General features: G+C 35.2%; 3 pseudogenes; all 3 read left to right on the top strand.

The window, feature by feature from the left end:
• The first annotated feature begins 37,973 nt into the window (after positions 1–37,973).
• LOC149203905 (protein DETOXIFICATION 16 pseudogene) lies at positions 37,974–38,606 on the top strand (annotated as a pseudogene).
• Positions 38,607–43,924: 5,318 nt separating this feature from the next.
• Positions 43,925–44,470, top strand: LOC149203904 (protein DETOXIFICATION 16 pseudogene; annotated as a pseudogene).
• Positions 44,471–49,877: 5,407 nt separating this feature from the next.
• On the top strand, positions 49,878–50,423 carry LOC149203903 (protein DETOXIFICATION 16 pseudogene; annotated as a pseudogene).
• The last annotated feature ends 21,666 nt before the right edge of the window (positions 50,424–72,089 follow it).

Here is a 72,089-nt window from a genome sequence, read left to right as displayed (position 1 = left end):
TAGTGGGTTATATTATATTCACGCTGCCTAGGAAACTTACACCATGTGGCCTCATTCCTAATCTCAAACTAAACCTCGCAGCCAAACACCGCTTCATCTCAAGAACAAATTATAAGGCCTTTAGGGCTTCAACATCTAGGACTCTTTGGTCTTCCTTTTTCTTTGGAGGCAAGGTCGTTTGAAACTCAATGCATGTTATATTAGGATCCAAGGGACCAAACTTGGCGTATAAAGAAAAAGCACTACTTTCTAAACATGTTTTTATTACCAAACTAGGTGCACCAAACCTTTTTTAAATCCCGAACACTAGTAGTAAAATTATAGCATTTCATAGTAAGTCGTCCTCTGTAGCTGATATCAGAGAAAGAGATTGCTGCAGCAGCAGAAGGAGAGATTACCATGGGAAGCAGAGGGTTTCAAGAAACAAAGAACTGATACTGATAAGGGGAGTAGGTCGTTTTTCCAGATCGAAAATGTATCACAAAAGGGTTATTTGGGCCCTCAAGGAAAAGAACGGGGGCAGTTTTTCCCAGCATGCCAAACAATAAAAAATGTATCACAAAAGAGGTATTTGGGCCCTTAAGGAAAAGAACAGGGCAATTTTCCCCAGCATGCCAAACAACCGCAGGTGCCCAAATCCGATGAAAACCCTCCCAAATTCTATCCTGCAGAAGATGTGCTTGATTAGACCCACTTCCTTTTCACACAATAAATCAATAGTTTCTTGAGTACCCAGATGCTCAAAAACTGAGATTGCTAAACCTATCAATCGCAATTCTCAAAAAGAGTAATGGGAAATTGGGAATCCAAGGCTTATGATGAAAAAAATCTTAACCTTATGCGTGGCGCTTGCGTCAGAGCTCTGGAATAGTGAAGACAGAGGTAATCAATGGGGAGAAGAGGAACTTAGGTCTTTAAAATTACTAAATTTAGATGTAAATTAAAATGTATGGTTTTTATTTTTTGATGGCTCTAAGTTGAGTTCATGAGCAAGGTCTAGATGCACTCGTAGAGATCTTAAAGGATACAAATATTTGATGTCTTGTCGCTTGTATTTCCCATGCACAAATAATGTCACTAAGTATGAGGCTTTGATACAATGCCTTAAAAAAGTGATAGATTTGGATGTTAAATAGCTCCAACTAATAAGGATTTACAAGTAGTTATCAAACATTTAGGAAATTCAATTCATTGTATTTTAATCACCTTAAGAATTATAGAGATGAGGCATTGTTTATTATTTCTAATTTTGAAACATTCAATATTAATTATGTACATTGAAGTCAAAATGCAAATGCAAATTTACTTTCAAACACAACTCCTATATTTATACCATTGGAAAACTTTTCTATGGACATGTTTTCTAATGAACAATTTTCCAGACCTTCTATACCAAACAATATTACAAACTAGATATTTTTTGATGATGATGCCCCTATTTTAGAATTCCTCACATAGGGAGATACTTTTAGGGGATCAACCATTGATGAAAATTGACATTGTGATCAACAAATTAATATATTGCCTCTAGATGCAAAACCAAAGAGTGAGAACTTATTTCTTAAATATGTGGTTCAAATCTCTGTAACAAATAATACCCACAAAATATTTATCTAGGTATTGGATACGTGCCTATTGAGAGGGCTACATTTTTTCATTTCCTTAAGGAATTATAAAGACTTTTTTCTCGTAGAATTACACTGATTCAAAGACCCATGACACTAAAATCATTTAGGATGTGATATCATTCAAGAAATATATAAATCCTATTCAACAAACATTCTTAGATATGTATTCAACAATATAATAACAAATGAAAATGAATATAAGAGGAAAAATATTTTTTATCATTCATCATTCCCTGTGGGTATCCAATATGGTCCCTCTTAGGAATAAGAATGGAGAAACCGATATTTTCATTGATTTCAAAAATATCAATAAAGCATTAGATAAATATAACCTTGTTCCAACTGTGGAACACATCCTCTAGTGTATTTTAGGTTCTAAAATTTTGTCTATGTTGGATGATTTTTCTAACACCCCAATTCCAACCCCTCGATTCTCAATAACATGTACATGCAAAGATTAGGCTAGTGGGGGTATCATGCCCATGTGTATGTATGTGTATATGTTTTGGGACCAGAGTATCGATGTGCATATGCTTTTATATGTTTTGAGGCTAAAAAGTCTGGTGTTGCAAATATGATATTTCATGCACACTAATAAACGCATTAGCACTGCAGACCAAATAAGATGAAAAGAGTATGGGGGTAAGACCCCATGTGCATACAAAGTGGGTTTCACATAACTTAATAATTATGATAAAAGTGCATTGGCTTCTCAAAAAAGTCCATGAAATGACTTGAGGGGTGTTAGGTGTCAAAAAACAAACATGCAAATAAAAGTATGTGTGTGGGAGCTACTAAGGGTTAAAGTTGTTATGTGCTTATTTGTGCTAAAGAAAATCTAACATTCGTTAGATTTCTTTCATCTTACAATGTTGTTATTAGCAATACACTTGTGTATGATAGAATGAAATCTAGCATGTGTTAGCTTTCTTTTGCTTGATAATGTTGTTGTTGGCAATAGGCTTGTGTTTTTGCTAAATGTAAATATAACACATGTTAGAATTTTTTCACCTCACATTGTTTTTATGTGCTTGTGTTTGAGCTATAAGGAAATTTAGCATGCATTAGATTTCTTTCATAATGCAATGTTGTGGTTGGAAATTTGGTTGTTTGTGCTAGAAGGAAATATGCTAGAATTCTTTGACCTTGCAATGTTGTTATTGGAATTTTGCATGTGATTGTGTTAGAAGGAAATTTAGCACATGCTAGATTTCTTTTATTGCAATATTGTTATTGGCAATATGTTTCAGTTTGTGCTAGAAGTAAATTTAGTGTGTTATATTTCTTTAACCCTACAATGTTGTTATGTTCTTGTGTTTGTGCTAGAAGGAAATCTAGCATGGGTTATATTTCTTTCATCCTGTAATGTGCTTGTGTTTGTGTTAGAAAGAAATCTAGCATGCACTAGGTTTCCTTGCCGTGTAATGTTGTTGTTGTCAACATGGTTGTGTTTGTGCTAGAAGTAAATCTAGCGCGAGCTATAATTATTTCACCTTATAATGTTTGTGTTTGCGTGTGTTTATACTAGAAGAAAATCTAAAACACATTGATTTTTTTCACCTTGCAATGTTGTTGTTGGCGATGTGCTTATCATTGGGCTAGAAGGAAATTTTGCATGCACTAGATTTATTTCACAATGCAATGTTTTTGGAAATATGGTTGCTTGTATTAGAAGCAATGTTTTAAAACTCCGACTCCGGTTCAGAAAAAGCCGAGGGTTAGCTCCGACTTCGACTCTGGTTCAGAAATAGCCGAGGGTTAGCTCCGACTTCGACTCCGACTTGGTATCGACTCAACTGGTTTGATTTCAATGACTCAGTAGTTGTAAAAAATACATTATAGTATATATATATATATATATATATATATATATATAACATAATTTTAAAGATTTTCATTCATGTTTCCAAACACAAAGCTTTAGAATATAGAGAGAAGACAACATATGATCAAAGTAGGCTCATGAATGTATCCATTATAACAAAATGGCACCCAGTGCACTGTCCAATACAAAGTTCATACTTAGCCACCACTGCCAGGATTCTTTTCTGCCTCAGCCTAAGGACAATCACTAGACTACAACAACAATAATACCAATTCTCTGCCCCTAATGAAGTCTCAAAACCCTTGATTTAATTCTAGTCAAGCTCCAGAACAATTGGAGGTAAATATGTATTTATTAGTCCATTGCCAGAACGTTTGCCTTTTTAAAAACATTGTATGGCTTAATGCATTGTTTCAGTGTTCTAATTCATGCCACTAGGATAACCATACTTCGGCCTTGTAATTTTCAAAACTTTCTCACAACGATAGATTACTTTAGGGCTATAAATATGTAATAAACAACAACCCAACCATTGATATGTAGGAGGCGGAACAACTTTTGACAAATGTGCTTCAGGATTTTTGTCAAAGAGGCTAGCCGACCAAGTTGTTACCGAGCCGGCCGAGTCATTATCGAGTCGACCAAGTTGTTATCGAGCTGATCGAGTCAATGACTGGCTCGATAACAACTCTACCAGCCATTCCGTTTTGGCCGCCGAGCTGACCCGGCGAGGCATTGGCTCGGTCTGACTCGGCCGAGTCAAAGTCGACTTGGTTGTTTTTTAAAACAATGGCTAGAAGGAATCTAGCATGTGTTTTGTTTCCTTCAGCTTGCAATCTACTTGTGTTTGTGATAGAAATGAATCTAGCATGCACTAGACTTCTTTAGTCCTACAATGTTGTTATGTGCTTGTGTTTGTGCTAGACGGAAATATAACATGCGTTAGATTTCTTTCAAATTGAAATGTGCTTGTGTTTGTGTTGGAATTTTTTTTAGCACAGGCTATATTTCTTATACTCTACAATGTTGTTGTTGGCAACGTGCTTGTATTTGTGGTAGACATAAATCTAGCAGTTGTTAGATTTCTCACTCTACATTGTTGCTATGTACTTGTGTTTGCGCTAACAGGAAATCTAACACATGTTAGATAGATTTTCTTTTACCTTGCTTTAATGTTGTTGTTGACAACATATTTGTGTTTGTGCTAGAAGTAATTCTAGCACATGTAAGATTTCTTTCACCTACCAATGTTGATATGAGTTTTTTTTTTTTTGTTATATATTTCTTATGCTTAAATTTATTTCCCCTTCTAATGTTGTTATTACTTTCTAGCACATGTTAGATTTCTTTCACCTACCAATGTTGATATGAGTTTTTCTTTTTTTTCTTATGCTTAAATTTCTTTCCCCTTCTAATGTTGTTATTGGCAATGTGCTTTTGTCTGTACTAAAAATAAATCTAGCATGTGCTACATTTAATTTTCTTTGCAATATTGTCGTTGGAAACATGTTTTTATTTTTGCTAAACATAATTCTAGCACATGCTAGATTTATTTCACCCTATAATGTTTTTATGTGTTTGTTTTTATGCTGTTAAAATTGGAAACTAGCGCCAAACTCCATGTGGGTCATCTTATTAATGGTAGTTGATATTTTTCTTGGATCCCTCTCATCGAGAGGTGTAGGATTGATCTAAAGATCATCCGATTCCGATAAGTATTCATGGAGATCTAAATTTATTTGTGTTGTGGGACAATTTGTCAAGGTCGGCCAACAACCAAATAAACCCCACTTGTGCCCAATGTTTTAGTATAAATAGAGGTGGCCTTCAAGTCATTTCTACAAACACTTGGGATCTCTTCCTCTCTACTTGTCTTTGGGTTTTAGTAGGAGGAGAGATCCTAAGGAATAACACTGCCCTATGGAGAAGCCTAACGCTGCCCTATTGAGAAGCCCTAACACTGCCCTATGGAGAAGCCCTAACGTAGCCTATGAAGAAGCTTATACGCTGTCCTAAGGGTGGTATGGATCTACCCTAGCCGCAACAAGCCTAGAAGAGAACAATGAGGAGTTCGGGGGCTATTCCAGGAGGTTGAGGAGCTGTTGAAGAAGGCCGCAACCCACATCTTGAGGTTGAGAGGCAGGGGGATTGTTTTGGGGTGGTTAGGTGAAGGAATATCCCCTAGAAGGGCTACCACAACTAAGGGACAACTTGCTGTAGCAAGCCACAATAGATAAGAGGAGGCCGAAGGATGGAATAGGGGTTGGAACAGCCGAGCATTGCAGTCAAGGCTTTCCTCCCCTCTTAGAAAGGCAGATGCAGTTGTGGAGGGCTATTCTGGCCACATTTTGAACGCTGTTAGGACTGCTGTTAGAATGCCCTAACCAGTCCAGCAATGCAGCAAATAGAAAAGCCCCAAAACAGTGATGATGATACATTGAAGCAACATGATGATGGAAGCAACATGATGATGATATATTGCAGCAACATGATGATGAACGCTGCAACATGATGGGTATAGTGACGAAGTGTATCATAGCATAATGAGGGGCAACACAATGGTGAGGTGCAGTAGTATGATATAGCAAGTTCATGGTGCTGCAAGTATAGCACATTGGTACAATAGCATGCAAGGGACAACAAACTAACATTGGGACAATTGTATGGTACTTAACAGTAAGTACACCAAGCATGCAATGGTACAACAGCATGCAAGGGACAACAAACTAACATTGGGACAACTGTATGGTATTTAGCAGCAAGTACACCAAGCATGCAATGATACATCAACATGTAAGGGACATCAAACTAACATTGGGACAATTGTATGGTACTTAGCAACAAGTACACCAAGCATGAAAGGGACAACAAGCAAGCAATGGGACAAAAAACATGGACAACATGGTTCAACCATGACACATGGGACAACAATACAACATTAAGTGCAGTAGTCATGAGGTCCAACATTGTGATGATGGGTGCAGCATGATGACGAGATGCACGATGATAGGTGAAGGAGTCACATTGGAGAATCAGTTGAAGCAACATGTCTTCAACTAATCTCATGCATCATCTTCTTAGAGATGATCTATGTTCTCATTTAGATAAGTCAAAGTGTTGACTTCAGTTGTATATGTACTACCTCTCTGTCTCTCTCTCTCTCTGCTGAACTATTGAAGAACATATAAGAAGAATTGATCAAGGGTTTCCCCACATTGGGGTTTGTCCCTGGCTAGCACCACATCTTGTGTCCTTTTGTCTTGGCTTGTCTTCTACAATTTATATTTATGTTCTATCTGTAGTTACTTTAATGTTGATGTGATTGCTAATCCGGAAAAAATATTGAGCTAACTGTGAAAATTGAAATAAGTTGCTCTAGAATAGAACATACCCAAAACTTAACATGGTATCAGAGCTGAGGTGAAGACAAAGCCCAAGAAAGAGTGAAAGAGCAATCACCGAAGACAGTTGGGAAATGACAAAATGATCAATGGATTCCTCATCCCTCTTCTAATTCACCAAGGGTGAAGTCGAAGCAAATAATATTATCAGAATGGCGCAGCGGAAGTTTCTGATGGCCTACTTGAAGATCACTTCAATGGGAAGTCTGAATCTAAGGGTGGAAGGAAAGGTAGATGCCTTGGTTGAAATAAGTTCAGCCATTATGCAAAGGAGTGTCCGACTGGCAGGGACACATCGCTTGATGATGATAACAATCATTCCAGGGACATCTTCAACGATCAGAGGAATGACATGACACAACTGACTCTTCAGAGAAACCAAGGAACCCCAGGTATGAAGAATCAAATGTTGTTTCTGATAAGATAAAGAAGTGTTATCTTGTATTGGCCCTCTCCTTCAAATTCTTTGGGAATCTGGCTTATTGATTGTAGTGCTTCAAGGCACTCCATTGAATAGAAGGGTGCTCTCTCTCTAATTTGGAGAGATGGAAACATTCATGGGATTATACTTGGAGTTGATGCCACCTATCCCGGAAAGGGTGTTACCCCTCAATTGAATGAGGGTAACTCGATTCATTTACATAATTTCTTTTACGTACCTGATCGCAAGAAGAACCTGTTGTCCATTTCGGTAATGGAAGTCAAAGGTTTCAGGGTGGCATTCATCGATGGAAAGGTATGTGTTTGAAAATAGAATTTTCAAGGATGCTTTTACTTGTGGGTTCAGGGTTGGCAATTTGTATCAAATTGCAGAAAGTCCATTGGGGACCATGTTAGTTGACACAGCACCAGAGGTCTATGAGTCAGATGTTGACAGGGATCCCTGAATTCAAAGGGAGCATGAAGGTACATGTCTGAGATGTACCGAAGGAAAATCTCACAAGGGGACCATTCCCCTCATGTAGCAGGTCCACAGGTTTGGAACAACTCGAGGAAGTTTGAGATTGATGACCAGGAATCTCATGTGTGCAGGTGGAAGAAAGCCCTCTATGGCTTGAAGCAAATCACCTCGGGTTTGATATGAGAGGATTGATAGCTGTCAGATGAAGCTGAGATTCACTAAGAGTGAAGGCGATCCAAACCATTGTTTGAAGGTTGTGGATGATATACCTCTCATACCGACGCCTTATGAGAACAACCTATTTCTAACAGGTGCAGACCCTCTCACTTGCAGAAGTAAGAGGGAGTTGGATTCCGGATATGGAATGGTAAACTGCAAGCCCGTGACTACCTCAAGGATCTTAACTTTCAGAAGTTATATGGTGGTGATGCCGGACCAGATTTGGGAAATGCCTCTGAGTTTCATAAACTCATTTGCATTGATGTTCTTGGTGAACTTCCGTTCGGATATATATTTTGCAGTTAGCATGGTGAGCTCATATTTGGTTGAGCTTCACTGGATTGGTCCCAAGAATCTTCTGAGATATCTTTGGGGCACAATCTCTCATGGATTGAGATACACTGTCGGAAATATGAAGCTGCATGATTATTTGAATGCTAACTGGGCACCCAGTGTGGAGGATCACTAGAGCACTCCTCAGTGCTGGTTCTTTTTAGGTTCTGCTTCGATATCATGGATGAGCAAGAAACATAAGTCAGTTGTTATAAGCACCACCAAGACCGAATACATAGCCACAAATTGCATTTAGAAGTGCCTTAAGACGAGCGATGTCTATTTCATGCTATTATATGTATGACATCATGAATTATTGCTTTTATTTCACAACACTAATAAAATAATTGTTGATTTGGTTTGTCATTACTAAAAATAAAATATTTCTATTTTATTTATTTTTGGTGAGATATTGTGTTGATAACAGTTATTGATTTGAATGGTCATTTAATGTTTTCATATCAAAATTTCCCATGCTATAGAATTTTTTACAATGGATTACATTATATGTAAAAATTAATAGATAACTGGTCTATTTGTTTGAATTAGATCATTACAATTATTTGTTTCAATCGTGGTTTAAGTTATCATTATACCTCTTAGAAATTAGTAATGTGAAAGATGACCCATTGCATTCTTATAACTTTTTTTATTCCATACAAGTTGAAAAACTATATTAGGTTTTACGTAGCACCAACAATAAACATACAATTTGTACTAAAAGCAACACCAAAAGCAACTAAGGTAGAGACTCTAGAAATTAGCATATAATTAATTAGGTTTGAAATTTAAAAGTTGTATTATATTGTATCTGGAAGTTAATATATAATTAGTTTGTTTACTTGCACTAGACCATTGTAATTATATTTTTCAATTGCAATTAAAGAAATCATCATAAGTATTAAAATCAATGATTTTAATGGTGGGTCAACGCTTTCGTAGAAGAATTGTATTCCATACAAATTAAATAAAGGTACTAGGTTGTATATATAAATTAAACATATCATTAGTTTGTTCATTTTAATGGGGCCATTGTATTTGTATTTTTTATTACAATTAACTTGTAAAATTCCCTTTGCATATAAATGGAAACAATTCATAATAAATACTAACATCATTTTTAATTTGGTAGGTGTTTATGTCCTTAAGCAATGAAGTATAGATATTTTAATATCATACATGTGGTTACATTGCAGATGCAGATGGGCATTACTAGAAGTCAAAAGATGTTGATATTTGAAATGGAAGGAGTATTCTTCAAATCATACACCAAAGATGAACACAATTTTCATATTCAAAGAGAACTAGATTGATAGTTTGGTGGTAGGTCTTATTTTTTAAGGTTTTTTCAGTCAGAGGTATTAAAATGTTGCTTAAAAAATTATGATGTCACAATATGGACATCAATGTCACTGACAAGTACATCTGAAAAGTACTTGAAAAGTCAAATATTGATATAGAGGACTTTAAATTTGCATGGCACAAGTCTCATTGTTATTTGCAAACAAAATTGGAAGCAGGGAGAACAAGACAATTTTATGAGAAAAAGTTGACCGATGTGTGGTCCCAATATGGAGATAATTATAAAGAATCAAATGTATTGCTAATAGATACAACAAAGCATACTTTTCAATTCATTGGATATCGATCAAACCACATTTTGATAAAAGCCTATACAGGAAAATAGCAAGATACTTGACTTATGCAAGTTTTATTCCCCTTTCTTAAGACACTTCATTGTATCAAAGAAAAATATGAGTACATTCGAATGTTCAATAGAACATGTACTTCATTGTAGTGGATGGAGATAATTTCCTTTATAAATTTGTTGAAAAGTACATTCCAAATTTTCAATACATTTTGGACATAGTTTTTGTTGTATCAATTTGTATGATTTTATGTTTTTTGAAATATATGGGAATTGCCAATTATATTAATATGTATATTTCTTATTATTTATAATTTCTTTTGCAATGACTTTGTTGCTTGCCTTTTAAATTATCTTACATGAACCATCGAGACATGTTATTTTTAATGATTTCTGTTTACTCATATGCATCAGTAATCATATATAAATGTGAAATATAAGTTTTGAAATAGAACTCCTTGCAAGCAAAGGTGTAATTCTTACTAAAGAAATTATAATAATTTAATTGATAAATGCTATGTGCACTATTCACTATTCACAATGCATTATTCACTATTAAGGCTAATGGGAAATGTGTCATAGATGAATGATTTGAACCTTTTGAAGCATAAGATATGTGATTTCTCAATTCATAATTTTCCTAAATTTATATGCTTAAATCAATTAATGGTTGTAGTTGCAATCATATAACAATGAAAATCGAAGGCACAAAGATAGTTATTTATTGTTTACATATAAAATGCACTAATATGAGTGCATAAATATGATTTGTAATTTTTGAGATAAAAATCTATTGTAAATAATTTTGCATTTCTTAAAAAAACATATAATTAATGATAATGTTTGCTAAGTGGACTATCAAGGTTTGGTTAGACACTATCATGGATGAATTATATCTTTGAACTTAAAGCATTTAATTTCATTACTTAAAGTTAATTTTTTGTAAATTTTTATTTTAAATAAACTGAAATTCTTAATCCATAATCCTATCACTTAATTTATTAAGAGTATTAATTTCATATTGTAGTGTTTTGAAACAAAACTCTATGTAAAACAAAATTATCTTCTTAATAAAACATGGAATAATTAATTAACAATGTGTTAAGTGGACCATCTAGACTCATTAAAGAGGTGGGTAAAAAATGGTTGTATCTAAATTTTTTGCACCATAAGGCATTGATTTTCCCATCCATATTAACATTTTGTCATTTTCAATTCTTAAATAATTTATTTGTGGTTTAAATAATTTCATAGAATCCACTAGGACTTGAAGAAATCTATTTGGTTATATGCATTGATAGAAGTTTATAAATGTGATGTATTTTTGAAATGTAGCTCTTAATATATATATATATAACAAATTATAAATAATTGATAATGAATTCTAAGTGATCTATACAAAAGCATTTATCGACTTTTATTTTTCTATCATGAGGTTTAATATAAATGTATAAATGTGACATTTTTTTGGAAATAAAATTCCAGGTAAAATTAAATGTTTTTCCTAACAACACATAGAATAATTAATTCGTAATGAATGTTAAGTAGATTGTTCAAGTTCATTCAAGATACATGCCATAAATAAATGTAATTAAACTCTCTGCAACATAGGACATTTGATTTTCCCACCCCTAACATTTGGTAAATTTCAATTCTTAAATAAATTATTTGTAATTGAATAATCTGACAGAAGACAATAAGACAAGTATGTATTAAATTATATTTAGTATATATGTATGTATACATGCAATTTGTTTTTGAAATAAAGTTTTAAATGTAAGTAAAAATATATTTTTTAGAAAATTTATAATTTAAAATCAATCTTTGATGAGTTCTAACTAATTTATTCTATTTTGAATTGACAACTTTTTCTAACCAAGCATTCGTAAATCAATTATCTCTATATGTAATCATGTCATATAAGTCAATACGTCAAGAAACCATTAATTGATTTTTATTTATCATGTGGTTTAATATGAATGTATAAATGTGACATTGTTATTTCTAGAATAAAAATCCATGTAAAAAATGCATTTTCTAATAAAACATGGATTAATGAATTCACAATGAGCATTAAGTAGACTATTTAAGCTCATTCAACAGATGAGCCATAAATGAATGTCTTTAAACTTTTTGCACCATATGACATGATTTTCCCATCAAAATAAACATTTTGTAAATTTCAATTCTTAAAGAAACTATTTGTACTTAAAATAATCTCATAGAATCCAACAAGACTTAGAAGCTATTTATTCAATTCCATTTACTTATATGTATTGATATAAGTTTATAAATGTAATTTTTATTTTTGAAATAAAGCTCTTAACATAAGTAAAGATATATCTTTTACAAAAATAATTAGGATTAATTGATAATGAAATTTAAGTGGTTTATTCAGAGTATATCAAAAATCAAGTGTCATAGATGAATGCCTTTTAATACACATTTAATCTTCAAAATCAATATTTTAACGATAATTTATTTGTATTTACATTAAGTATTTAATAATTAAAGAACATGAGGACTTGTATAAATTTCAACTAAAATTCATGAGTTATGTTTCACAATTATTTCTTCCCCATTAAAAGTTCTTATCATTTTCTCCTCTTAGTGAAAGTAATGGTCAATCATGGCTTTCCATACAATTGAGACTATTATTTACATACATTGAGACTATTATTGGTTTTGACAATGTTTGCAAGGAGATATCAATATCCACACTACCATCAAGTTTACTAATCTTTGAAAACCCTTGCCTCCACTACTTACAAGAAGACCACTAATTCTTGTTTACTTCAATTTCTTACATTGTCCATCACAATGGAATGACTTGAATACCCATTTACGAACTCTCATTTGATGTACTTGGATTTTTAGTGGAGATAGATCAAAGGTGCCTAACCTTCTTAAAATACCTAAATCAACAATGCCTAACTTTTATAATGGATGCTTGGATGCTATGAAGATGAATGATCACCCCCTCATTAGTGCTTCATAAAGGCATGAAGCGACCGTAGGAAATTGAGCACAAAAACATTTTACTAATTTTTTTGTAGAATAGTTTCAATGCAACGCAAGGGACACACATCCTTTTCATTTGCACTAACATCCTCACATCGCCATCATTCAATCAATAAATCCATCGTAGGTTGTGGGAAAGGGGGTTAGAGTCATCAGACACAAAATTCAAACATCGAGGAATCTAGTATGTTATCCATAACTATAATATCTTTATTGAATATTAGACATACTAATATGATTTAGCTTAAATCAATTGCTTCTAAGAGTTTGATTCCACACCCCTATTGTGTATTGATACTATTGTAAATAAAAACTCTGTGTTTGACCTATTCGTGATCTCTACTTGGTTTGAAATTACTAAAATTATTTTTATATTGAATTAAGTTAGTATGGAGATTTACAAAAGAATGAATGTTGTTGAAGGCCTTGTAATAGAATACTTCCAAATTTAATGAAATATGTGTTCTTTGCAAGTAGGACGTAGTTGTACAAGGGGGTCTGTGGTCGTGGTTGTACAATGTGGTTTGTGGTTGTGGCTGTAAAATGTGGTATGAGGTTGAGGTTTTTCAATGTGGCTTATTGGTTTCGCAAGCATAACAATAGGTCGATGATGGTTCGTGGACAAGGCACTCAAGGTTGGATAAAGCAATTGCGATGCCAGGTAACCTGTCTCCTAAAAAATGGGCCTGGCCTAAGCTTGGTTGAGCCATGTTACTTTAAGTCTTAGTTATGTGGCTAGGAAAGCTTGGTCAATAGCAAAGGCATGTGTGCCTGCTACTTTGTGGATAATTTTGGCATAATTTTTATCACGTCAGATACTTTGATTAGGAAAAACCTAAGTAATCTCAAGAATTTAAATTTGTGTTACCAGTCTAGTTTCCCATCAGGGAAACCAACAACACAAAGCTACATTGGATGTAATACTTTCTTGATATAATTAACATGCAAAACCTTACTATATATATAGAACCGGCCTAGATCAATCTTAACTCTAGATCTACCAAGCACCAAGAGGGATCAAATCTTTTGAGGTGCAAACTTTTTTTAAAGCAAAAAGAGATTTGATCACTCTTGACGCTTGGTAGATCTGGAGTTAAGGTGAATCTAGCCTCATTATTATTAGAGAGGAAGATCGAATTAGAATAAATAAGATTAATGATAAGAAGAAAACTACTAAATTTAACAAATAATTAAATTAAAAGATTTAGTCAAAATGACAATAAATTAATATATATATATATATATATATATATATATTGTAATTTTGGTCAAGTTAACTAAATAATAAAATAATAGGATTTTGGTTAAATTGAGAAAATACTAGCAAAGATAATTGTTAATTACTTATATTAATTTAAATAATAGATGTTGGTGAAAAATAAAATAATGATGAAGATGATTAACATCCACTAAGACAAATGTGGTCTATCGGACCTTAAGAAAGTGAGAGATTAATTGAGATTCGTTAATATTGTATTTCTATAACATAGTTACCGATCAAACGAGAAAATGAAATAGTATCCATTTTTTGAGGTAGCAAAAAATCACCCGATTTTGAAAATTGGTGATGGAGAATACACCTTTTTTACAAAAGATTTTTCGGCGAAGATCACATGGTGTTTCATGTGATCTTCGCCGAAAAATCTTTTGTAAACTTGATATGGATCACAGAAGCCTCAACTCTACTATTGAATACACCTTTTTTTAGCATATTTTTGGCACTTTAAATTTTCTTATGTATCAAGTATGAACATTTTTATAAAAACGTTAGTGATTTTCATCTTGTTTTTGAAAAGTGTTGATGCAGCATCAACACATTTTTAAAAAAAGTTTATCTTCGACATTTTTTTTTTTTTTTAATATGTCTCAAGTATGAACACTTTTTTTGAATGTTAGTGAATTTTCATCTTGATTGCGAAAAGCGTTGATGCAGCATCAACCTATTTTGTTTAGAGGGCTTATTTTTTACATTTTAAATTTTCTAATGTATTAAGCGTGGATATTTTTTTTAAATGTTTGTGATTTTCATGTTGGTAATAAAACATAATTTTTTTTTTTAATATGACAAAATAACTCAAATAATAAAAAAATATATAAAAGAACAAAAAAACACCCACAAAAATGTAAAAAAAATAAATAAATTGTAAAAATAAAAAAAATAAAAAATAAAAAATAAATAAAAAAAAATATTTCAAAAAAGCATATAACTTAAAGGAAAAATTTGAAAATTAAACAAAAAAGGAAACACATCTATAAAGATTTTTTCAAGCTAAAAAAAATACAACCACATAATAATAAATAAAAAAACCTAAACAAAATAAAAAAAAAATTTGAAAAAAATAAATAAATATTTAAATTAAAAAAACTAAAAAAAAGTTTATAAAAATTATAAAATAATAAAAAAAAAATGAAAATGAAAAATACAAAAAATGAAAAATAAAATGAAAAAAATAAAAAATATTTAAATTAAAAAAATCAAATAATTAAAAAAAAATGAAAAAAATATTAATTAAAAAAATTAATAAAAAAATAAAAAAATTTCCGGCCACGGGTGAGGAAGTGGTTGCATTGCATGCAACCACCTTCCCACCCGTGCCCGCAGCCAGCCCCATGTAGGGGTTGGCAGGTTGATTCCGGGCCGGCCTCCTCTCCCATGGCCAACCTCGTATAGGGGTTGGCAGGTCGATTCCGGGCAACTCGCCTCCTCGGCTATGGCTGAATTTTTATTTTTATTTTATTATTATTATTTTTAATTGTTTTATTTATTTATTTTAATTTTTAATTGTTTTATTTTGATTTATTTTGTATTTTTTTAAATGTTATTTTTATTTTCTTATTATTTTTTTTTGTTAAATTATGTCTATTTTTGTTTTATTTATTTATTATTTTATGATATTTTTTAACTTTTTTTTCCTATTTATAAGTTTTTGTTTTTTGTTTTTTTTTTTGTTTTTGTCTATTTATAAGTTTTTTGTTTTTTTTTTTAACATTTTTTTTGGTCGATTTGTGCCTGTGTGTGTTTTTAATGCTTTAAATTTTGTTATTATTTAAAAAAAACAGTGATTTTATTTTAATTTTTAAACTTTCCTTTTTTTTTAATAAGTATTTTATTTTTATTTTCTTAATTTTTTTAATGATATATTATATATAGAAAACTAATTAGTTAGTTAATTAATTTATAGGCTTATTTGTTTTTTTTTACAACTTTATAGTTTTATTTTTTATTTTCTTTAGTTGATTTTTTTGTCATGTTTTTAATATTATTATTATTATTATTTTTATGCTTTATTTCTTGTTATTATTTAAAAATATATATATATATATATATATATATATAAATTATTATTTGAATTTTTTGTGCCTTTTTTATTATTTTTGTGTTACGAATTAGTTTTGCCTTTGACTATTTATTAGTTTATCTTTGACCAAAAATTTATGTCACTTATACATAGTTTAACATTGAAAATTCATTTTTTGTTATTTTATTATTATTATTATTTAAATTTATTTACTTGTAAGATGATTGGTTGAGGTCTTATTATGGGTGGTTTAGTAATTTCTATTTCTATTAGTTACTATTTTTTTTTTGCCATGAATTTTTTTTTTTTGTAAGCTTAGGTGGGACCTTCTCATTTTCGAGTTTTTACATGTCCGTTATTCACCCCATTTCCAGGGAGGGTAGCACAAGAATCGAACCCAAGATCTCCGGTTCGGTGAGACTTCATTTCCACGGCCATTGCCACTTGAGCTACCCCATGCGGACTTTTTGCCATGAATTATAATTTTCTTTTTTTATTATAATTTTTTCTATTATTTCCATTTTCATGAATTATAACTTTTCTCTATGTTTTCAATTTAAGATAACTTATTATCATATTAAAAACATATTTTAATATATATATATATATATATATATATATATATATATATATGATGATGATGTTGATGATGATGATGATGGTTAACGTCTGCTGAGACCAAACAATGGTCTATCGGACCTAAATAAACAAATTATTTATTTTGATTTAAGATTTTATTCCTATGCTCAAAAAGCTTGGAGAGAAGCCTCCCGAGCTCACTATAATTTTGACATTGTAAAAGGCTAGGAAGGTCAGTATTGTAACAAAGATTGTGAAACTGAGATCTAATGTGGTTATACGCAGGGCATTCTAAGAGGAAGTGGTTTTCATCCTCGATGTTCCTATTCTCACATATATGGCAGATCCTTTCCATCCATGGCATTTTAGGAACTGCCCAACGACCTGTTTCACTATGGAGCTCATGAGAATTCGTTCTAATCTTTGCTATATTAATTTTCTTCTTTGAGCTAGTTAAAATAGATAGATACTTTTGATCTTCTAGGGTGGGGTTGATGACCTTCTTATAATAACTTAATTTTCTTTTAGCCGCTAAATCTTTCTCACACCACATTTTTCTTTGAACTTAGAGGTAACAATATCTTTAATGTTATTTATGTTTTGCAATGCATCATTTTCGTTGATCTCCCAATAGTTTAACCAGACCCTTGTGTCTTTATGCCACCCTCGATTGAGCCTTAGGTGGTTTTGGCTAGAATTTAAAGCTAGCTTAGGAAGTCTATGATCGTCTATGTTACTGATTTTGTGCTTGTACAACAGAAACCTAAGCATAGCTAGGCTCTCAATAGGGGAAAGACCTGCTTCTACAAGGAGAATAGGATAGGGTGTATTACTTTTAATTTTCAGGTTATAAGTTATAAAACGCTTCTGGATTTGCTCAATCTTTCTCCATGATTCTCTGGAGATGCTGCAACCCCAAACCTCACAGCCATATAAGATAACAGGGGTGACTAAAGTTTCAAAGAGGAACTTCTTTTTATCCCACATTACGAGGTTTGCTATTTTACAATTATTTTCAAGACCAAAATAAGCTTTCCACCCCCCATTAATCCTTTTCTCAATGCTATGGTTCCAGTTGAGCTTGTGATGAATATCAATTCCTAGGTACTTGTAAGAATACACTTCCTCCAAGTTATTATTGTCATACATAAAATTAGCGTAAGTGTCCTTCTTGGATTTGATAATCATAACTTTTGTTTTGTCAGTGTTAACAATCATACCCATGGTAGAGCAGAAATCCTTAAGAAGCTTGAGTTGCTAATTAAGATCAGATGGGCACCTTGCCAAAAGAACAATATCGTCAGCATAGAGAAGAAGGATGACGACTATCCCAGCTAAGATCGTGCCATCACATCCTGCTTCCTCTAAATAGCCTTCGAGCTTATCGATGTAAATGCCAAATAGGGTAGGGGGGAGGGGGCAACCTTGTTTAACTCCGATGTTACACTTAATATCTTTCGACCACCCCCCATTGCTCTTTAGCTTAGCAATTACATTCTCGTATAAGCTTATAGCGGCAGCTCTCAACTCAAGAGGAACCTTTAGCTCTTCTAATCTATTCAAAAGGTTATATCTAGGAACCGTATCGAAAGCCTTTCTAAAGTCCACAAAGCAACAAAATAAATTGGATTTATCATTATGACATTCCTCCGCAATGATCCTAAGCGTAACAAGGTGGTCTATTGTTGAGTGATGCCTTCTGAAACCTGCTTGGCCTTTAGCCCTCTTACCTTGATTTTCAAGCCATATGATTAACTTCTTTTCCAAAATACTACCATATAACTTGGCTAAGAGAGGGCTGATCATAATTGTTCGATAATTAGAGGGGTTATTTGTATCCCCACTTTCAAAAATGGGGATAATGAGGCTCTCAGTCCAAGGTTTAGGGAACCCTTGCTTGACTGCTTGATTGAAAAGCTTGTGGATGTGGGGGATGAGGACATGACCTCCAATTTTTAAGATTTCCGCTTGGTAACCTTCAATGTCCTTAGCTTTCCCATTAGCGAGGCGATTAACCCCAAACTTAATGTCTTCTAAAGAGAAAACTTCTTTTGTTGTGAGATTCCAAATTATCCATGATATTTGGAGATTCATAAAGTTTTTTAAGATAGGAATTCCAATCGTGAAGAGCAATTTTATTATTATCCTTAGTCTTCCTAGTTAGAATCTGCCTCCAAAATTTCTTAGGATCTACCTTAGAGAGGTGTAAGAGATTCTCCTGTCTTTGACGAATGTACTGCCTCTTTTTCCTTTTAGTTAGGGCTTTGTATATTTTTATCTTGTCCATTTTAAGAGATCCATCAACAGCTTCCTTAATTGCTCTCCTCGCACTTTTACAATCTTTGTCATACCATGGATTGGTTTTGCTATTTCTTTTATTATTTGAAACTTCAATTGAGAACTTGTCAATAGAATATGAGAGGGTTGTAGTAAAATTATGATAGAGATATTCTATGTTGTCTATACTAGATAAATGAAGCAAATTAGTTTTTAATTCATTTAGAAAGAGATCATTTTTATTTTTATCAAATATTAAGTTCTTTTGGCTATAAGTATTATTTTTTATGGGAACTCTATGCATGACAAAATTGAGAGTTATAAGTAAAGGCCTATGATCAGAGTCAGGTTCGTGGTCGTTTAAGATGTCAAAATTTATTATTTCATTGTATAATGGGAGATCGGAAATAACGTAGTCTACCACGCTGCTAACAAGTCCACGGATGCAGGTCATCTTGCTAGAATTGGGCCACTTCTTTAGACCGTTGCAAATTATGAGATCCTGAGCACTACAGAGCTTGACTAAGTCTGACCCAAACAAATTTTCCTCGAGATCTTCAGAGCTCCTTTTGTACCTGCTAGCCAGAGTAGGGTCTTCGTCTAACCAAAGAGGATTAGGGTTGGAATGATTGATTAGAATAATAGCTTGGTTGTTTGAAGTTCGAGCATTAAAGTCACCTATTAAAAGGATATTACCGTCATTCCTTAGGCTAGAAATATCATTCTCTAAACCATTGTAAGAGTTAGTTTTATCTAGATTCTTCTTCTTATAGAAGTTAGAATTAATGGAGGGAAAATAACATATTTCTATGTAGGACTTTTTATTATTAATGTCTTTGATCTCTATCCAACTATATTGGTTGTGAGGGTCGTTTCTATAAATCCTAACATGGGGGGAGATGTTCTTCTTAATGTAACAAGCTATTCCCCCAATGCCTCTACGAGAGGATCGCTTGTTCCAGGTAGACCATAGCGTAAAGCCATCTATGTTAGGGACCTTAGATTCTTCATGCTCCCAAGTTTCAACAAGAAAAATAATATCAACATCATTTGAAATCCAACTTAGCTTGGGGCCTTTGTTCCATGGGAAGCCCCGACAATTCCAAGAAAGGATCCGGAGCATGTTTAATTGCTATTGATTGCTATCTTTTTGGTTTCTATCTCGAATAAAGGCTTTTCTATTTCTGATTATTGCCCATTTTCCTTCCTTTCTAGCTTCTTTTACCTTTTGAACCTCCTTTCTTAATTCTGCTTGATCTTCTGGAATGAGATCTTCATTTATGAATATTCCCGTTCCTTTTAGACTTGAGGTTTTACTAAGTATGTCGTGCTTATGATTAGTGGAGCTCACCTTTATGCGGATTAGTCTTCCTTTATTCTCAGTTAATTTCCCCAACCTTGTTGCTTCTGTGAGACACAATGTTTCAATTTGTAATCTATTATGTAGTTCTGTCTGGGCTAAGGCTAAAGTATCCTCATCTACTTCCTCTTTTAAACCGAATATTATAAGGTTCAAGGCCCTTTTGTTATGTTCGTGGTCTAATTCTATTAATTTTTTCATTTCATCTTTAATTGGTTTGATATCTAACTTATCTACCACATTATTTAGGGTGAGGCGGCTATTAACTTTTTCTTCTAGTTCTTTAATCATGTCTTTCATTTTAGGACTCTCTAAAGTATCAACATCTCCTCGCTGGGATGGTTGGTTAGTATCTTGGTTTTTCTTTTCTATAAGCTGCAGTCTAGTCTCCATTGCCTCCATTTTATTCTCTAGTAGTTCTATTTTATTTTCTATTTGTTTTTGGATCGTGTCTTCAAGAGATGCAAATTTATTTTCCAGCATGGCTTCTAACTTTTTTTGTAGCTTGGCTTCTCTTTCTTCTCTACGTTTCTCTAAAGACTCTATATACTCATAAAGGCCTTTTAGAGTAACTGTGCTAGGTCTTCCCTTGGTAATCTTTGGTAACTGTGGTGAAATATTCATACTTGAAATTATATCAGCAAATATGTATTAGAAAAAGCAAAAGATAAGGAATGTGTGCACCTGATATCAGCAAACCTGACTGCAGATCGCCCGTCTGCCCTTGGTAATCTTTGGTAACTGACTACAGATCACCCGTGCCCACCGCAGCTCGTAGACTGAAGAATATATAGAGTACGTTTTTAATTCTTTCAATGAGCCTTAGAACTCTTTCACTGAAGAATATATGAGAAGAATATGTAAAGTACGTGTTTAACTCTTTCACCGAGCCTAAGAACTCTTTCACCAAAGTATATATAGAGTAATATATATATATATATATATATATATATATATATATATATATATATATATATATTAATAAAAAATAAAACACACACACACACACACACACATATACATATTAATGTGTATATATGTTAATATAAACAATATTAGTTAATCATGTTTCTTAATTTTTGGTGATCGTATTCAACAATACAATATTCTAGTTGTATTATTTTTATAATGAAATTTTTGTTTTTATTATTTTTTATTTTAATTAAGCTATATTTAAACTAAGGGGGAGGTACTAGCTACTATGCAACCCTTGTTTTTAATTTTTTTATAATATTTGATTTTCTTTTTTTTTTTTGTATTATTTTGCGTTTTTTTTATTGTATTTTTTCAATATTTGATATTTTTATTTTATTTTATTTTATTTTATATTATCTTTTGTGTGTTTTTTTTATATTGTTTTTTTTTTTTTTTTTTTTCAACATTTAAATTTTGTTTTCTTATTATTATTATTATTTTTTAATCAATATTAAAATTTTTGTTTTCTTTTGTATTAGTTTTGTGTGTGTGTGCGTTTTTATTTTTTCAATATTTGAATTTTTGTTTTCTTTTGTATGCAACCTGATCCCATCATGGGCAATTTGATAGTTGATTTTAAAATTTTCGTCATAATGAATAGAGTCTACCTCCACAAGGTATCAATTTCATGGTTGGTCTTTAAGTTTTCATTACAACGGGTTGAGTTCAATTACACCGCGTGTCAATTTGATGGTTGATTTTTAAATTTTTGTTTCAATGTATCGAGTTGTTTTAGGCTAAGATTTTAAAATCGCTATATATTTAACATTTAAAGAAAAAAATTGTTCTTGCGTGTTCATTTTTACAGTTTTTTGTCATAAATTTTTTCCATAATATCATGCTTGAAATATTTTAAAAACTTGAGATTTTTTTGTAGTCATAATCTTTGGTTTTAATTACATGGTTGAAAAATTGTCAAAATTTTAATGTTTTTCTAAGTCATGATATTTTATCATTAATGCTATGGTTGAAAATAATTACAATTTCAGGGTTTTTAGAGTCAAGATATTTTATATTTAACAACATGGATGAAAATTGTTGGAATTACCAGGATTTGAGATATAATATTTTATCTTTAACATCATGTCAGAGAATTGTTAGAATTTATAGTGTTTCAAAATTGGATATTTTATCTTTAATTCCATTGCTAAAAAATGTCTAAATTGTAACTTGATTTTTTTTTTTGTTATTCCATAATCAACACTTATTTTTTTAAGGGTGTTTTTTTCCATTTTGCAAAAAAAAATGGTTTTTACTTCCATTTAAAAAAAATGTTGAAAATTTACTCTAAAAAAACATCGTTCTGGAATACACAATTTTCATTTTTGGGTTGTTTTTCATGTTTTTTTGGGGTTTTTGGGCTAGAGTACCTGTTTTGAGGTAATAGTTCCCATTTGATCGGTAACTATGTTCTATGATGAAAAAGAAGCGAAATAAATGTTCCTAGATCATTATAGTTTTGGTTACTTAATAAGTCAAGAAAGTTGGTAGTGCGACAAATGTTTTGGAAACGAGAACGAATGTGAGTAAAATTCGAGCAATCCAAGAGAAGGTACTTTTCATCTTAAACCCTCTTAGTATCACAAATGTGACAAATTCTTTCATTCCAAGGTGTTTTGGAAATGGACCGACGTCCAGTTTCACTTTAAAGCTCATGAGAATTAGTTCTTATCTTCGCAATGTTCTTAGCACTGGTCAAGATAGAAAGATAATAGAGATAAGAGTTAATTATTGGTGTTGAAATATTAAATATTAAATAAATATTGCAATTAGTGTCCTTGAAGATGGGCAAAGTATTCACCTAAAACTTCAAACACCTCAACGATACTACACAGTATTCCAGAAGAAGCTTTCAACATCAATATATAGATTATTCCTAGATTACTTGATGTGATTAGAAAGGACCTCTTATTCCAATGTTATTTTTAGTTCTTATATATAATTAGTATATATTTATAGCTTGTATTACTCATGTAACTTAGTTTTGTTGTTAGGTTGTGATTTGTCAAGTAAAGCTTTAGGTTTCTATTTTGATTATAAATAGGAAAACAAGGGTTAATTTTAAGAGTAAACAATTCTTTAAATGGTTAAGAATATTTTCAAATAGTTGTCAGTTGTGGGTGTCACTTTCTTAATTTGTTTGTTTGAGTTTAAATGGGTATTTGTGTTAGGGGGATTTAGGAGAAAGCAAAGGTTAAAAACCCCAAGTCTAGGTTTAATTCCTACGGTTTAAAATGTGTATAAGTTGGTCCTAGGTTTCTTTGAAGGGTTTGTTGTTTGAGGTTAAGGTGGTATAGAGTAAAGTGGATTTCAATGGGTAGCAATGGTTCCTAGTTCGTGTTGAAAGAGAGTTAGGTGTAGGGTTGCTGTGGAAGTTCAATCAGTACAAGTTCTATTTCTTTAGGTTGTAAATAGTAAGAAGCATGTTCTAGCTCAAGGTTTTTAAAGGATGGTTTGAGGTGCCAAAAGGGTATATAATAAGCTATAATGAGATAGTTATAGATTCCAACATTGTTTCCTTTAGTGAGAGTAGCATATACATAGTGATAAATTGCATTGTGTTTGGAGCTCACTAATGATTAATAAGTTTTATATTGTTATTGTTCCTAATAGATTTATTTTATTCATGTAGTTAATAAAAGTATCTTTGTTTCCTTGTCGTTGTGTTTCAAATAATAAGAGCTCATTCTTAGCTTTATGGAGTTAGGGTTTAAGGTTCCTTTGATAATATAAATCTAGTGCCATTTAACTAATAGAAACATCAATAGCACTACCATCAATTAACTAAGCAATTTAAGCACCAATAGATTCACCAGATTGTCAAGATCAAATCCATAGCCAACTCCAAGTCCAACAATAACATCTAAGGCATGGGTAACATCTTATCTGCTCATGTTTCACTCTTGATTAATTATAATCTTCACCTAGCTCACTAATTATTTATATTAATTACCTGAGATTTGATACCCTTAGATCCCGAGATTTGATACCTTTAGATTAGAAAGGGGAGGAAACAAGCCACGGAGGAAGGGTGTCACTACAACAACCTTGATATTTTCTCTTTTCAACCCCTAGGTGAACAATGCTTGGGACACACAACATTGAAGAAAATCATTTCCCAATAATTGCATAATCCACTCATCATCAGTTACTACTTTGTCCCTACTGAGATATTATAGCTACTTTATATATAGTCTAGTCAGCGTGGTTCAATTCAGCTCATTTCAATGCGACTTTCATATGATCTATACTCTTTAACTTTCCATTGCACCTCAAAATAATTCTAAGAATTTAAGATAAGACAAACTATCATATTAAAGTTTATGCCCTTGCTTAGACCAAGGTTACCTCTCTTAAATATTTGGCTCAAGTCACAAAGTTGAGGAAGAATCTACGTATGGCTCAACTAAACAATGTAAACTTTGAAACGGGAACTATAAGCTCAAAGCGGGAACTCTAAACCAATTTTTTCTGCAAAAAACACCCTGAAAACGAAAAGCGTTGATGTTAAATAAGTTTTTTAAGGATTAATTTTCAACATTTTGAAAAAATGGCATAAAAGATTTTGTCATTACTTCGAAAAACATTAAAATTTCAAAAGAATAATGAAAACATAAATTTAAAAATAAAAGCAAAAATAAAAACAATAAAAAAACAAAAACAAAAAAACAGTTACAAAAAATAACATAAAATAAATAAAAATATATATTTAAAAAAAAACATAAAATGACAAAAAATATCAAATATATAAAAAATACAAAAAAAAAAACTAAAAAAGAAAAATCATTCATAAAAATGTTAAAAAAGAAAAACAAAATTAACCTATAAAAATAAGAATTAAAAAATTAAAAAAATACAAAGAAATAAATAATAACAAAAACATGTTTTCTAAAAAGACCATAAAAAATGTAAAAATAAAATAAAATATCTTGTAAATGATATATATTTTTTTAAAACTATACAAATAAATAAATAAAAATACAACAATTTTAAAAAACTAAAAAAAAAAAGTTAAAAAAAAAAACTAGAAAATTAAACAATAAAAAAACCAAAAAATTTAAAACAATTTTAAATAATTTACAAACAAAAACAAAAAAAACTAGCAAAAATAAAAAAAACTATTAAATTTTTTATAAGAAGAACTTCGGCGTAAATCACATAAAGAGAGACATTTGTCGACGCGTTTCGAACCAACCAGTGTGGCTCATCGTCAGGACAAGTTGAAGAAACAGATCCAGCTTTGCATGCTAAATAGTCTGAGCAGAGTCTCCAACGACTATCTTGATCAACGACTAATTTTGACTTAGGGACTGTAGTCAAAAAGTAAAAATGATAATTTAGAGGGAGTTAGGTTAAAATTAAATTTAAAAATTTAAAAAAAACATAAAAAAATAATAAACATAAAAAGACAAAAAAAAATCAAATTAAAAAAAAAACATAATGAATTAAAAATATTAGAACATTAATATTAAAATCTTGGAAAAAGAAAAATTATGAAAATAAAATATAAAAAATTGGACGGATGGGCTGAAATCCGATTCTTATGATCAGATTTAAGCCCCGCCCACCTAAACAAAAAATTATTAACATTTCTTTTTAAGAGGGCGAGGCTAAGATATTCTGAGAATCGATTTTAGCCCCGTCCACTAAAATAAATAAAATTATTAACAATTTATTATTTATTATTTATTATTATTATTATAATTTTTTGTTTGTTTGTTTTTAATTTTTTTAAAAATTGTTTTGGGTTTTTTTGTTTAATTTTCTAGTTTTTTTTTAACAATTTTTTAAAATTGTTGTATTTTTATTTATTTATTTTTATAGTTTACAAAAAGTAATTTGTTTTTTTTGTTTGTTTGTTTTTTTATTGTTTACAAGATATATATATATATATATATATATATATATATATATATATATATATATTACATTTTTTATGTTTTTTTTGCCTTTTGTTTTTTTAAGTAATCAACATTTAAAAAACAATTGGACATAAAAAATTTAAAGTGTCAAAAAATGTAACATTTAAAAAAACATATCCAAAGTTAAAACATAAGAAAACATAAAGTGTCAAAAATAAACCTTCTAAAAAAGGGGTTGATGCTGCATCAACACGTTTCAAAATCAACATGAAAATCATTAACATTTAGAAACAAATATTTATATTTGATACATAAGAAAATTTAAAGTATCAAAAATATGCTCTGAAAAAAATATGTATTCTGCATCACCACTTTTCAAAATCGGTTGACTTTTTTGCTACCTCAACGAAACGAGTAATCGTATGAGTTCCCGTTTCAAAGTTTACATTGTTACTATCTATGGTAAGCATCAACACAATTCTAGGAATTCAATATAAGACAAACTAACATATTAAAATGTTACAACAAAACTATTTTTAAACTGGCATACCCCTAAAGCAAGGGAAGGAGACACCGAAGAGAATAGATGGTGGATATATTGTAAAAGGAGAGTAGAGTGTAGTTTTTAAGATAATGGGTCAATGTTTCCAATGGAGAATATAAGGTTTGTCAAAGACAATAACAAGGATACTTATGTAAAATTGATAACATGGCATCAATTCTAAGAAATATGGCTAAATACATCTTATCATGTCCATAAAACTGTGAAACTTATAAGTGATAGGTGCTTCCAAATTCTAACACATTAACATTTACCAACTTTCTTGTCCCTTGAATATACCAAAGGATCACATTATCTAATAGTGAAAGGGATATACTTGGGTGGGCCAAATTCTGTCCTATTACAAGAATTACATTGGTGGTCATATGGAGATGAAGATTGATTAGTGCATGAAACTAATCTTATTCAAAGAAAGGGTGTCTTTGAGAAGAAATATATGGATGCCCACATGCTAGTAGAGTTTCAAGTGGTCACGATAGGAATTATTATCACCCACCTTCTTCGATCTCGATGACCTTACCATAATACTACATGGGGAGGAGAAATGCATTAAATTCAAATTAATGAAATCAAAATGGTCAGTTCTAGCATGTTTCAAGTAACATATCGTCATGCCAAAAATGGGAGTTGCCTTTAGTGTGACGTTTTGGACTTTCAGATGCCGAAATTCAGCGGATCAATTTGAGGTAAAATCTTGATTTGTGTTATTTAAACTGGTTTTTTTACTGTATATATGAATTCAACACCTTGCGAAACCCCTATGGCACTTGTATTGTGTAGGGGTTACCCATCATTACTGTGATTTCAATAAATTCCTGCCATATTTTAAAGAAATTAGACTGGAAAAACCCACTGGAAAAGCTTCCAAAAAGTCTCACTAAAGACAACTCGCCAAAAAAGGCAATTATAAAAAAGCATATTTTTTGTGTAGAGTTTGTATGCTCAAGTAACATAATATCACACCACCAATGCCAATTCCATGATGCTTATGTAAAATATGTCATACCACCAATGTTGGCCCTAAAAGAGCATAATATTTGTTTAGATACCATAATATACCTCAAGGAGTTGTCTATAATGCGACTTTTTGGAGATTTCGGTGACGGAATCCGGCGGAAGAAATTGAGGTTAAATCTTGATTTGTTGCAGTTAAAATGGTTTTTTAACTGCATATTTGGATTCAGCACCCTCGGAAACCCCTGGGACGCTTTCATTGTGCAGAAACTAGCTATCAAACTTGCGATTCCAATAAATTCCTGCCGGATTTCGACCGGAAAAACCCGCCGGAAAGGCTTTCAAAAAGTCGCGTTATAGACAACTGCATACCTCAAAGAACCATTGTCCCATGGATTTCAAAAGGGATTTCCAAACTTTTATTGTAATAGAACCATAAGTTCTAAGTGCAAACACAAATTTGAAATGAAGATTTAAAAAAAAGCATTATAGAGAAATATCACAAGTCTTATTTCATTTTCAATTGGGTGTGTTTGGCTAAATTAATTTTTATTTTGAATGATTTTAATTTACGTGAAGTATTGTAGAGGAAATTAACTTTGGCCAAATATAACATTGTTTTGGTTTGTTTTTTTTTTTAAATGCTAATTTATAGGTAAGAAGCATGTGACAAATGACCAAAGTGTGGGTGTCACATGAAGTTGAGACATCATAGGTGGGATCACCAACTAACAATCCTAACCCTCTCTAGTTCCATGATGTTATTTTTCATCTCTTCCCTAATAGTCCTAGGCATTTATAATGGTTTAACATAAAATGTATACTATAACATGCATCTGCATTAGCATGAATTGAAATTTGTATAATTTTTTTTGTCATTTAATGTTTGTTGGGATTTTGTTTACTAATTAATAGGTTCGATACTTTTCCCCATGCTAGCATGACTTTATTCAACTTAGCTTTAAGTAAATAAAAACTTAGTGGTTAAAAATGATATGCTTAAAAGCCGAAATAAAGAAAAACAATTTTAAGCTTTAGGTTTACCCTCATGGAAAAATAAATCAAAATGTTAGTAAATTAAGTGCCACACTAACAAAATTTCAATTTGATCAAAATTTTAATTGTAACATCAAAGGAAAAAAGGTAGGATTGAGGACTAAATTTCAATGAGATGGAAATGAAATCTACCTACTATGTAATATCAAATCCATCATTTTAGTATGCAAATATGAAGTATAATTTCCATGTAATTTCTAAATAAAAATGACATTTTCTTTTTGAACATTAAAACATCAACTTTTAAGAAGATCAATATAATAAAATAATTTTAAAAATGTAATAACGATAATGTAACATGCATACCTTAAATCATCTACATCGTTTTTCTTATATTGAAAATAAATATGAAATAAAAAACAAAAACTATTTTAAAAGAAAAAGTAAAGTGAAAAATTAAAAATGTAGTAGTTAACAATGATGAGAAACCATCCATCGGTCTTGTAGGTCACCTATTTCAAACAAATTTTAGCTAAGTAATAGCCAATAATGTTGCTACCAGTGACATTTTTCTTTTCAAAATGGACACAACTCCATGCTTCACCATGATAGATAACTTAAAAGATTGACAAATTTAGTTTAGTCTCTTCCCTTTACTTTGTGTCATGGACAACAATGGAAAACACAAAATATTTATAGATAGTTATATTCTTTCTTATATTTTACTGTTATTATATTTTATAATCTTTAGCAATTAACATGTTTTTTTTATCAAATTATTACTTCAATATGAAAATTATGATTTATTGAGTTGAAAAGTTTGATAATGCATGCGTACACATATATGTAATTCTTTTTGTTTTTATGGTAGAGTTAAAATTATATATATACGTGTATGTGGATTATAAATGAAATATTTCAATATCAATTTTATATATACAAAACTAATAGATAGAATGTAGGAAAAATATTCAAAAAAATATTTTAATGTGTATGATAAATAAAATACTTCAATGTATAATTCGTTTAGTATTGAAAATGGACTTGGCTCTTGACATTTAAAAATATATCAATAAAAAAATTAATTTCAGAACGCAAAAGGGATAAACTAAGGGATAACAAATTAATATTAGTTAGAAAAAAAATATTTTAATGTCCTCTTTAATGTTCCCTTTTAAGTAAATATTTCCATATCAACTCATTGTTCTCCTCCCCACTGATTTATGTGATTTGTTGAACTTACAATAAGTGTGTTGTGTAATGACTTCAAGCCTTGTTGTCTAAGCAACCCCTCTAAGAACTTATATATTCTTCATATGGAATATATATATATATATGAGATAAGAAATATATTTATGAAGCAATGTAGCTTCTTAATTTTAGATCTATGATGCATATAGAGGGATCAAATCCCTCAATGTACGCATACCTCATACATATACTAATAATACTTAGCAACATTAAGCTCAAAGAACAATCATTCAACATTATGTGAGGTCCTCAAAGGATTGAAGATAAAAAACACATTCTCTCAAATTGTCCATCTTATGCTGACATGTTTTCTAATTTTCAATATATCTCTCACATTGCCAACCTCCTCTTACTTATTTTTAGCATAGAAATAAAATGCTAAAGAATTTTGATTAATTTCTCATCTTTTAAGTTCTAGTAAACCATATGGATTTTAGTTCTAGGCGTAAATCATCATCATCATCATTTGTTAAATTATTTTATTTATAAATGAATTATCTGGGCATATCTATTTGAACGAAGGGATCATTTCCCATAGGCTTATTATCAGAGCCTAATCCCGAGGGTGTCAAGGAGAATTGACCTCGTACTTCCCATAGTCTTATTATCAGAGCCTAATCCCGAGGATGTCAAAGAGAATTGACCTCGTGACCTCCCATTAGCGAGGTACTTTTAGTGACAAAACCTCAACCAATTGAATTAACCTTAAATAATAATAATAATTTTGAATTTAAATCGATTATTTATGTGAATCAATATTTTTTAAAATGCAAACTTAGGTAACCATATTTGAATTATTTTTTAATTTTCTATGTAATATATTGGTTTTATGTTTAATAAGTTTTAGTTAGGTTTAAAAACATCTAATCCTTAAAAATTAAATTTAACAAAATAAACCTTATTCATCAATATTGTAGTTTAATTAAAATAACATTTTATAAATAATTTAATATTAAAAAAAATATTATCTCTAAAGGATTTAAAAAATACACCATTGGCATCCATTTCCTTTCTGGTCCATAACCTAACTTGAATGGCATTTACAAACTCACATCACATACTCGTTCAAAATTAAACAAAATATGTGTATATAAATTCTATATTCTTGAAATAATGAAGTAATAAATATGTGTATATAAATTATATATGCTAGAAATAATGAAGTAATATATGTTTAAACCTTTGGATTGAGTGTCCGTTGAGACATTTAATGTCTTTGTCACATGGAGGATAAAGGCCTAACTTTCAACCGTCTGTGCAATTCCGGGCCAGGTTATGGAATGTGTAATGGGATACCAAGAGGATCCATTGGATCATGGTGCGGTTTTCTTGGCATGCAAGTTGGTACCACGTAGATGCTCTCATGCCCAAGAACGTTACCATAGCATTTTTTTACATCATAAGCCTTTCAGATCTTAGTGCATGGTTCTCCTCGAGAGATGAAGTGCAGCGTGTGCGATGACTCTGGTTGGATTTATTGTCTACACTAAACTATGATATTCAAGGTTCAAATACCGAGTGGGTCAAGCCAACAAATAAAATTAATAATAAATATTATCTTTAAGTCATCAATTATTTTAATAAAAGTATCTACAAAATTATCCACATGCACATAACAAAACAATGATCCAAATAATTATTTTGAAGTTGAACAAACAAGAATTTGAGTTCAATAAACTTTTAATAACTAAATTATGTTTTTTCTTTATTTTTTTGCATTTATATATTGCTTTACATTGACAAAATATATATTATATATTTTTTGAATTATTGAATTTCATTTATCTACTATGCTATTTATGTTATTCTTACACAACTGTAAGTAAGAATCCAATTTCTTTTGAGTTTTTGCTAAGTTTCTTAATTTTTCTAACTTTATGACTCTATAAAAGTGGGTTGGCTAATTTTTCAAGCCAACAAGGCTTCAACTTTTGCTGAGTTTTTGCTAATTAACACTAGTTTTTAAAACCCAAAAAATATAAAAACTAATTTTTAAAGCCAAAAAAACACAAACACTACATTTGATTTATTGCAACTACATTTAATATAATTAGATCTAATTAACTTAGATTTATAATTACACGAAGGTGTTCCCTCTATGGAGTTGGTTGGGCAAACACTGTTCACCCCAACCAATCCCCATGCTCCATTTTTGTCCTCCTCCATCTCGTCAAAGTTTGCCACGTGGAAAGTGGTTGTCGGACAAGCTACTGCTACTGCTAATATGGAACAACATTGAGGCGCCCTTTGGAACTGTTGTACAATCACCACCATCGTGCCAATAACTGAGACTAGAACTGCAAACTCCTCTCCTCTGAGTTTTTGCTTTCTCGTAGCACCTGGTGGCAGTGCCATGGCCCGCTACACTATAATTTTAGATATTAAGGTTCCAATATGCCGAAGATCAAGAATGCCTAATCTGTCTAAGAACTGAAAAACCCCCAAGAAAATCAAGAAAGTAATGATACTGCAAGCTCAATGTAACAAGCAGTCTCAAGTGCAGGGTACATTATGAGAAAAATTCTCAGACAAATGCATATTGATGAATTTTCTTCTTGGTTTTCTATAATGGTATTGTATGGCTATGCTTTGACATAAATAATATTATATGCAAGAATCAATCTACAACCCAATTTGATTGGACTAGAGACCAATCTGTCACTAACTACTGTGAGCCAGGGAATGAAGGAATTGTCTCACTAGAGGTCGGGCATGATTTTTGGGGTATTTTAAAAGCAAATGAGGTTGAACCTTGGAAAGAGAAAAGAGAGAGCCATCCAACTAGATTCCAACTCTTTCTGGCCATATCAACGACCCCTTTGTTGTAGTACTGGAGCTTCATAATGTTCCAGCTTTATTTTGTTAATGTGGCAGAAAGGAAAATAAGCCAACAGTTTAAACCAACCAACCATGTCGACCATTAATCATCCTTGTTAAGATATAATTTATCAAATAAGTTCCCACCTGAATTGAATTGAGTTGTGCTCTGCAAGGGATATGACAAGTTGCCAGAAGTTGTACAGTTGGGAAGTGATTGAAGAGGGTGGATGCAGAGACATGAAGGCAGGCTGGTCTTTGTATGTTATAGAGATTATAAGATGAACATGTGGTGCTGCTCAGGCTAGGAGACACGTCAGAATTGAATGACCGATGAGAGTCGTGAGGTGTCTATGATTGAAATCAACACTCGCACAATCCAAACTCATTGGTTTTTTAATGGTTTTATGATTGATACTTTGTCAAAAAGAAATATATGACTTTCTTAAGACACTGTATGTGTTATGTGGACAAATCCCTCTTGTGGACTAGAGCGATCTCCCTAGGCTTCAAAGAACCCTAGTAACAAACAAACAATAACTGCTACCTTTCTCTAGGTTTTGATCGAATGAAAGCAAATAGAATGAAAGAGGCCTCTTACCGGTTTAACGAACTGATTGATGAAGTTCCTCAAAGATTTCGATAACTCGCTCTGTGGTGCTCTAAATGTCCTCTCGTCGCTCCCAACAGTTTCTCTTCAATGTTCTTAAAGAGATATGCAAAGACAAATACAAACAAGAGATCAAAGCATACAACACATAATCAAAGAGATAAATGAACTAATTAATCAATTATATATATAAACTGATCAATTATACAACCAAAACCTATGTAGGTGATCAAGGAATCCTACAAATTGAATCAATGGAGTTGTAACTGAGAAAGAACAATTGCTTATATTCATAAAACTGGAGAAAATCCTTACAACCATGTAGCCTTGATGTTTCAAGTCCCTTCTGCAATCTCCAACCCTCTCCCTTGCAAGAAAAGCCTTACAACCTAATCCTAATAGAATAAACCTACTTCCAACAATCCTCCTCCAACTTAGACTTGTAGTAGCTTTATACTTCAAGAATGGGAAGTTATGGATCCATTCTCCAAGGGATGAGATCCACTATTAGTGGAATATAGGTTCCACAAAGGAAGGGGAATTACTCCATGATGGAAGGGATCAGTACTGAAATAGGCACTCATTCGAAGCTTGTTGGTTAGGATAGATGCTACCAACAATGCTTCTAGACTTTAATTTTTATTTTTACATACTTCAAGCCATGTTCGTAGGTCATAGTGGAAGACAAAACGTACTTATGTGCATATAATAATGGTCTTCCCTGCGTATGCGTCGAACTTAACTAGGAAACTATGAATATAGCCAAAATCAAGGTTTCTTACCATAGGCTCCAAAAATTCCACTTTATCAATGATAATTTAGATTCAGACTTTGTAGGGGAATGTTCTTGGGACACATTTATGGATAGCGAAAGATGAAAACCGATGGTAATTTCCTTAATGTGACAAAATGACGTGTAATAGAATGGCTAGTCAAATGTGTTAGGATAGGGAACGATGGTTACCGGGAAGCACTAATATTGATACATGCATAACCTTTGGTCAATGGATTCCAAATACCAAGTCAAATTTTGCCTTACATGCATTGTTGATCCTCTCATGTTAATTGGACATGAATGATTTGGAAAGTTTATTGGGTTTTTGGGAGGAAACAAAATATTGAGCATGTAAATTGACATTACTTCAAGTTTGTGAAATGGCGCTAAATGGGTAAAAATATGAAAAATTTCGCAATCCTAAAGGTTAATTATCACTATAGACACCAATAGGATAGATTCATACAACTTGGTCAATATTTGAATAAGGATTCAAACCTACAATGACGAGAATGATAAGGAAAGTGTATCTTGATTTGGTGGTTTGTCTAATTATGATTATACACTTTATTTTTTTGTGAGCTAATAGAATTGTTCTTTATTATTATAAACCTTTTTTTATTTTATCTTTGTTATTTTTTTACCAAAGGTGTTCCCTCTATGGAGTTGGTTGGGCAAATACTGTTCAACCCAACCAATACCCGAGCTCCATATGGGCAAGCTAGTGAGATTTGTAATCATCATTTCGAAAGTCAAGAGTGGCTCCAACCTCCCCTAGGCAATCTCTGCTTGGTCAATTTCTAGCTCTTTGAAGTTGTCCTCTAAGTTGTATTGACTCAACTAGTGAAAGTAAGGATATGAAAAAAATGCTCATTTTGTCTTCACAATTTGCTTGGTCGTTCAAAGTCTTCTATTCCTTCAGTGTGTCTTTGCACCTTTAGGGGCAATTGCTAGTATATTTATAAGAGATCACAACATATCAGTAATCATTTATTAACTATTAATATATTATTTTAGTTAAATAATATTAAGATATAAAATATCATTATATTATCAATTGGGTATATCTCGGGTGATTGGGATGAATGATTGAGATCTTTCGATTCCAAATCCAATTCCCACAAGTGACATGATGAGCTTTGATGTCAAATGGAATATAAAGATATTTACCATATGCAAAATAAAAATAAAAGATCATTATATATTATAATATTAATTTAATATTACTAATTAACTATTTTACAAATAAAAACATATATATATATATATATATATATATATATATATATATATATATATATATATAGATATATATATATATATATATTATTTATTTTTTTTTCCGAGGAAAAAAGCGTAATTTTCATTAAATAAGTTTAAGAAAATTACATGTTGCGAACCAACATGTATGAAATGCTTTCACTACTGAACAAAAACAGTCCAAGATCATAAACAATATTTACATAACAACCTGATCAAACAATAAAATAGAGGCTGCAGAAGCCATAAAGTCCAAAAATCGGTCCAGCTCATAAACTAGAAACTACAAAAAGCAAAAAAAGAATGATCCTCATGATCATTCCGAGAGGTTTTCCTCCCCTTCTATGAACGAGCGATGAAAGATTTGGAAGAAAGCCCCTTCCTTGTACTCTTGAATCAACCAGTGACCTCTAATCAACTGCGTGGCCTATTTGGATAGAAGATCAATGACTTCATTCCTTTCCATGTATATATGAGAGTAGACAAAAAACTCAAACTAATATTTTAAAGATAAAGCATCCTCCAGTAAGTCCCTGAGTGTGTGCAAGTGACATAGATAAACCCCATTTATCCAATTTATGATAAGTTATGAGTCCCCGAAAATCTGAATCCTGTGGCAATTTTGTTCCCTGGTGAAAAGGAGGAGGTGTCTAAGGCTATTTAACTCTGCAAAGTTGTTTGTGCCTCTCCCTAAACCCACTTTAATTTTGAAACAAACAGAGTCATTTAAATGAAGGACAACCCCCCCCCCCCCCCCCCCCCCACATCCTTCTGCTTGCACCGAGCCATCAAAATAAGCCCAAGGAAAGCTTTTGTCTATAACTTCAGGACTAATGACCCTAATACTTTGCCAAACCAGTTCCTTGGGAATCAAGTTGTAAATAGCCAACATGTGATTGCAAGAGACAGCCCATTGAATTGGTGACTCCAGAAAAATTAGGTGATTTCTAAACAACCAAATACCCCAGCAAACGATGAGGGGCAGATTTCTGACTTTCTGGGAGGCCATAGCTGACCACCACCGTTTCCAGGCATCATTTATGTTTTGGCCTTCCCATTGATTATCAATATTGAGAGTTGCTGTAATGAAAGACCAAACCTCGACCGAAACTGGGCAATGTAGAAATAGGTGATCCGTATCCTCTGCTTCCGCTTTACAAAGGCAACATCTGGAGGGACCCTACACCATACGCTTGCTCAAGTTTTCTTCAGTAGGAACTTTATTAGTGAAGATGCATCACATGAACAACCAAGAATTGTGGGGGGCTTTAAATTTCCATAAATGATGCCACCACCAACAACCCTCGCCCAAGACCTGAGCCTCCAAGATTGCAGTGAAGCCTTCTTTTGGGGTGTACCTACTAGTTGGGGCCTTTGCCCAAATGAGCTCATCTGCCCTATCAGAAATTCTGATGTTGGCTTCCTCCAAAGCCCCCACAAAATGAAACCAGACCCTGCTCCATCTTTCCTCTTATCCCTCCAAAGGAAATGACAACAAATTTGTTGAATCATGAGAAGAATTCCTTTTGGGACCCAGGCTAGGGACATCCAATATACCGGGATAGCCTCCAACACAATTTTAGTGAGAGTGGGCCTACTTGATCTTGAGAGCCATCTTTTCTACTAGATATTGATGTGATTTTCAATTTTGCTACCAGCCATGACCAATCAACAATACGGTATGTTATCACTGAAAATGCAGTTGTCAAAAATTTTTAGCTTGGCTTAAAGATTGGGTGTTTTCGCAGCGCCTGAATTATTTTAGAAGTTTCGCAGCGCTGCCTGTTTGCGTGGTTTCGTAGCGTGCTACGAAATTGGGAATTGGTTCGAGTTCTAAGTGAAGGTTCGAATCCTAGCATGCCTATTGTATAGAGTTTTGTTTCCCTCTAGGAATGTTGATGAGAGCAGTGGCAGTATGTTCAAGGAGACACCTCATGATGATGTAGCTATTGTAGGATTGTCATCAAATACGTTAAGGGAGTTATCTCTGAATTCTGGTCCATGGGTGATTGTGAAAGATGTACATACTAATGTGGGAGACTTGCAGGAGATGTTGTGTTGAATCCTCTAGACAAAGAATCTATTAAATGTTATAAGTAATGGAGTGTTTGATATTTGGGGATTGTCTTTTCACAATCTGTAACTTCTTTCACAAAGCAGGGCGCCACAATGGATTGAAAGATTTGAAAAATATTTATGATAAAGTTCATGTTCCCGTTTGTTGGGTATTGGTGTTCAAAGTTGGATTAGGTAATAAAGGCGCTGCGCTTGCAAATAGCATTTCCAATTGGCTAAATGTGGCACTTTTATCAATTTATGTTAAATCTTCCCCTGCATGCAAGAAGACATGGACATCTTTCTCAAGGGAGGCTTTATATGACATTACAAACTTTCTTAAGCTTACTATTCTATCTGCAGTAATGCGTTGCTTGGAATACTGGTCTTTTGAAATGCTTGTTCTCTTCTCCGGTTTGTTGCCTAAGCCTGAATTTGAGATATCAGTTCTCTCCATCTGTCTTAGCACTCATGCAGTTGCATATATGATCCCCTTTGGCGTGGGTGCTGCTGTAAGTACACGAGTTTCCAATGAACTAGGAGCTGGACGCTCCCGCACTGCACAGTTATCAGTGTGTGTCGGGGTTTGTATGGCAGTCAATGAGGCTCTTATGATAAGATATATCTTATTCTCTATCAGAAATGTATGGGGCTATGTTTATAGCAATGAAGTAGAGGTAGATGAATGCATTTCAATCATGATGCCACTGCTTGTACCCTCAACATTTATGGATGCCATCCAAGGTGTTCTATCAGGTATTGCTAGAGGATGTGGATGGCAAACGTTGGGTGCCTATGCAAACCTTGGGGCATACTATGTGGTTGGCATGCCTGTAGCTGTCATTTTAGCCTTTACACTGATGTTGGCGGCAGGGGACCTTCGGCATTCGAGCACCTGTTCTGTTGCTAAGAACATTGCGCTAACAAAGGAAAACCTTATCAAAAATTTATCACTGCTGCACAGAAAAGGATATATGGGAGCACCCAAAAGAAGTTGATCAGAGCGCCTTCAGAAATTTCGCATTCATATTCCAAGGTTTGCACTTGTGAACAGAGATTACCCCTATTAAGAGTTGAACTACTTTGTGGAGTAAGGGATTTTGTTCAAAACCATGCATAGCGAATTATCAAGCCTTTTGTGGAAAAAACCAGTTTATGGAGATGATCACAGTGTCTATGGTTTAGTGGCCAATCTTCTGGCTTATCATATGTTTTCGAACCTCTTACACTATTATGGAGGATTGAACTCGCGTTATCAAAGGCAAACAGAGCGAAAACTGTAGAAGGACAATGGGATTTTCAAGAGCTAAGGCCGCTGCATTACTTGTATCTTTTTGACCGACAATATCCATATGGCGGAGGCGAAGGCAGATATGAAAAATGTAGTTCTGAAAGAGTCCAAGTGCAATGTCTGAAGCATGAGATCACTGGAATAGTATGAACGCAATAGTATCAATGATTTGGTTGTTGCTAATTGAGTGACATCCTTGAATACTTGATCTGGTCATTAATTGTTTTTTTTCTTCAATTGAGTGAATCTCCAAAGGGGTAATGTAAATGCATTAATTCTCAAATGGTTCGTTGATTCATATACACCTGCGCCATCCGAACAGGGTTCTTTTCGTTCAAGACTTCCGTTCTGTCCTCGTAAACTATCTGAGCAATCTGAGGATAAAAGTTAAGTGTAATTTAATGTGGACATCATGCACTTTTAAACAAGAACGAAATTTTAGGTCATTGGTTTGGCACCGACGTGAGTCATAATACAGATGGCGCGGAAGGAGTTAGGTTTAGCCTTTTTGGCTGATCTATATACGTCCACGTCCTCGGTATCATGCTAAATCGAATCCTCATGACCGTGAATGATGTTAAGGGGCGCATAAGAAAGGGCCTACAGAATCGAGACAATTGGATGACGGAGAATTCAAGTAGCAGACAACAAAACCAGTGAATCTCCATCTGGCGGTTCGTTTGCAACTCGTGCCTAACCTCATGATATCTTCTAAGCAGTAAATACTTTATCTGATGTGTTTTCTCAGAAAGGGAGTTCATTTGTTCATAATATATTACAGAGAAGATCTAGGTGGCTTTCAGAAGAAACAAATGGATCCTCGGCTTTACTTAATTCACCGGCTCATATCACAGCTCTGAAATTTGAGAATTAAATTAACCAAGTTTTTCATGGCCTTAAAAAAACAGAGTCTCAAGAAGCGGAATATAAGTTTGCCCATGAAGAACTATATTTCCTCTGTTGCTTACAATACCTTGTTGCTGGGAGAATTCAGACATCCAGCAGTTGAATGCCATGGTGTTGCACGAATGGTCAGAGGCTGTGCAATTTATATCAGAGAAGCTGGAGCACTTTGCTAAATAATGGTGACCGGAATATACTCTTTAAATGTTTTCCTTTCTGCGCCAGTTATGAGTCTTTTTATTTAAATTCATATTACAGTTTCAGGTGAAGATGATTTTTAGAGTTGGAAAGGGCTATTTTGTATACAGTAAGTCGAAGGCCTTAGCTGCGCTAAATGGTATGAGGATGGAAAACTCAAACAAACTGGAAACGATCTATGGGCACTGGGTTGCACTTTATATCAGATGGTGTATGACATATCACCTTTTAAAGATGGCAGTGAGTGGCTCACATTCCAAAGGATCACCTCATTTGAATATTTGAAGACAGCAAGGAATACTACACCGACTTTATGTTCCAGTTGGGATTTATGAAGCTTTTTATTGGTTTGATGCTAGTCAAGTTGGCTGTGATATGTAATGGCAGAAGCAAGCTTCATCTTCTTCAAACTATTTAGGTTCCTAATAGCTGTACAAATGTCTGAAGAGATCATGGATCTAAGTAGAAAACGCTTCAAAGATACATAGGTTCTGTTTTGACATCTACAGCAGTTTCGTAGCGCGCTACGAAACTGCTGTAGAATGCTGTTTTGTGGAAAAACAATGAATTTCGATGATGAGGTCAGTTAATGGTGAAAGAAGGTCTCAAACTCAGGCAGTGAGATCATACATGTGTTTCATAACCACTCAAACAGTGACAGGTGTAGCTCTTGAAGAGAAGATAAAATATTTTGTTTATTTTCATAAAGTTTTCTCAAAGGCAATTTATGACCGAGCTACTAACGTATTGGTGGGGTTACCAGAATCTTCGGTTGATACACCTGTTGGTCCTTGAAGTATCCAGATCATATAACATATGGTGATTATGCGTTGATTGATTGAAGGTTCAAAGAACTCGGAGTGTGGTTTTTAAATGATGAAGAGGAATGGAAGACAGGGGACCGTGGATGTAGGGTGATTAATTCTATCAATTAATAAGCTGTCTTACGGCTAGCATCCGAGACCAGCTTGCTCGGTGATTGTTCCCTTAACATATCTTAGCCATAATGAAAATCATACAGCTGTCCAGCATCCAAGAAAGCATCAAGTCTGCGAGGAGAATGAAATTAGTATTTTAGTTGGATTAGGATTGTGTGTAATTTTAGTTCAGCATGCTTGTAATTAATGCAGTAGTTAAGAGCATGTAGGAAGAGTTAATAGCCACCTTCGAGGCTCCCCTCATGCTGGAGGAGGAAGCTCGAGGTGTTGGAGTTTGCTTGCCTATATATGGGCCAAGTTAGGATGTAAAAAGGGTTGGACTGTATATACAAAAACAGAGTTTTTAGAGCTTATGAAAAGACTGTTACAGTAATGGCAAACAGGGTTTTTTCTTCCCAAGATTCTCAATGCATCTTTTTGTTCAAATGTGATGGTGGTTTAGTTTCTTAATGTTCTTTTTACAGCCTTGTTATGGCACAATCCCTCAGAATTCATATTATATGCTCTGACTTCCTGTGTGCTTGACAGGCTGTGGGTTTTGGTGAAGCATGTTTGAACATCACTCAGAATTCATTTTTTAATGCTCTGACTTCCTGTATGTTCAGCAGGCTTTGATTTAGGTAAATTATGTTTGAACCTTTGATGATGCAAAGAGCCTTGGCTTCTATGAGATGACTGTGATTTGGTTTATTAACTGTGAGAGACTCCATAGCCCAATGAAGACTAATTTGATGTATGTCCAGCCAGCTATATTTTTATAAATGTGTGAAGAGTTAGCCCTCTAGTGTTTGAAGGATTTTGTCAAGAGTCGTGAGAGAGCCCTCTCTGATTAGGAAGGCTAATTCCTAATCTAAAGTATGGTCTGAAACAGTTACATGAGACCTTGCTTGGTTGCAGTCCCTAGTACTGGTTTTGTGATAACATTTTGGTGCGTCTGCCGGGAGCTTAAGATTGAATTTCTGAAGGTAGCAGGAGTTCAAATGATTTTCAAGGCTGCAAAACTACCTTGGCGACTCCATTGTTGAAGAATTCAAAGTTATATATTCATGGTGATTCCACTGGAGTTATGAAAGACCCAGAAGCTGCCCATCTTTGTTCAAGGTATGCATGCATAGATTTCTCAGGACTTCATGGTTTCCCAAACCATTTTCCCAAGGATGTTTATTTTCTAAAGAATGGTCCAAAATTTAACGGTGAAGACTTGAGTTTAACGTTGGAGCATATCTCAGATTTTTGTCATTTCGCACAGCTTCTTAGAATTAAACATGAGGATGTTTGCATAAGGTTATTTTATGATTCTTTCCAAGGGAAATGCAAACAGTGGGTTGAATGCTTGCCTGCCAAGTCCATTAAGTCATTGCCAGACTTTTGGCTTTTGTTCTTGGAGGAATGGATAGATAGGCCAGAGGTGGAAGTAAAATCTCCTTCAGTTGAAGGTTTTAAACAGTGGAATGATGATCATAATAAAGAAGAAACAAATGAATCTTTTTCTTTGTCCCTGTCCTCATATCTGGAATCTTTTGACTGCAAGTCAGAGGATAAGATGAAATTTTTTGATGAATTTTCCAAAGACATTGAGAAAGAAATTGAAGGTTTAGAAGGACAAATTCAGGAATATAATTTTCATGATCATGATCATTATTCTCAGAAATATTTTATGGCTGAGCGCAAGGAGACTATGCTGGTTCCCCTCTCTTTTACGTTTGAGGAACTGAACACTGTGGTTGAAGATCAGTTTGCACAGCTGGAAAGTGTCGAGGAAGGACAAGCTGATCATGTGTTTTGGGATCCTATAGCTGATTACATGGAAGAGTTTTATTCTCCAGTGTTTCAGCTTACCTATGAAGATCAGAGACAGTTTCAGTGGCAGCGGTCATTACATTATCACATTGGCTCTGAAATCCGATGCAGTCAAAGACATTTTCAGTGGCAGCTGTCATCTCACTATCACATTGGCGCTGAACTTCGGGACAGGCAAAGAAGTCAAATGTCAGACAAAGCAAAGGATTGGCTGCATTGGAAGTTTCATATTGATTGAGCTGAGGAAAGTTTAAATGGTTAGGGTAGGTAGGTAGGTAAATTGCAAATAAGCTCAAGGTTGGCTGAGCATTTATTTTTCAGTAGCATTAGTTTCTTTCTCCTACAGTCAGGCTTGTCAAGCAAATTTCTGTTTGTTACAAATGGGTAAGGCACTGGAGCTGCGTGTTCTTAGCGCACCACAAGGGCACGCTATCCCTAGTGGAGCCACTGTTATCACTGAAAATGCAGTTGTCAAAATTTTTTAGCTTGGCTTAAAGATTGGGTGTTTTCGCAGCGCCTGAATTATTTTAGCAGTTTCGCAGCGCTGCCTGTTTGCGTGGTTTCGTAGCGTGCTACGAAATTGGGAATTGGTTCGAGTTCTAAGTGAAGGTTCGAATCCTAGCATGCCTATTGTATAGAGTTTTGTTTCCCTCTAGGAATGTTGATGAGAGCAGTGGCAGTATGTTCAAGGAGACACCTCATGATGATGTAGCTATTGTAGGATTGTCATCAAATACGTTAAGGGAGTTATCTCTGAATTCTGGCTCATGGGTGATTGTGAAAGATGTACATACTAATGTGGGAGACTTGCAGGAGATGTTGTGTTGAATCCTCTAGACAAAGAATCTATTAAATGTTATAAGTAATGGAGTGTTTGATATTTGGGGATTGTCTTTTCACAATCTGTAACTTCTTTCACAAAGCAGGGCGCCACAATGGATTGAAAGATTTGAAAAATATTTATGATAAAGTTCATGTTCCCGTTTGTTGGGTATTGGTGTTCAAAGTTGGATTAGGTAATAAAGGGGCTGCGCTTGCAAATAGCATTTCCAATTGGCTAAATGTGGCACTTCTATCAATTTATGTTAAATCTTCCCCTGCATGCAAGAAGACATGGACATCTTTCTCAAGGGAAGCTTTATATGACATTACAAACTTTCTTAAGCTTACTATTCTATCTGCAGTAATGCGTTGCTTGGAATACTGGTCTTTTGAAATGCTTGTTCTCTTCTCCGGTTTGTTGCCTAAGCCTGAATTTGAGATATCAGTTCTCTCCATCTGTCTTAGCACTCATGCAGTTGCATATATGATCCCCTTTGGCGTGGGTGCTGCTGTAAGTACACGAGTTTCCAATGAACTAGGAGCTGGACGCTCCCGCACTGCACAGTTATCAGTGTGTGTCGGGGTTTGTATAGCAGTCAATGAGGCTCTTATGATAAGATATATCTTATTCTCTATCAGAAATGTATGGGGCTATGTTTATAGCAATGAAGTAGAGGTAGATGAATGCATTTCAATCATGATGCCACTGCTTGTACCCTCAACATTTATGGATGCCATCCAAGGTGTTCTATCAGGTATTGCTAGAGGATGTGGATGGCAAACGTTGGGTGCCTATGCAAACCTTGGGGCATACTATGTGGTTGGCATGCCTATAGCTGTCATTTTAGCTTTTGCACTGCATGTTGGCGGCAGGGGACCTTCGGCATTTGAGCACCTGTTCTGTTGCTAAGAACATTGCGCTAACAAAGGAAAATCTTATCAAAAATTTATCACTGCTGCACAGAAAAGGATATATGGGAGCACCCAAAAGAAGTTGATCAGAGCGCCTTCAGAGATTTCGCATTCATATTCCAAGGTATGCACTTGTGAACAGAGATTACCCCTATTAAGAGTTGAACTACTTTGTGGAGTAAGGGATTTTGTTCAAAACCATGCATAGCGAATTATCAAGCCTTTTGTGGAAAAAACCAGTTTATGGAGATGATCACAGTGTCTATGGTTTAGTGGCCAATCTTCTGGCTTATCATATGTTTTCGAACCTCTTACACTATTATGGAGGATTGAACTCGCGTTATCAAAGGCAAACAGAGCGAAAACTGTAGAAGGACAAGTGGGATTTTCAAGAGCTAAGGCCGCTGCATTACTTGTATCTTTTTGTCCGACAATATCCATATGGCGGAGGCGAAGGCAGATATGAAAAATGTAGTTCTGAAAGAGTCCAAGTGCAATGTTTGAAGCATGAGATCACTGGAATAGTATGAACGCAATAGTATCAATGATTTGGTTGTCGCTAATTGAGTGACATCCTTGAATACTTGATCTGGTCATTAATTGTTTGTTTTCTTCAATTGAGTGAATCTCCAAAGGGGTAATGTAAATGCATTAATTCTCAAATGGTTCGTTGATTCATATACACCTGCGCCATCCGAACAGGGTTCTTTTCGTTCAAGACTTTCGCTCTGTCCTCGTAAACTATCTGAGCAATCTGAGGATAAAAGTTAAATGTAATTTAATGTGGACATCATGCACTTTTAAGCAAGAACGAAATTTTAGGTCATTGGTTTGGCACCGACGTGAGTCATAATACAGATGGCGCGGAAGGAGTTAGGTTTAGCCTTTTTGGCTGATCTATATACGTCCACGTCCTCGGTATCATGCTAAATCGAATCCTCATGACCGTGAATGATGTTAAGGGGCGCATAAGAAAGGGCCTACAGAATCGAGACAATTGGATGACGGAGAATTCAAGTAGCAGACAACAAAACCAGTGAATCTCCATCTGGCGGTTCGTTTGCAACTCGTGCCTAACCTCATGATATCTTCTAAGCAGTAAATACTTTATCTGATGTGTTTTCTCAGAAAGGGAGTTCATTTGTTCATAATATATTACAGAGAAGATCTAGGTGGCTTTCAGAAGAAACAAATGGATCCTCGGCTTTACTTAATTCACCGGCTCATATCACAGCTCTGAAATTTGAGAATTAAATTAACCAAGTTTTTCATGGCCTTAAAAAAACAGAGTCTCAAGAAGCGGAATATAGGTTTGCCCATGAAGAACTATATTTCCTCTGTTGCTTACAATACCTTGTTGCTGGGAGAATTCAGACATCCAGCAGTTGAATGCCATGGTGTTGCACGAATGGTCAGAGGCTGTGCAATTTATATCAGAGAAGCTGGAGCACTTTGCTAAATAATGGTGACCGGAATATACTCTTTAAATGTTTTCCTTTCTGCGCCAGTTATGAGTCTTTTTATTTAAATTCATATTACAGTTTCAGGTGAAGATGATTTTTAGAGTTGGAAAGGGCTATTTTGTATACAGTAAGTCGAAGGCCTTAGCTGCGCTAAATGGTATGAGGATGGAAAACTCAAACAAACTGGAAACGATCTATGGGCACTGTGTTGCACTTTATATCAGATGGTGTATGACATATCACCTTTTAAAGATGGCAGTGAGTGGCTCACATTCCAAAGGATCACCTCATTTGAAGATTTGAAGACAGCAAGGAATACTACACCGACTTTATGTTCCAGTTGGGATTTATGAAGCTTTTTATTGGTTTGATGCTAGTCAAGTTGGCTGTGATATGTAATGGCAGAAGCAAGCTTCATCTTCTTCAAACTATTTAGGTTCCTAATAGCTGTACAAATGTCTGAAGAGATCATGGATCTAAGTAGAAAACGCTTCAAAGATACATAGGTTCTGTTTTGACATCTACAGCAGTTTCGTAGCGCGCTACGAAACTGCTGTAGAATGCTGTTTTGTGGAAAAACAATGAATTTTGATGATGAGGTCAGTTAATGGTGAAAGAAGGTCTCAAACTCAGGCAGTGAGATCATACATGTGTTTCATAACCACTCAAACAGTGACAGGTGTAGCTCTTGAAGAGAAGATAAAATATTTTGTTTATTTTCATAAAGTTTTCTCAAAGGCAATTTATGACCGAGCTACTAACGTATTGGTGGGGTTACCAGAATCTTCGGTTGATACACCTGTTGGTCCTTGAAGTATCCAGATCATATAACATATGGTGATTATGCGTTGATTGATTGAAGGTTCAAAGAACTCGGAGTGTGGTTTTTAAATGATGAAGAGGAATGGAAGACAGGGGACCGTGGATGTAGGGTGATTAATTCTATCAATTAATAAGCTGTCTTACGGCTAGCATCCGAGACCAGCTTGCTCGGTGATTGTTCCCTTAACATATCTTAGCCATAATGAAAATCATACAGCTGTCCAGCATCCAAGAAAGCATCAAGTCTGCGAGGAGAATGAAATTAGTATTTTAGTTGGATTAGGATTGTGTGTAATTTTAGTTCAGCATGCTTGTAATTAATGCAGTAGTTAAGAGCATGTAGGAAGAGTTAATAGCCACCTTCGAGGCTCCCCTCATGCTGGAGGAGGAAGCTCGAGGTGTTGGAGTTTGCTTGCCTATATATGGGCCAAGTTAGGATGTAAAAAGGGTTGGACTGTATATACAAAAACAGAGTTTTTAGAGCTTATGAAAAGACTGTTACAGTAATGGCAAACAGGGTTTTTTCTTCCCAAGATTCTCAATGCATCTTTTTGTTCAAATGTGATGGTGGTTTAGTTTCTTAATGTTCTTTTTACAGCCTTGTTATGGCACAATCCCTCAGAATTCATATTATATGCTCTGACTTCCTGTGTGCTTGACAGGCTGTGGGTTTTGGTGAAGCATGTTTGAACATCACTCAGAATTCATTTTTTAATGCTCTGACTTCCTGTATGTTCAGCAGGCTTTGATTTAGGTAAATTATGTTTGAACCTTTGATGATGCAAAGAGCCTTGGCTTCTATGAGATGACTGTGATTTGGTTTATTAACTGTGAGAGACTCCATAGCCCAATGAAGACTAATTTGATGTATGTCCAGCCAGCTATATTTTTATAAATGTGTGAAGAGTTAGCCCTCTAGTGTTTGAAGGATTTTGTCAAGAGTCGTGAGAGAGCCCTCTCTGATTAGGAAGGCTAATTCCTAATCTAAAGTATGGTCTGAAACAGTTACATGAGACCTTGCTTGGTTGCAGTCCCTAGTACTGGTTTTGTGATAACATTTTGGTGCGTCTGCCGGGAGCTTAAGATTGAATTTCTGAAGGTAGCAGGAGTTCAAATGATTTTCAAGGCTGCAAAACTACCTTGGCGACTCCATTGTTGAAGAATTCAAAGTTATATATTCATGGTGATTCCACTGGAGTTATGAAAGACCCAGAAGCTGCCCATCTTTGTTCAAGGTATGCATGCATAGATTTCTCAGGACTTCATGGTTTCCCAAACCATTTTCCCAAGGATGTTTATTTTCTAAAGAATGGTCCAAAATTTAACGGTGAAGACTTGAGTTTAACGTTGGAGCATATCTCAGATTTTTGTCATTTCGCACAGCTTCTTAGAATTAAACATGAGGATGTTTGCATAAGGTTATTTTATGATTCTTTCCAAGGGAAATGCAAACAGTGGGTTGAATGCTTGCCTGCCAAGTCCATTAAGTCATTGCCAGACTTTTGGCTTTTGTTCTTGGAGGAATGGATAGATAGGCCAGAGGTGGAAGTAAAATCTCCTTCAGTTGAAGGTTTTAAACAGTGGAATGATGATCATAATAAAGAAGAAACAAATGAATCTTTTTCTTTGTCCCTGTCCTCATATCTGGAATCTTTTGACTGCAAGTCAGAGGATAAGATGAAATTTTTTGATGAATTTTCCAAAGACATTGAGAAAGAAATTGAAGGTTTAGAAGGACAAATTCAGGAATATAATTTTCATGATCATGATCATTATTCTCAGAAATATTTTATGGCTGAGCGCAAGGAGACTATGCTGGTTCCCCTCTCTTTTACGTTTGAGGAACTGAACACTGTGGTTGAAGATCAGTTTGCACAGCTGGAAAGTGTCGAGGAAGGACAAGCTGATCATGTGTTTTGGGATCCTATAGCTGATTACATGGAAGAGTTTTATTCTCCAGTGTTTCAGCTTACCTATGAAGATCAGAGACAGTTTCAGTGGCAGCGGTCATTACATTATCACATTGGCTCTGAAATCCGATGCAGTCAAAGACATTTTCAGTGGCAGCTGTCATCTCACTATCACATTGGCGCTGAACTTCGGGACAGGCAAAGAAGTCAAATGTCAGACAAAGCAAAGGATTGGCTGCATTGGAAGTTTCATATTGATTGAGCTGAGGAAAGTTTAAATGGTTAGGGTAGGTAGGTAGGTAAATTGCAAATAAGCTCAAGGTTGGCTGAGCATTTATTTTTCAGTAGCATTAGTTTCTTTCTCCTACAGTCAGGCTTGTCAAGCAAATTTCTGTTTGTTACAAATGGGTAAGGCACTGGAGCTGCGTGTTCTTAGCGCACCACAAGGGCATGCTATCCCTAGTGGAGCCACTGTTATCACTGAAAATGCAGTTGTCAAAAATTTTTAGCTTGGCTTAAAGATTGGGTGTTTTCGCAGCGCCTGAATTATTTTAGCAGTTTCGCAGCGCTGCCTGTTTGCGTGGTTTCGTAGCGTGCTACGAAATTGGGAATTGGTTCGAGTTCTAAGTGAAGGTTCGAATCCTAGCATGCCTATTGTATAGAGTTTTGTTTCCCTCTAGGAATGTTGATGAGAGCAGTGGCAGTATGTTCAAGGAGACACCTCATGATGATGTAGCTATTGTAGGATTGTCATCAAATACGTTAAGGGAGTTATCTCTGAATTCTGGTCCATGGGTGATTGTGAAAGATGTACATACTAATGTGGGAGACTTTCAGGAGATGTTGTGTTGAATCCTCTAGACAAAGAATCTATTAAATGTTATAAGTAATGGAGTGTTTGATATTTGGGGATTGTCTTTTCACAATCTGTAACTTCTTTCACAAAGCAGGGCGCCACAATGGATTGAAAGATTTGAAAAATATTTATGATAAAGTTCATGTTCCCGTTTGTTGGGTATTGGTGTTCAAAGTTGGATTAGGTAATAAAGGCGCTGCGCTTGCAAATAGCATTTCCAATTGGCTAAATGTGGCACTTTTATCAATTTATGTTAAATCTTCCCCTGCATGCAAGAAGACATGGACATCTTTCTCAAGGGAAGCTTTATATGACATTACAAACTTTCTTAAGCTTACTATTCTATCTGCAGTAATGCGTTGCTTGGAATACTGGTCTTTTGAAATGCTTGTTCTCTTCTCCGGTTTGTTGCCTAAGCCTGAATTTGAGATATCAGTTCTCTCCATCTGTCTTAGCACTCATGCAGTTGCATATATGATCCCCTTTGGCGTGGGTGCTGCTGTAAGTACACGAGTTTCCAATGAACTAGGAGCTGGACGCTCCCGCACTGCACAGTTATCAGTGTGTGTCGGGGTTTGTATGGCAGTCAATGAGGCTCTTATGATAAGATATATCTTATTCTCTATCAGAAATGTATGGGGCTATGTTTATAGCAATGAAGTAGAGGTAGATGAATGCATTTCAATCATGATGCCACTGCTTGTACCCTCAACATTTATGGATGCCATCCAAGGTGTTCTATCAGGTATTGCTAGAGGATGTGGATGGCAAACGTTGGGTGCCTATGCAAACCTTGGGGCATACTATGTGGTTGGCATGCCTGTAGCTGTCATTTTAGCCTTTGCACTGCATGTTGGCGGCAGGGGACCTTCGGCATTCGAGCATCTGTTCTGTTGCTAAGAACATTGCGCTAACAAAGGAAAACCTTATCAAAAATTTATCACTGCTGCACAGAAAAGGATATATGGGAGCACCCAAAAGAAGTTGATCAGAGCGCCTTCAGAAATTTCGCATTCATATTCCAAGGTTTGCACTTGTGAACAGAGATTACCCCTATTAAGAGTTGAACTACTTTGTGGAGTAAGGGATTTTGTTCAAAACCATGCATAGCGAATTATCAAGCCTTTTGTGGAAAAAACCAGTTTATGGAGATGATCACAGTGTCTATGGTTTAGTGGCCAATCTTCTGGCTTATCATATGTTTTCGAACCTCTTACACTATTATGGAGGATTGAACTCGCGTTATCAAAGGCAAACAGAGCGAAAACTGTAGAAGGACAATGGGATTTTCAAGAGCTAAGGCCGCTGCATTACTTGTATCTTTTTGACCGACAATATCCATATGGCGGAGGCGAAGGCAGATATGAAAAATGTAGTTCTGAAAGAGTCCAAGTGCAATGTCTGAAGCATGAGATCACTGGAATAGTATGAACGCAATAGTATCAATGATTTGGTTGTTGCTAATTGAGTGACATCCTTGAATACTTGATCTGGTCATTAATTGTTTTTTTTCCTTCAATTGAGTGAATCTCCAAAGGGGTAATGTAAATGCATTAATTCTCAAATGGTTCGTTGATTCATATACACCTGCGCCATCCGAACAGGGTTCTTTTCGTTCAAGACTTCCGTTCTGTCCTCGTAAACTATCTGAGCAATCTGAGGATAAAAGTTAAGTGTAATTTAATGTGGACATCATGCACTTTTAAACAAGAACGAAATTTTAGGTCATTGGTTTGGCACCGACGTGAGTCACAATACAGATGGCGCGGAAGGAGTTAGGTTTAGCCTTTTTTTGCTGATCTATATACGTCCACGTCTTCGGTATCATGCTAAATCGAATCCTCATGACCGTGAATGATGTTAAGGGGCGCATAAGAAAGGGCCTACAGAATCGAGACAATTGGATGACGGAGAATTCAAGTAGCAGACAACAAAACCAGTGAATCTCCATTTGGCGGTTCGTTTGCAACTCGTGCCTAACCTCATGATATCTTCCAAGCAGTAAATACTTTATCTGATGTGTTTTCTCAGAAAGGGAGTTCATTTGTTCATAATATATTACAGAGAAGATCTAGGTGGCTTTCAGAAGAAACAAATGGATCCTCGGCTTTACTTAATTCACCGGCTCATATCACAGCTCTGAAATTTGAGAATTAAATTAACCAAGTTTTTCATGGCCTTAAAAAAACAGAGTCTCAAGAAGCGGAATATAGGTTTGCCCATGAAGAACTATATTTCCTCTGTTGCTTACAATACCTTGTTGCTGGGAGAATTCAGACATCCAGCAGTTGAATGCCATGGTGTTGCACGAATGGTCAGAGGCTGTGCAATTTATATCAGAGAAGCTGGAGCACTTTGCTAAATAATGGTGACCGGAATATACTCTTTAAATGTTTTCCTTTCTGCGCCAGTTATGAGTCTTTTTATTTAAATTCATATTACAGTTTCAGGTGAAGATGATTTTTAGAGTTGGAAAGGGCTATTTTGTATACAGTAAGTCGAAGGCCTTAGCTGCGCTAAATGGTATGAGGATGGAAAACTCAAACAAACTGGAAACGATCTATGGGCACTGGGTTGCACTTTATATCAGATGCTGTATGACATATCACCTTTTAAAGATGGCAGTGAGTGGCTCACATTCCAAAGGATCACCTCATTTGAAGATTTGAAGACAGCAAGGAATACTACACCGACTTTATGTTCCAGTTGGGATTTATGAAGCTTTTATTGGTTTGATGCTAGTCAAGTTGGCTGTGATATGTAATGGCAGAAGCAAGCTTCATCTTCTTCAAACTATTTAGGTTCCTAATAGCTGTACAAATGTCTGAAGAGATCATGGATCTAAGTAGAAAACGCTTCAAAGATACATAGGTTCTGTTTTGACATCTACAACAGTTTCGTAGCGCGCTACGAAACTGCTGTAGAATGCTGTTTTGTGGAAAAACAATGAATTTCGATGATGAGGTCAGTTAATGGTGAAAGAAGGTCTCAAACTCAGGCAGTGAGATCATACATGTGTTTCATAACCACTCAAACAGTGACAGGTGTAGCTCTTGAAGAGAAGATAAAATATTTTGTTTATTTTCATAAAGTTTTCTCAAAGGCAATTTATGACCGAGCTACTAACGTAATGGTGGGGTTACCAGAATCTTCGGTTGATACACCTGTTGGTCCTTGAAGTATCCAGATCATATAACATATGGTGATTATGCGTTGATTGATTGAAGGTTCAAAGAACTCGGAGTGTGGTTTTTAAATGATGAAGAGGAATGGAAGACAGGGGACCGTGGATGTAGGGTGATTAATTCTATCAATTAATAAGCTGTCTTACGGCTAGCATCCGAGACCAGCTTGCTCGGTGATTGTTCCCTTAACATATCTTAGCCATAATGAAAATCATACAGCTGTCCAGCATCCAAGAAAGCATCAAGTCTGCGAGGAGAATGAAATTAGTATTTTAGTTGGATTAGGATTGTGTGTAATTTTAGTTCAGCATGCTTGTAATTAATGCAGTAGTTAAGAGCATGTAGGAAGAGTTAATAGCCACCTTCGAGGCTCCCCTCATGCTGGAGGAGGAAGCTCGAGGTGTTGGAGTTTGCTTGCCTATATATGGGCCAAGTTAGGATGTAAAAAGGGTTGGACTGTATATACAAAAACAGAGTTTTTAGAGCTTATGAAAAGACTGTTACAGTAATGGCAAACAGGGTTTTTTCTTCCCAAGATTCTCAATGCATCTTTTTGTTCAAATGTGATGGTGGTTTAGTTTCTTAATGTTCTTTTTACAGCCTTGTTATGGCACAATCCCTCAGAATTCATATTATATGCTCTGACTTCCTGTGTGCTTGACAGGCTGTGGGTTTTGGTGAAGCATGTTTGAACATCACTCAGAATTCATTTTTTAATGCTCTGACTTCCTGTATGTTCAGCAGGCTTTGATTTAGGTAAATTATGTTTGAACCTTTGATGATGCAAAGAGCCTTGGCTTCTATGAGATGACTGTGATTTGGTTTATTAACTGTGAGAGACTCCATAGCCCAATGAAGACTAATTTGATGTATGTCCAGCCAGCTATATTTTTATAAATGTGTGAAGAGTTAGCCCTCTAGTGTTTGAAGGATTTTGTCAAGAGTCGTGAGAGAGCCCTCTCTGATTAGGAAGGCTAATTCCTAATCTAAAGTATGGTCTGAAACAGTTACATGAGACCTTGCTTGGTTGCAGTCCCTAGTACTGGTTTTGTGATAACACGGTATCCATTCGACTTGAGACCATAATCCAGGTCCTGTCTAATGAAAGCAAAATGTTGGGAAGGAAATCTTTGCTCATTTTGCAAATATGAATTGAATATGGTGGTAGATTTATCATAATTCAGTTCCATACCTGTCGCTTTACAAAACAAAGATATGATGGTATTGAAATAAGAGGAATCAAGGTATGAGTCATTTAAGAAAATAAGTACACCATCTACAAAGAAAAGATGTGAGAGGACAATCTTGTCTGTGATCGAGACCCCTCCTAGATTTCTAGCTGAGCGAGCATTTTTTAACAACCTACTTAAACCTTCCATAATTAAAAGAAAAAGTAAAGGGAAAAGAGGGCAACCCTATCTTATCCCTCTTTCAGCATGGAAGAACCCTGATGTCGCCCCATTTATGAGGACACTAAACGAAACTGAGGTGTAACAACACATAATCCAATTGATAAAAGTATGAGGGAAACCAATGTGAGTAAGAATGAGCTGAATGTAGGACCAACTCACGTGATCAAATGCTTTGGACAGGTCAATCTTGAGGATAAAAACCTTTTTGGAAAGGGATTTGATTGAGTGAAGGCCTTCTTGAGCAGTACCTATGGCTTCATGGATCTGGCAGTGACGGAGGAAGGCAAACTATTCCTTTGAAATCATCCTAGATAGAATAGGCTTAATATGAAGAGCTATGATTTTTGAAATGATCTTGTAGACACAATTTCAGAGGGATATGGGCCTAAAATCATCAAAAGTTTGGGGCTAGTCAACCTCTGGGATGAGGGCTAGGAAAGTTGAGTTGAATCCTTCAAACATCCTTCCTAAAATTTTGCACTCCTCAATGGCCATAAGAAGGTCCTATCCGATGAGGTCAAAGAAGAAAATGTAGAATTCCATGGGCCAACCATCTGGCCCCAGGATCTTATCCTTGTTGAAGCATTTCAGAGTAGATTCCAATTCCCCCAATGAAACCGGCAAGTTTAAAGCCTCTACTTCATCCTCCTTAACAAAACTGGGCATGACCTCCACAACACAAAGAATATTAACGATGGGGGTCCCCCTCAGAGCCTTGTAAATGTTATAGAAATGTTATACTCCCATGTTAGCACACTGAATGAAAGAACTGGCCTCCCTACCCGAATGATCCTTCAGCTCCCAGATCATATTAATAGATTTTCTACCTCTGGAAAACTGCTGGAAATTTTTTATGTTCTTATCAATCACCTTTAACCATAGCGCTCTTCTTTTTAAACGCCAAGATTCCTCCTTCTGATGCAGTAGCCTGATATTCTCTCTCTCCAATTTAAATAATTGGTCCTTTTCTTCTAGAGATGCATAGCTGGTCAGCCCTGAAAATTCCAACTATTTGAGAACCCCTTCAATTCTTTTTAACTCCTCTCCATCCCTTTTCTGCTTTGACTTAGCCCATCTGATTGTTTTCTCTTTTAAGCAGGCTAGGTTGTTTTCTATAACCACCGCCGGCGAGGGACCAATATCCAGGCTGTAGTGAATCCAATTTTTCCTGACGATATCATGGAATTCAGCCTCATCCAGCCAAGTTGCATTAAATTTGAATGGCGAGCTTGGTTTGACATTATAATTCTCAATTTCTAAGAAAATCGGTGAATGATTAGAGTAGCCCCCCGAACCCACCCATTGCCAAATTTGGTCTAAACGGGTCAACAGGGGAGCCTTGATTAGGAATCGATCCAACCTTCTAGCCAATGCATCCACCCCCATCTTGCGATTCCTCCATGTCGGCAAGATTCATGCCATGTCAATGTTAATCAGGTTGTGATCATCCAACAGACCTTCAAAGAAGCCTGTTAAACTGTTCGTCTGGGCTCTATGCCCCCAAGATTCCGCTAGCCCAAGAGAGAAATTGAGGTCACCACCAATAATCAGATTCTCAGCTTGCATAAAATCAGCTTGGAGTAGGTTCTCCCAATAAATCTCCCTATTTTGGCAGGGCCCATAGATATTTATGACCTGTAGAGGGATATTAAGAACAAAAGAGGAGATGTCCACCCCAAAAAAACCTTCTCCACCCCAAGCATTTGCTACTTTTATCGTTCTCATGTTAAAACCCATTGCACAACCCCCCGATCTCCCTCTTACATCCAGAAAAAAGAAATCCCAATCCGGTAGGAACTTCTTGAGGACTTTGTTGATAAGGTACCCATCACCTAGGGTTTCTTGCAGAAAAAGGACATCCAATCTCTTCGACAAGCACAATCTCTGAAGCGCCAATTTTTTGTCCAGGCTGGCCAGACCCCTGCAATTAAAGGATAGGCACTTCATGGGACAACCTTTGCAGGGTTCCCCTTTGCTCTAAGGACCTGATCTATGGGAGACTGAATACCGGAAGCCACTTCAATGCTAGCCCTCTTAATAGCTTTTGACAGGCAGGATTGTCTGCCCCTGGGGGCCTTTGGGGGTAAGGATGGATGAGGATCCTCATCCAGGCCGAAAGAGTGTAGGGAGGGAGGTAATGAACGCAGGTTATACCGGTGAGAAGCACTAGAGGCCGAATTTTCCCTGGAATCTAGAGAGTGAACATCCTGTTCACAGGCAATAGGGGTACAGAGGGAGGGCGAAGGAGAAAAATCCAGAGGATAGATTAAGGAATCAGCTTGCCGACCTCAAAAACTAGACCCGACAAACACACAGATGATGAAGCAACAAAATAAAAACAATTGTTTGTAAATAGAGGAGGGGGAGGAGAAGTACCTAAAAACAAGGTCGAATCTCTAGAGCGCGCTCTCGTGATCGGTGTAGTAGAGGTCCAGGCGTCTGTTCTAGGTTGTGCCTCTCCAGCAACCCCCTGATCCTGCACCGCCTCGGTCGGGAGAGAAACTTGCACAAAATCCACCATTTTCTCAGTTTGGGTGCCTGTTGTGGCAAAGGATTTCGGTGGACTCGACCTCTGACTGATTATCAAAGGGAAAGTTTTGTACAGGTGGCCAACCTCATGGCAATGCCGACATTTGAAAGGGATACCTTCATAGTCCAACTCTTGCCATATGATAATCTCCCCCATTTGAAAACGGTAGCTCTCCACAAGACCTTCACGAGTATCCAAATGCACAAGAATTCTGGCCATTGTCAGGCAACTGGTGTCGTGGTAAGATCGATCATGGTCCGGGTAGATCTCCAAGTCATCCCCAATGCACCTGAAGATGTCCTCTGCCCAGAATTGAAGCGGAAGCCCTAGGAGGCGAACACAAATTAGCCCAGCCCCCAAATTTACCTTTTCCAGATCAAAGAGAGGTGACCAACACTTTAGCAAGATGAGAGTCATTTCTAAATGCAAATATCTCGTCAAAACCCAGTCCACGTGCTCTGGCTCTGGAAAAATAAGGGAAAACCAGCCCTTAGACATTGTTAAAACAACTAGAAGTTGCTCAATAACATCACCCCACACCTCCACTGTCCATTTTTTCAACCGCCTCGGGGAGTAATTCCTACCACGGACCCTGCCCACCAGCACCATGCTCTCTGTCAGGGCCGCTTTGTCCATACCTATTCCTTCCCCAAAGACTAGCAAACAACCCCTCTCTCTTGTTTTCGACAATTTTGATTTCTTGCCGACCTTAGCTCTTGAACCCTGGGCTGCACTTTTCTGAGGTTCGTCCCCTTGTAGATTTTCATTTGAGTTCGAGGCTCTTGTCTCTTCTGCCTTTGACTCCCTTCTCGTAATGTTGTTAAAGAAACCTGAGGGATGAGGATTCCCCATAGAAACCAAAGTTGGAAAGTTGTATGTGAAAATCTCTTGACCGCTGACGAGAATGTTAAATGAGTCATTTAGGTCATGCACCATACCACTTGACCCTTCCAATGAAACCCCCACGCTTCACAAAAATCCTCGGTGCGCTGGTTTTGGGTTGTCCAAGTTTGAAGATCCGACGACGACAGGATAGAAAGGAAAGGCAAACTCGTGCCCTCTCCCAAATGTACAAACCCTTCAGACACCACCTTAGCCGGTTGAGAAAGACCCAAACCCTGCAAAGACACCTCCATGTCATCCATTACTGACTCAATAATATCAATCTATGCTTCTGGTAAGGGCGGTGTCTCCAGTTTTTTCCCAACGCTCGATATGGGTTGGTCTTCCACCCAGATGTCCAAAGGGTTTAAGATATTCGAGGAATAATCTAATAATTCCTCCTCCATACATCAACAAACTTAATTGCAAACGGTGTTAAGGTCTTGGGAGGTTCCAAGAGAACCGAGTCAAACCCACAAACCCTGAATAATAAATTTGAACCACTGGACCTCCGTTACCTACATCGAAACTGCCACAGGAAACATGGAGACCCTAAGATAACATGATGATGTTTGCGCCAACCATTACCAAAGCCAAAAACCAGAAATAAACAATGCCAACCGCTAGTCGCAATAACAGGTTGGACTATAAATTAATACTCCTCACGACTGCCTCAAGAGACGCCATGTGAGCACATAGACCATAGCCTTCTCCTCATGGAGACCCCCAACCCAGACCTTAAACTATGAAGCTAACATTGGAAACCCTGGTTTCGACATCGAAACGCTTTGCCTATTTTTTTTTAAAATCACTGGAGCCTATATATATATATATATTTTGTAAGTCCAGGTTTTTCGTTTATGCAAAAATATTACATTGTTGCATATTGTTTCCTAAAACCCTACTTGCCTCATTGTTACCAGATTTTTTGGCCAATAGGTAGTTGCCAAAAAATATTACAGAATGTCAAAAGGAGTTGGCAATCTAGAAACAGCGAGGAACACAAAACCAAAAAACCATCAAGATCAATACACAACAAAGATCCATTATGAATCTAGTGAAGTTACTAATGCAGGATTCTTCAATTGTGAGGCAAATGGTGGCGGAGGTTGGAATTCACAATGTATATGCTTTTCCATATGGGCCAATCAACCTTCTAAACGATTCAATTTTTCCTGCATGCACCAATATCCCCTTTGTAGACTAGCTAATATGTCATGCATATGCCAATGATTCCTTTGAAGGTCATGCATGAAGGAAGGAAATAATTGTATTTTGATCATCATGTTTGTCTCTGAGAATTTTTTCCAAAAGTGTTTTAAGCTGTCTATACTGGTAGCAAGTGTTTTCCAGATCTCTAGTAGCTAGGTGAGTGGATTGGGTGAGAGGTCATTGCTTCTCCCTAGGTTGGAGCCTCTAGGCAGGACGACTTGACTGAACCCTCTGAAGAACTCAACCACACTGATGTGGCATAGTGTAATTCTCCAAAGCTTAGGTAAAACCAAGCTTGGGTTGGCCACAAACAAGCCGTAGGGGAATGGCCTCGCTCGCCGCCCAAGAAAAGAGCCTCCTCGAAAAATACACTATACACAAAAATTCACGAGAATGAAACTAACAGCAGTCCCAAATAAGGATATAGAATTGGAAACCCCTGGTCCATAGGTAAGAAAAACACTATTCCAATAGTGTCCCTCCCCCTATACGAGAGTTAGGCTGCCAAATGTAGTGAGTTTTAGTAGGAAGTCCAGTGGCCTACGACTTATCTCTCAGGCCAGACAATCGAAATAAAAACTAATACATGGGGTACCAAACATTAAAGAGTGGGACCAATGCACCATGAAAGCCAAAACACCAAATAATGTCAGAGAAGGGCCAAAATTCATAATTAAGCCAACATAACTCAACAACTGGAAATGGAAGCCATACTAAGAAGAGATTTTGAGTTACCTCATAAGTGAATTGAGAGAAAGGAGTTGGGATCCATTGCAGGTCTATTACAAAGAGATAAACCAACAACCATGCCCCTTCTATTTCTAATTGTTGCTGAGTGTTTAGGGTTTAGCATACACTAGGGTCCCAAATTTCATAGTCTTGCACATTACCACCAAAACATTTCCTAAGAGCACGCCCCTAAGACAATGAATTGCTTTCAAAGCTATAAAAAACCAGGAATACAGGGCCACAATAAGGTCAACCCTTCCACCTCTTGAGTTCCCAAGCCTCGAGCATGGACGACTAGTTACAAGTAAAAATCACAAAACTTCTCTTTGCACCCACCATTCTATAAGGTTATATGTCACGTGTATATTGCGTGGGCGGATATGCCACACTACCAGCCCTCTTTATGAGTCTTGGCAGTGGGTGGAGTGGATGGCTCCCTCCTTGACCCCACCATGTTTGTGTTCATCCATTCCCATTAGGGTTTCACTATCCTCTACTAAGATGGTGAGCAACTGATCAATCCATCAAAAGGATTTGAGAGAGGGCATGGGGAGTTAAAATATAGATCTCATACTTTAATTCCCTTGTTAGCCAACATGTCTACAACCTTATTTCCTGTTCCATGAGAGTGGGAAGTGATTACTTTGGGCATGCATAGAAGAAGCCTTTGTATGCAAGAGACAAACAATTCCAATCGCCAACTCTTTATCAACTTGGAGGTAGGGGCTCCATAAATAAGATTATAAATTATGGAGATGACTCATTGTGAATTTTCTTCCACTTGAAGGTTCAGAAAAGACACTTTTATAGCTATCTACAAGCCTCACTCGAGAGTAGAAAATTCAACCACATTGTTGCTATTGATACCACAATTTCCTGTATATAACATAAATGTCTTACCCGCCCAATCATGAAATATTCATCCAAAACCTATTGGGCCCAGGTTGCCCTTGGAAGCATCGTCAAAGTTTAGTTTGATAAAACCATGCAGAGGGAGAATAAAGTGTGGTGAAGAAGAGGCGGAATGGTTGAGAGGTCTAGGTCTTCCTGGTACCATCATAGATTTTTCAATTTCTAAATAACTTAATATTGAATCCTCTTGTTGCGATACTTTCTAGTCTTTAGAAGACCATGGTTCAGATACCACTTGATAGACTATATGTCTAGAGGATTGTTTGTCTTGAAATATACTCTGATTGTGTTCCTTCTAAATTGCCATAGAGAAAATCCTAAGGATTGGATCCAAGCTCTGCACACAATTGAGTTTTTGAAGAGGGACAAGTGCTAATTTTCCAAAGTTTCCTGTAGATTGTTGGGCGAGTGATCCAAATGTCCAAACATTGGTAGTAAATTGTTCCAAATATTTTCAATAAAAGGGAAAATATTTAGAATGTGTTCTAATGTCTCTTCTTGTGTTCTACTAAAAAAACAAACAATATTATAATAATTAATAAAGATTTAGTTTTTTTAATACTTTACTTTCACAGTCATGGAAGTGAATAAGGCCACGAGGATCCTGCAACTCGTTGGAGGAATAACAAGGATGGTAAGTGCCATGAGTGATTCTGCCTCGTAGTTCTACACATGTAGAGATTCGCTAGATTGGTCATGCATACATTAAAAGAATCCATTCTTCTTGTAGATCCACCTCATATATCCATAGATCTACCATATGTAGTAAAGATTTTTCATAATACAAATATAAATCTAGAGGAGTTTTTTCAGTTCTTTGTTAAATCTCTAAAGGATCTCTTTCACAAGATCATATTTGTGACTCTATGTCTATTTTCAAACATATATTGTCGTAGATCAGGATGAGGGGTTTGTAGAGTTTGTGAAATCATGGCAACATGACCTCCTTTCTCTTGTAGAGTTAGATGTGGATAGGGATGTGAGGACTTCATGGGTTTTGAAGCCAAGGTGCTTAGATACTTCTATACCTACATATCTTGATGCATGTAGTTTGTCTAGCTATATCTGGGATTTGGTTGATCTCTATCATATCCAGTGTTGAGATAGAAGGGAATGGAAAAATTTCAGATCTTCATAAAAAAACTTAATGGGAAGACTTTAGTCCACTGGATCTGGGGTTTGGATCAAGTGGAAAATTTGAAGCAGACCATCCAGAACAATATGGGTATACAAGCAAGGCTCAAAGTTTTGGAACATGAAGGTAAAGTGCTACAGGACTCTTTCTGGTTGGAATGTTATGATGTGGAAAAGGACTCAACCATAATAATAAATCTGAGGATGCAGGGAGGTTCTCCAACCTTCAGAAACCCTAATGAAAATCCTAGGAACCCTAATGGATCTATATCGTTAAAGGATGCAATCAAAGGGAAGGTTGTCACTCAAGCCAATTAACCTCAAAATCTACTAGGAACTTACATTGTCGAGCAAATGGAAAAGGTACCAACTATGGATGTAAAAACCCCAAAGGTAAAATCTTACTTTGTTGATCTACAATCCATGGAATTAATATGTCAGTAACAATTTTTTGCCGAAACCAAAAGATTTATATGAATGGGTGTACTCTTATTGGATAACAAAGTGTGATCTCCACTTCTCCTGTAAAGGTTTCTTCATAATACTTGTGCTCTAAAGGTTTCTTCATAGTACAATTTGAGACACAAGAAGATATGTAAAGTGTTCTAAAAGGAGGACCATGGTTTTGGGGTAGAGCCGAGCTTTTTGTTACCCCATGGTTCTCAGAGTTTAATGCAACAAACATGGTGGTAACAATGATGTTGGTCGAGGCGAGGTTGCTAAACCTCCCCCTTCCTTTTTCAGACCATCAACTCTTGGAGGACATCAGAAATATTTTGGGAAAACTCAAAAAAATGGACCTAGACAAAACATCAAAATGCATATTTACTTTTACCAGGATATGTGTAGTGATCGACCTTAGCAAAGGTCTTCTTGATCATTTTCTTATAAAACATGAAAATTTTCAATGGACACATGCATTAGACTATATGAATATGACTTTCAGATACCAAACTTGTTTCCAAATAGGACATTTTCACAACTCTTGCCCACAAGCAAAAAAAACCCAAAAAAGGAAAAGAGGAAAGCCCCTAATAAAAGGGGATGGAAATTTCCCGACAGCTCGGAAGATGAAAAAGAAGAGCCCAATGAAAATCATCCACATTTAGAAGCACATACTCAACTTGACATCCAATCAAATGGTGGTGTAGGGGATAGGTTCAGATGAGTGGATGTTACCCAAAAGGTTACTGAATCAACAAATATCATAGTATTAGAGCAACAGAAAGTGGAATTACCAATGGAAAAGGAATTAGGAGGCATAAAGAGATATCATGTATCTGAGAGCTCAGACTCAGATAAAGAAACCCCCTACAGATAAATGACAATCAATAGGGAATAGTAACCATTACTCCCAATCAAAGAGTCTGGTGAAAGATGGGGAAAAAGAAAGGAAAAAAGGGGAAGTTAAGTGATTTTTATCACACTTAGCTGCGTCAATTTTATGTATTTTTACATAGTTTCTTCTTCTAAGTGTGCATTAGCTGGAAGGATGATATGATCATATACTTTTGAGCATTTGCATAATGTGCTTTTATTCCTTGTTTTTCAGGATGAATAAAATTATGATTTTTTCTTCGAGAAAAAAAACCCTCTATATATATTATTGTGTCAAAAAAATATATATTAGCTATAATATAAATATAACTATATAATAGACATATATTATTATATCATTATCATAATATATAAATAATTATATTTATTATAGTATATAATAATGATATATATTATGTTATATTATTAGTTAATTAGTATTAACTAGATAATATAATATAGCTATAATATATAATAATATTTTAATATTTCAAGTCAAACATATCAGTGATTTGGAGAGCAATCCTAAACTCCTTTGACCTCATCAGTTCAGGTTTTGCTTGATGGGTAGGGAATTTTCGAAATGTGAGAATTAGTGTTGACCCCTAGCTTGGCAATTGGGAACGACATCTCCCTCAACCTCTTATTGAATTTATTTGAGATAGTGGGGAGTCTAAGCTTTTTCATTTGGATAAGCCTACAACTAATTCTTTATGGTCACATGGATGGAAGAATGTTGTTGATCTAAGCTTAGAAGCGAATTGCACAAAAGTTTGGAATGAATACTTAAAGGATCTCAGAGAAGGACATGCTTGGCTATGATATAGGGAGGATGATTTAGTCTGGACCTCTTCTTCTTTTCATTTTTACACTCCAACACTAGGGTACATTCAGTTGAATAAGGTCAGATCTCTAGAATAACCAAAATGGTGGTGGAAGCCGGTTTGGAGATCCAAGTGTCTAGCAAAAGCGAGACTTTTATGTGATGCATATTGGGGAATAAAGCAACCAGTTGGGATGTTATGCAGAAAAGATACAATATTGGTAGAGGTTGGTGTACTCTATGAAAAATGAGTGAGGAATCTTCCATACACCTCTTCTTAAATTGCTCATTTACTAAACAGGTGCAGAACAATAGTATAGTGGCAACAATACAAACCGTTACATGATAAGGAACTTCACTAGAGGATTCTTGGAAAATATGGATCTCATCCCGAAATACTAAATGTATCAAAGATTTTCCTTTAATCATTTTCTGGGAGGTTTGGTTGGCTAAGAACAAGTTAATTTATCTGGACATATCCTCCTTTCTTGTTCGCGTGGCAGCGAAAGGCCTTGCTATCTTGTCACACTTTCAATAATCCAAAAACTCCCCCCCACCTTGTCGAATCATTATAGGAGAACTCAACATGACAAAACCATGGGTGTATTTTGACGAGGCAGCACAAGAGGACAATTAGAACTATGGGGGTGGTTTTATCCTATACCTTTCTAGGAAACATTTCATCCAAGTAAAAATGGGTTTTGGAAGAGGGAAATATAACATAGCAGAACTCTTGGCATGCAAAAAATTGATGATTTTCACTAAAGAAAAAGGATGTGCACACATTCAAGTTTCTGGTGATTCAATGCTAATGATAAATTGGACCAATGAATCACAATAATGTAGGAATATATTACATATTCCAATTCTAGAGGAATTATTGAGATTAATTTTTTTTTTGACACCTTTGCATGTTCTCATATCTATGAGGAAATGAACTCATAGGTGGATCAACTCTCAAAGGAAGGTTTAGATCTTGAGCAGGACAATTAGTAGGTTATGGAGTTTTAGGACGACACCTCATATGAGTACTATCACAGGCCCTTCATACAAGGGAACATATCAACAGATTCTCACTAAATCATACTTTTCTACGTGTCTATTTTTACAATTGCCCAAGAAAACGCTTTTGTCCCATTTTGGGAATCAACTTTTTGGAGTGAAGTAATACTTCACAACTTTGATAGTTTTATTTTTTATTTAGTTTTTGGTAAAATTTAGTGGATGTAAAAGCATATTGGCAAATTGCTTTTTTCTTTTCTTTGGACCATGCTGCAAAAATTTTGAATCCTTTGGATATTTGCGAATACATATAGAGATGTGTATATGAAGAATGTAAATTTGTCTCGTCTTACAGTGAAATAAAATAATGATTTTTCTCAAGGAAAAAATAGTAATATATTAATATTATATTAATTAATTTTTTAATAATATTTGTTAATATTATTGGGAATTGGAATAAGAAAAGTCAAAATTAAATGGCAATAAAGCTCAACTAAAAACATGAAAAAAAATATTATTAATGAAAAAAAACCTTTTCAATTGTCTATTTTCCTTAATGATTTCGTGAAGATTTTTTGCACTTTGTCTAACTAATAGACCAAATGACTTTTTTGGTTGGGACTTGTGAGTACAATTTCTAGCAAGATTGTGATTTTTTATTGTTTAAAATGCAATTTTGAATGCATTAATGGATTGAACACACTAAAATAACCTTGAAACACTCAAACTCTACAAGTTAAACACCTTAAACTTATAATTCTTAAAAAATCTCAATGGGATTTTTGGCAAAATCACTAGAAAAAAAATGTGTAGAAATGGTCATTTCCTCTATTACTTAGATTATGTGCTTTTTTGGAAACATAATATACAATAGTGTGTGCGCGCGTGCGTCTTATTTTTTTTCTAATTGCATAATGTTAATAACTAATATATCTGTGATACTATAAATAGATCCAAATATTATAATGGTGCCAATACTTAATTTACAATCATGTAGTGTAACTAACAGACGGAATATCTTTTTTCAGGGAATTTTTTCTAGTTAACTTTAACCAAAATCCAACAATTTTTTTTAAAAGCTTGAGCTTAAGTTGTTTAATCTAGAGAATTCAGTGCCCCGAGGGTTTTTCAAGGTGTCGAATCCATTTATGCATTCAAAAATGTATTTAAAACAACAAAAAATCTCAATCTCACTTGAAATTGTATCACGAGATTCTAGTGAAAAAGGCCATTTCATCTATAAGTTTAGATTGTGCCATTTACAATTGATAACTATTCACGTGAACTTTCTTTTCATGAGATTTAAATATCCTTTACTTTATTTTTTTCCCAAAAGGGTACACATACACACAGACATATTCCATATGATGAATATGCATGTTCTGGTCCATTACATCAAAGTTCATCATGTCTCTTGTGGGAATTGAACCTATGTGGGTAGGATCACAATCATTCTTTCCAACCACCTGAGATTAACACACACATACACACAAACATATATGTGTGTGTGTGTGTGTATGCCGAATAACTATCTTGCTGGATAAAGATAAAACTACACAAATTGGCTTTGCAACATCTGATGTGTCAACAAAAAATTTGTTGTGACTTCAAATTGTACTCATACAAAAATGTATCTAGGAAAATAGATAAAACATAAATAAGTTGAGACTAGTAACAATTGAAACAAGTGCCACATTTTTGACATTACAATAGGGCGAACGAGAACCAAATCTGCAATGATCTTGTTAAGCATGAATGACCATCTAGGCATGTTCCACATCATTTATGAAATCTATAACGATGAAAGTCTCAAATGATAGATAAGAGCATACTTGGAGAGGTCAATTGTCATGGAGTCGAGTTCTCTAAGAATGTGTGTAAAGGATAACTGATTGAAGGATCTGAACACATTTATGATATCATGAAGAATTAACTTATGGTAAATATTTTCGATATTGATCTTGTTGTTGGCCTGATTTATAACTAGTTTTGAATTCCCCATAATCTATAGTTTTTTATTATTATATATTTTAAGAATGACTATTGCCAAGAGAGTACTTAAGGAAAGGAATTTTGCGTATCTGACCTAAGAACATATCTGACTAGTACACTAAGAGACTAGGAGAGGAAGAGAACCACACCAACCCCACACCTCGGAAGATCACCCTCGGTTGTACCATTAAAGAAACCCTAAGGGAATATTTGAGTGATATAAGGCATGGAAAACACTTGTTGTTTTAGTATCTTTGGTTGAAATTTGTACTCTAAGTACAATTTTTTAACTAGGCCATAAGTGAACTCTATCAAAATGTCTTGTGAACAAAAAATACTAGAGTTTCTAGCCCATTTGAGGCTGTAAATGAGAAGGCATGGAAGATATTTGAAATAACTAGTGGCTTTATTTTTTATCCATGTTTTGAGGCATTTCTCTAGACCAGCATGTGACCATGAAGGATTGATGTCTCGATCATCCAATACTTTTGAGATTACTTGTACTGTGTATGAACATAAAATGAGAAGATGTGAGGCACGTTAATTCAAATACTTACATAAAGGACAACAAATTTGGCCTTTCCAACCCCTTTTAATGTGATCATCCCATGTCAATAGCTTGTTGTTTATTGCCATCGAGAAGGTAAGTTTGCATTTAAGTGGAGAATGTAGCTTCTATAAGGGATTCCACCACCACCTTTTTGTTTTTGAAAATCGTTATTCAATGTAGGATTCATATCCTAATTTAGATATAAAATCCTCAATGTTGGGTTTTTTTTACCACAACATGTCATCTTAATTATCCTTATTCAGTCTTATAAAGTTAGAGACAAGGATTTTTTTTGCAAGTCTCCCATTCGATTACTTCTTGTCCAACTAGCCCCAGATCTGTAGCTGATTCCTATCTCAATAGACCCCATTACTATGGGGCTTACACCTTAGCATCAACTAACATATATATTTCATCTTGGTGAAGGCACTTAAGGAGATTTATTTATAATGTATTTTCATCTCTGGAATTGAGCCACAATTCAAGTCTGAGTTTTACTTGCTAGTCATTTCCAACATGTCACACTGTCCACCTTCCAATGAGGAGGAAAAAAATGGCCAACACATTCTAGACATTTGAGCCTTTGGTCGATTTTCTAGGAAGATAGAACCAAACAAATAAGGAGATGGTAAGAATGCATTTACTTTTAGGATCTTACCCAAAGAGAGGTGTTGTGTACTGGGTGCCTTAAACTGAGAGCAACAAAAGCTTTATTGAAGTTGTAGATATTTTTGAATCCCCAACCGCCTAGATATTTTGGAAAAATATTTTTTCCCCACATAACTAGAGGGATTCTCTAAAATGTTTTGTGTTGGACCAAAGGAAATTGAAGCATGTCTTTTAAATTTTTGTTAGTATGCTCCTGAAGACATATGCAATGGAACACTAATACATGAGAATTCTTCCAAGGACCTCCTTTATTAAAATGACCTTGCTATCTCTTGAAAGAAGTTTATTTACCCATAAATTAATTCATAATTCAATTTTATGAAATAGCCATAACCAGTCAATATATTGCTATCCAAGTGGCTTAAGAAAGAAGCCCAAATACTTGATCAGATTCTAATTCTGGAAAAAGGTGGGGAATGAAACATGATTTGTTAGAGTTAATATGCATTCTTATGGCTTTACAAAAGTGATAAAGGATGGATTTGAGCACGATAAATTCCTCTAAGCAAACTAAAAAAAAAAGGATGTCATCAACAAATAGGGGGTGAGATAAACAATGACTTAGAGTTACTTTAATGCCACTAAAAGTATTCTTGTATTTTGCATCATTAATAAATTTACTTGAAACATCAACCACTAGGAGAAATAGTGGTGGGGAGAGGGGACAAATCTAATGCAGTCCTGGAGTGGCTTTGAAGAAAGGAGAGGTAGCTCCATTAATGAGAAAGACAAAGGAGGCAAACTAAAGGCATCCCATAATCTAGTTGATTGATTTTAGACCAATTCCTAGCTTGAGTAGGACCAACCTAATGAAAGTCTAGTTGTCCCTATCAAAGGCTTTGGACATATCCAGTTTGAGGGATAGAGTGGCTACCTTGTTCGACTTCATAAAATATAAATCTTCCTGGGAAAGTGACATAATGTCGTGGATCTTCCTTCCATGAAGGAAATTGAACTATTCATTTGAGATAATGTCACTGAGAATTGGATTGATGCCACGGGCAATAACCTTGGAGATGATTTTATAAATCACACCACAATAGGATATTGATATAAAATCCTTAAAGGTTGCGTAGTCTTTTTTATTTGGGATGAGCGCTAGGAATGTAGAGTTCAGTGCTTTCAGGACCTTTTGAGAGCATTGTGATTCTTGCACAACTTTCAATATGTCACCCTTGACAAAATCAAAGAATTCTAGGTAAAATTCCATTAGGAGGCCATATGGACTATGGTTTTCACTCTTTGCATAGAGAAAATTGTTGCCTTTACCTCTTCCTTAGTGACTTCCTCTTCCAAGGCTTGTTTCATCTCATCAATAATTATAGATTCATATTTGGAGACTGCTTCTAGGATTTTCTGAATAGATCATCTTGCAAGATCCTTGAAAAGATTCTCAAAATGATTAATTCCTTCCATGTCTTTATCGTGGAAAGAGAGGGCCATGGAACCATCTTTCCTCTTGATTTCTTAGATTGAATTTTTGTTTCTTCATAAGGAGGCATAATGATGAATTTTTTTGTGTGTTATTATCCCCTTCTTTAATTATGAGTAAATAGTTATTTTTTGACAAAATGCACTTATTCATATTAAATTTTACTATTCATTATATTTTTTCTAACTTCTAAGCCAGGATTAAGCTCCTATGTCATACTGGTTTCATAAATAGTAACCAACATCCATGGTTTATTAAAAGGTGAATGTTATTTTTCTTACATATTTTTAATAATTAAATTATGCTTTTAAATAGTAACAAACATCTACCATTCAACATTTAACAATTATTAAAAAAAATATTATCTATATTACATATTTATTTAAATTAATTTAATAATCCACCATTTATTAAAAATATAATATCATTCATATCTCATTTTTAACAACTGCCGCACACAACTTAGTCTACACCACACAAGGTTGAAAATCATGTCTTAAATAATATAGAATTAAAAAGTGTAGTGTAAAATCAAGGTAACGTTTCTATGGTTTTATAAGGATGTTGAATACCGTATTATTTGATTTGTAAGTATGTCTAGCTAAATCAAACTATGTTTTTGAACAACTCTTTAATTAAGTTGATAGGATTTTTATGGTGAGGTTCCTCCTCACAACACTATAGCAGATTCGTCGGCCTTCAAAGAATATACCATTTCGACAGTGTGATTGACCATGGGCCTCCAATCTCTGATTTGCTCCGCCCAAGGTTCTTTGACTCTTAATAACCACGCACCAACCACATGGTAGAGTATTGCATCATGACTGTAGAAATGACGTTACACGATAAAGCCAATGAGTGGTGCCATAAGTTTCATCTTCCGGGGCTAAGCTGTAATGTTCCTAAACATGAATGTAAGTGATATACAAAGCATGCAAACAATCCAGCAATCAGAAAAACGAAATATACATTAAACACCCATGGAAACACTAGAAATAGAGAACTGCTGAGCCATTTTATTACTTCTTTAGGAGCAAATACAATAGTAAAATAGAATGGTGCACATAGGCTTGTCTCAATAGACAAGCATGACAAAACCCAAGTGAGAAAATTCTGAACTGAAGGTTGCTACAACTGCTGCACCAAACTGAACTATGCTGCCCCAAAAAACTGCTTTGTCTACTGACTTTGAAGGGCTAGAATCACTACTTCTCGTGCTCATAAAATTATGAGATTTCAGTGCCTTGCTCCTTGGCCTAAACCTAGAAAAACCCACGAAGGAATTGGCCAAATGTTGACCTCAGAATTTTGGCCCAAATTCTGCTTAGCTCCTTTAACTGCTGGATGAGTTGGGACCCTGTTTGACCCCTTAGATCTGCCCAGAAAATTCTATAAAATTAAGAGTGTGATCCTTGCCCAAAACCCATAAAAACCTAAAAAGGGTTTCCCTTGGTTCCAACCTTAAAAAATTGACCCTTCACAACTTAGCCCTCCTCCAATTTCGAATTTTGTTGTTGTGACTGATCCTGTCAATATCTGCTCTCCCAACTCTGGCAATCCTCCTCAAATGGCCCTCCAAGTGATCTCCTACTTCTCTCGGCCAGCTCCAGCTCTACAATTCCTTCCTCCAACTACCACGTGAGCCTAGTGATGGCTCTCTGCACATGCCCAGGTAACTCTAAATCAAACTGCTAGGATGTTGGCTCTACTGGCTCCAAAACTCACAAGAAAGGCTGACCCTTTGCTGCTTTCCCAATCCTCTAACTCTCCAGGCAATTGCTTGATCACTGATAGCTCCAAACTCCCCTTGCGTATTCTCTAGCTAGCCAAAAAATACGCACTCCTGGTTGTGGCTAAATGGTAGTGCTGTCACACACTCTCGGAACTCCTGAAATACTTATGGAATTGCCTCTTTAGGGTTGGAACGGATGGTCCCTTGAAGTAGAGGTTGAATCTCCCGCTTGAGAGATTTGTGGCTAGACAATCGGTTGACTCAGCTAAACAACATAGTGAATAGTTAAGTAATTTTGATTGCAAGGTGTAAGAATGAATCCAAAATGAGAGCAACTCCTTCCTTATAACTCCTTGGGCCTCCCTAGCCTCATGTGGGCCCCTCCGTCCACTTATTTGACTTTCCCTCCAAGCTATTCGAATGGGACAATTCGAACTCCCATGTGGGTGGCCCCCACATTCCACTAGCAACTTAATAAAGTCGAATTGGCTACTAAGTCCCTAAGTAAAAAATTATGGGTTCTCTTCCTTAGCCAAAACTGTGCAAAATTGTGTAGTAGCACCCTATTGCAAATGTGTTTGAGAAGGGACATGACATAAGCCCTTTAGTTTGGGATAGGGGGCCGATTCTTTAGAATACTGCACTACAAATGGTTCCAATGTGTAATGCATGGGACCACATCACTTGCGCATGGGCCTTTATAATATCGGGGAATCACAATCAACGATTTCATAATGTAGTATTTGGTTGTAGTCCTAAAACTTGCGATCTCCTATGAGTGATGTGGCTTGATCTACGTGGAGAGGAAATGAGTGAAGCCACCCCCACGAAATTTTATCATATAAAACCTGTGTTAACCCTTCCCACCCAACTTTACTTAAAAAGCTTTATTAACCTATGTCTGCCCAACTTCATGATTTAGATAGACATAACAAACATGTGTTGACTCTGATTAATTTCTCCCTCTACTTAGCTGGTAGATGGGAGTGTGCTCTATTTAGTCTCTTCACGTCGCACTATTCTGCTGATTTTTCGAGTTGCATTTTCTGTTGT

The sequence above is a fragment of the Pinus tabuliformis genome, chromosome 2_1, assembly GCF_031772625.1.
Source record: "Pinus tabuliformis cultivar Carrire ecotype Pingquan chromosome 2_1, CPIR1, whole genome shotgun sequence".
Taxonomy (NCBI): Eukaryota; Viridiplantae; Streptophyta; class Pinopsida; order Pinales; family Pinaceae; genus Pinus; species Pinus tabuliformis.
This window is presented reverse-complemented; position numbering and strand designations above follow the sequence as displayed.